Below are 72089 nucleotides of genomic sequence, written 5' to 3' on the forward strand. Positions count from 1 at the left end.
ATTAATAACAAACACAAATACATTTAAGTCTAAGATTACTAGATATATGAATTGTATAAAACAGAGGCCGTTTTCAACTGGTTATATATAACAGTAGTTATTTAAAATTATTCTAGGCTTATGCAACAATATTGCATATATGATCACAAGTGTGTGAACCTCTAAATCGCTATAGTAAACCAAAACAAGCCTCACTTGGTTTACCTGTGTAATATTGTAATCTGTCTGTATAGATTCATTTACTTATTTATTTATTTGTTGATTTAATTGAATTTAAACCAGCCGCTACACATATGGTATATTCATTTATTTATTTAATATTAATATTGGCTGGGATTTACATGCCACCCATTTATGTTAATTCTATATACCTTTGTAGCAATCATGTGTTTATTCAACAGCATTGTTAGTTAGGTTCTCTCATTGTCTAAGTATATTACCACTTGTTACTTGTTAGCAATTAATGACAACCAATAGATACTCACTACTGCTTTTAAATACTGGCGGTTTTCACTAAGAAAATTATGTCTATGAGTAAGGCCGTGTGCCGAAACATGTTAGACTTTTTCGTTTGAGTACTGTCAATTATTTTTAACATTGACCAATAAATTGGACGTTTTAATTTAAGACCGCATCCGGCTTTTTCTCTTTCTGTACTTATATATATATATATATATATATATATATATATACTGTATATACAGGGAGTGCAGAATTATTAGGCAAGTTGTATTTTTGAGGATTAATTTTATTATTGAACAACAACCATGTTCTCAATGAACCCAAGAAACTCATTAATATCAAAGCTGAATATTTTTGGAAGTAGTTTTTAGTTTGTTTTTAGTTATAGCTATTTTAGGGGGATATCTGTGTGTGCAGGTGACTATTACTGTGCATAATTATTAGGCAACTTAACAAAAAACAAATATATACCCATTTCAATTATTTATTTTTACCAGTGAAACCAATATAACATCTCAACATTCACAAATATACATTTCTGACATTCAAAAACAAAACAAAAACAAATCAGTGACCAATATAGCCACCTTTCTTTGCAAGGACACTCAAAAGCCTGCCATCCATGGATTCTGTCAGTGTTTTGATCTGTTCACCATCAACATTGCGTGCAGCAGCAACCACAGCCCCCCAGACACTGTTCAGAGAGGTGTACTGTTTTCCCTCCTTGTAAATCTCACATTTCATGATGGACCACAGGTTCTCAATGGGGTTCAGATCAGGTGAACAAGGAGGCCATGTCATTAGATTTTCTTCTTTTATACCCTTTCTTGCCAGCCACGCTGTGGAGTACTTGGACGCGTGTGATGGAGCATTGTCCTGCATGAAAATCATGTTTTTCTTGAAGGATGCAGACTTCTTCCTGTACCACTGCTTGAAGAAGGTGTCTTCCAGAAACTGGCAGTAGGACTGGGAGTTGAGCTTGACTCCATCCTCAACCTGAAAAGGCCCCACAAGCTCATCTTTGATGATACCAGCCCAAACCAGTACTCCACCTCCACCTTGCTGGCGTCTGAGTCGGACTGGAGCTCTCTGCCCTTTACCAATCCAGCCACGGGCCCATCCATCTGGCCCATCAAGACTCACTCTCATTTCATCAGTCCATAAAACCTTAGAAAAATCAGTCTTGAGATATTTCTTGGCCCAGTCTTGACGTTTCAGCTTGTGTGTCTTGTTCAGTGGTGGTCGTCTTTCAGCCTTTCTTACCTTGGCCATGTCTCTGAGTATTGCACACCTTGTGCTTTTGGGCACTCCAGTGATGTTGCAGCTCTGAAATATGGCCAAACTGGTGGCAAGTGGCATCTTGGCAGCTGCACGCTTGACTTTTCTCAGTTCATGGGCAGTTATTTTGCACCTTGGTTTTTCCACACGCTTCTTGCGACCCTGTTGACTATTTTGAATGAAACGCTTGATTGTTCGATGATCACGCTTCAGAAGCTTTGCAATTTTAAGAGTGCTGCATCCCTCTGCAAGATATCTCACTATTTTTTACTTTTCTGAGCCTGTCAAGTCCTTCTTTTGACCCATTTTGCCAAAGGAAAGGAAGTTGCCTAATAATTATGCACACCTGATATAGGGTGTTGATGTCATTAGACCACACCCCTTCTCATTACAGAGATGCACATCACCTAATATGCTTAATTGGTAGTAGGCTTTCGAGCCTATACAGCTTGGAGTAAGACAACATGCATAAAGAGGATGATGTGGTCAAAATACTCATTTGCCTAATAATTCTGCACTCCCTGTATGTGTGTGTGTACATATGTATTTATATGTATTTACAGACATATATACACATAAATACATATGTATACATATATAGACATATACTTCTGAGCTCCTATCAACCTACCTAGTTTTACTCTTCAACAAAGGATACCAAGGCCTCTAGTTATCAAAGTCTGGCGGACCTGATCCGACAGTACGGATCAGGTCCGCCAGACTTCGCTGAATACGGCAAGCAATACGCTCGCCATATTCAGCATTGCACCAGCAGCTCACAAGAGCCGCCCCCTGCTGACTTGCGGCCAATGGGCCGCCAGCAGGGGGGTGTCAATCAACCCAATCGTACTAGATCGGGTTGATTTCCGGCGATGTCTGTCCGCCTGCTCAGAGCAGGCGGACAAGTTATGGAGCAGCGGTCTTTGTGACCGCTGCTTCATAACTGCTGTTTCTGGCGAGCCATACGGAGCTTGATACATATGCCCCCAAGAGTACAAAGCAAATTTGATAACAAAATTGGAAAGTTGTTTTAAATTGCATGCTCTGAATACAAAATGTTTGATTTTAACTTTATTGTCCCATTAACACGGGATTAGAAACACAAATATATTTTTTAGTACAATGTTCCTTTGAAAAAAAACAAAACAAAACAAAACAAATTGAAGGAAATATTTGGCCACAAATAATTAAAATAGTCAGAAAATATGAAACAGTGATCTAATATGATAAATTTGTCTACTAAATGTTTGGTTGTTAGGGGATAATAATAATAATAATAATAATAATAATGATGATGAAACAGAAGCAGCACAATTAATGGTGATACCAGTTTTTGAAGAAAAAAAATTACAAGAAAAGATTTCACTAAATACAGTGTAGAAAATCTTGTGGGTTAATAGAACTGCTTTTAGCATCATTCCTTGTTAATGAATAGTATATGTGCTGGTCACAATCTCCAAACAAATTCATCATACATTTGATTATTTTTAAGAAGCAGAACCACCTACCTCTTATTGCTTACGCACACATGGCCAGGAAGAAAATAATAATGCTAATGTATATAAACCTAGTTCTGAAACGGTCTACAAGACTAGATTCAGCACTGCGATACTAAGGTAAGTTATTGATTGTTTTGGGGGATGTGGGTTCTTAATACTAATACACAAAATAATGCAGAAATAGCTTACAATCTATGCTGGATCAATTACAATATTTAAACCAGTTACATCTTATTTTTTTTTTGTGACAAATCTGATGCTGCATTTATCAAGTTGTTAAACCAAATTGATAATACTGTGGGAAAACCAAAAATCTACGTTAATAAAAAATATTGATACTTTTTATTATTTATAGGGACAGTGTAGTCAAAATTAAGTGTTTATGATTCAGATAGGGCAAGCAATTTTAAACAACTTTCCAATTTACTTTTATCATCAAATTTGCTTTGTTCCCTTGGTGGTATTTTTGAAAAGCTAATCCTAGCTAGGCTCAAACTGATTAAAACCCGCCTCTTAGCTCAGAGTATTTTGAAAGTTTTTCACAGTTAGATAGTACTAGTGCATGTGTGTCACATAGATAACATTGTTCTCACTCCTGTGGAGTTATTTAGGAGTCTGCACTGTTTGGCTAAAATGCAAGTCTGTCAAAAGCACTGAGATAAGGGGGCAGTCTGCAGAAGCTTAGATACAAGGTAATCACAGAGGTAAAACATAGATTAATATAACTGTGTTGGTTATGCAAAACTGGGGAATGGGTAATTAAGGGATTATCTATCTTTTTAAGCAATAAAAGTTCTGGAGTAGACTGTCCTTTTAACATAAAGTGTAATATTTGTATTTCCAATTGTATTTATATGCATAAATACATTATTCAGTGGAGGACATTTTCTCAATTTGTTATGATCAATAAAAAAATAATTCATACTGGCAACTTTTATTTTATATGTAAAATAGCAGGAACTGGTTTTCACTATTTTTTTAATCTGCTCTGCCATGCAAACCAGTTTCAAATTGTGATGTTAAAATACAGTTGAGGCAACAAATACCCATAAACTGTTTAAAAAATAATAATAATATTCTTAAAGGGATAGCTTAGTCAAACTTAAACTTCATAATTCAGATAGAACATGCCATTTTAAGCAACTTTCTAATTTACTTCTATTATCAATTTTTCTTTGTTCCCTTGGTATCTTTATTTGAAAAAGCAAGAATGGCCACATCAATCAGCAAGTGCTACCTAGGTGATAAACTAAAATGGGCCAGCTTGTAAACTTACATTCTTGCTCTTTCAAATAAAGATACCAAGAGAATGATGAAAAATTAATAATAGTAAATAAGAAGAAAGTTAATTAAAATTACATGCTTTTTCTGAATCATGAAAGTTTAATTTTGACTAAGCTATCCCTTTAACATACAATTCTTCAATGATACTTGTATGTGTGTATTTCTGGGAACAGTGAGGTAGATTTTTAGTTATTTTTTTAGCCAATTCAGATAAAAATGGAGAAATGTGTGAGAGTCACATATTCTGCTAAACAGAATAACGCACAAAATTGTTGAGACTAGAGCAACTCAAGAGGTTTGAGAGGTTTTAAAAGAAAATGAGAGTCATCTTTCAAATTCAAATTAGCCTTTAAATAGGGTTTGAATCTGAAACATTTAATATCTCAATGACAAAGGTGCATTAAACACTAAACAAATTTTATAAGCATAGTATTGGGTTATTCCCTATCTCCCTCTAGTCACGGGTGCTGCAATGTTGAAATCTATCTTTGCGTTTGCACATGTGCAGCAACTATCCTTTTGATACCTGCAGTGTATCCAAGGTTCCATAATGACAGTACCCATGATTAGAGGTAAGTGTATTATATGTAAGCAGTGTTTAGTGTCCCTTTAAGCAGGAAAATTGTGGTGAGATGAAGTTATTATTATTATTCTTTATTTATAAAGCGCCAACAGATTATGTAGCACTGCCCATGGGTACAAGGATAAAAGTACAACGGAGAAACAATACAATAAAAGACAAAATATTACAGACAGATACAGGGGGAAGTTCATTTTTTGTGGATTAATATAAAAGACATTTGTAGTCTGTAGGTAAAAACTGGGTATTCTACCCCACTCTAAAATAAAGAGTGGGTTCTATATAGAAAGCATCTGTGGACCATTTATGCAGTACTAGGCATAAACTGTCACCTCTGGGTTAACAGGACTTTAGAACTTTTGATAAGCAAAAATACTCAAATGTAAACCACTTGAGGTCCTTCATAAGTATCATTCTGCTTTCAAAGAGTATGTCCTCTACTTTATTTGGTTCCAAGCTTCACTACATATCTTAAAAGTCCTGCCAAGAGGAGTTTGGGTGAAGGGAGGTGAGCCATCCCAGAAACATACCAAGGGACATGCCATGTTTATATGCTCTAATGCAAATTTCCAACACAATATCTGATGGTAGTCTCCCTTGTGTTTTTTTTAGGTTTTTCAGGGCACTATGTTCAATACCCTCCTTTTCTGTGTGACCATGGTTCCAGCAATGCAAGCCCTCCTTACATCAGAAACTGGCAATGGGAGGTTGCAAGGCCTGAGTTCTGCTCCAATTAATAATGGGAGATACAATTATCCAAGTTTTCGGCGCAATGTTAAAGAATCTGCCTTAGCAGTTCCAGGTGAGAGTGAAATAAACATACATTTATAGAAAGTGGCCTAAAATAAAATAATATCACATCACATTATTTAAAATTTATGCAAAATATAAATGTTTAAACATCCCAAGCAGGTGATGAAACTATTAACTTAATCTGTGGACAGCAGCATCTTCTACAAGGCAAGCTTTATACTTAGTGATGAATCCATTTATTTACACCCAGTATTGTGGTATGCTGTCTTATTGCTCTTGGAGTAGATATAAATGCTCCCGGATGTCTTCAGGGCACTTCCCTATCCCACAGACATCCCCTCCTTTTCCTATTGGCTTTAGCTAAAGTTCACATATATGGGCTCCATTTAACAAGCAGCAAAAGCGTAAAAGCATGCTTGAAGCAGAGGTTGTAAGACCATTAACCTTTCTGCTATACTCTGAACTTGTTCATTTGGGGTGATTGGCTGGCCGTGCGCCCTGTTTTATTGATTTTATGTGATAATTAACAGGGGTTGGAGCTGCACAAGAACTTCCTTTTGCAATAATAAATGTAGGCAATGGACAAACAGCATCCACTGCCTGATTGTCCTGAACATAAACAGACAGGTTCTTTAGCTGGGAACCTTGTCCATTTGTCAAATGGTAAATGGGTCTCATACCCACGTAAACCTAATAAAGGACTGGCCTATATGTCACCACACGTGTGAGGAAACTAACTTTTTGGAAAGCAGAAATCATATTTTTTCTCATGGTAACATAATATCCAGGTGGTAGTGGAGTTCAAGGATAGTGTGGGGCAAAAAGGCATTATGTGTTCAGAACAGTCTGCAAAGTCTTTTTCTCAAATATTGATTGTAAAGGTGGAAAACAAAGTACATTTTATACATTTTAATAAAAGTCTACAAGAAAGACCTAGTGACTGTCTTAGTAGAAACCACCACTCTAGAAAAAGAAATCACAAAAAGATAATCTATCTCATATCATTATGCAGATCAACAACTATAAATTTAAAATAAGTAGAATTCCTATGATATCTTTATAACAACAATTTATAAATAGGTGCAGAAGGATAATGTAACACCCAAAGGCACACATTTAGAGCCCATTAAACACTGTATATGAGTATAATCTACAAATGCATAATAAAAATACAACTCAAAGCATCTAGTTTGAATTTCAAATGAGTAGTAGATTTTTTTTTTTCTGAGAAATTTCAAAGCTCAATTTGTTTGGAGACTGTGACCAGCACATATACTATTCAGCCAATTAGAAAATACAAATACTTATATTCTGTCAATTCTTGCACATGCTCTAAAAGTGTGCATATAAAAGATTATGCACATTCAGATAATGTAAGTGAATGTGAAAGTTGTTTAAAATTGTGTGCTCTATCTGGATAATACAAGTTTAATTTTGACTTAAGTGTTCTTTAAATACATCCCTAAAATGTTTCATGTGGCAAATTCAGAGTGTCTTGCGCATGTGCATTATAATTGAATGTTTTCAGATAGACTTGGAATACTTGAATGTGAAAAGGCAGTTTAGGGCTTTATCAATTGCTTTGGGGTGTTGAATTTGAAAAGTCAAAAGTGGTCTTAAAAAGCTGTTGAAAAGACACTTGAAAATGAATTGTGATAGCCAAGAACTTTTCGGCCCTGTAGTAAAATAGGGCTTTTTCTGCAAGACGGAAAGGAGTTTGCTGGTGTCAGAAATAGTGAATAATGCGCTATTGTGACCGTGTTAAATTGAAAAGTGGCCTTCTTGACAGAAAAGATTTACATAAGGAAATCTAGGATTCAACATTATGGTGCTTATTATTTTATAGAAATGTAAGCTTCATACTTTTTTCTGCAATGTTTAAAAAACTAATGTATATTTCTACAACCTACATAATATTCACGGGTTAATGTTTGCTTTAAAAACATACTTGAAGCTAGAATTGTATTGTTTAATGTCTATTTAAGGACTAATAAGCAAGTAAAATACATCAAGGATTTTAGATTCCACAAAAAGACTAAAGATACTAAGCTGAACTAAAACATTAGAAACATGAACCCCACATTTTTTTCTTTCATGATTCAGACTTAGAGGCCCATTTATCAAGCTCCGTATGAAGCTTGTGGGCCCGTGTTTCTGGCGAGTCTGCAGCGGTCTAAAGCGCTCTGAGCAGGCGGTTAGGAATCGCCACAATTCAACAACGATCGGGTTGATTGACACCTCCCTGCTGACGGCCAATTGGCCGCGAGTCTGCAGGGGGCGGCGTTGCACCAGCAGCTCTTGTGAGCTGCTGGTGCAATACTGAATACCGAGAACGTATTGCTCTCCTCATTTAGCGAGATCCGCACTGTCGGATCAGGTCCGCAAGACCTTTGATACATAGGCCTCTAAACATGCAATTTTAAACAACTTTCCAATTTACTTCCATTATCTATTTCGCTTCATTCTCTTGATATAATTTGTTGAAAAGCATAGAATAGGCTCAGTAGTTGCTGATTGGTGGCTGCACATAGATGCCTCGTGTGATTGGCTTACCCATGTGCATTGCTATTTCTTCAAGAAAGGATATCTGAAGAATGAAGCAAATTAAATTATAGAAGTAAATTGGAATGTTGTTTAAAATTGTTTTCTCTATCTGAATCATGAAATAAACCTTTTGGGCTTCATGTCTCTTTAATGAGAGAATACAATTTGTGGTTGAGATAGAGCATGCAATTTAAAAAAGTCAACAAAAAATACAAATGGAACAAAGAAAATATTATAATAGAAGTTAAATTGAAAGTTTGTGTGTTTTAAAATGCATGCTCTATCTGAACCTAGAAAGTTTAATTTTAACTATACTGTCCCTTTAATTAAAAGTTAATTATAAAATGTTATATATGTAATCTCATTCCCTCACCAACTCCGTGCAGCTGTCCAATAGCTGTTTTCCCTCAGAGATGGGATTTAAATGGACAGTAAAATAATAAATTAAACTTAAATGGTTTGGGTAAAACAAGGAATTTTAAACATCTTTCCAATTTACTTATGTTATCCCTTTTGCTCAGTTCTCTTGGTATCCTTTGTTAAACAGTAATACTAGGTGAGCTCAGAAGCATGCACGTGTCTTAAGTCATCTGCCAGCAGCGTTTGCAACAATGTTTATAGCAATGTTATATATAGTTGCTAACCCTGCTGCCATATGTCTAGATTACAAGTGACCAATACATTTTTTTGTGCTCTTGAGCACTAATTGCTCATGGTTAATCAATAGCGATTCCATATTAGCACTGGTATTACAAGTTGAAAGTAAAAATTTAGTGCATGAGCAAAGCAGGATTCAGGCGCGCTAATCTGGAGGTTGGATATCTCCCTCTCCCCATAGACTTCAATGGGGGGCGCTAAAAAATCTGTCTCTTTTTATCTCTCACGCACTAACCAGAAGGTATGCTAGACAAACTGCACTAAAGCCAAAGGTGCGTTAGTAGGAAAACCTCAAATGCCTATGTTCTTAACTTTTTTTTTAAATATCTATTTCTATATTTCTGTATTTGTTTTTGTAAAATATATATCTATATATAAATAGGTATTATATATATATATATATATATATATACAGAAATATTTATTGAAAAATAAAAGGACCATTTTCTTCTAAGTGAAGAACATAGAAAATTTAAGTAGTTCTATTAAAAATACATAAAAACATTAAAATTGATTCAAAATTATATAGCATATTTCAAGGTATTTGACTGGGAAGGGCACAAAGTCGTCTATATATGTGTATATATGTACTGTATGTATGTGTATAAACATTTGATTTATATATATAAATATATATATATATACATAGATAGTATGTATATGTGTGTATATATATATATATATATATATATATATATATATATATATATATATATATATATATATATATATATACTTTTGGGCCCTTCCCAGTCAAACACCTCATAAAAATGTTTACATATAAAGCTAATACTTTTTAATGTGTTTTACATGTGTTTTATGAAACTTATATTTTAACACTTTACTTTATTTCTTCTAGTGCTATTTTGGCTTTTGCTCAAGCACAAGCCATATCGTTCAACTTATAATATGAGCGGTATTTAGCGTGGTACCTTTATCCATTTAAGGTATAGGGTGCACTTACGAGATGTCAGCTGCACTAAATATTATCTGGTAAATTTGTTTTACCATGGATTTGTAATATCAATTGACGCGCTAATTTTAGCACAGGCCAGCAATAGTGACATTGCATCCGACACAAACATTAGTGATCCACTTGTAATCTGGGCCATAGAATGCTAAAGACAAGTACACACTCCTACGCTCCTATAAGTCTACCTTGCATTATTCTTCAAAAAAGGACACAAGAAGTAAATATGATTATAAAAGTAAACTAGAAAGTTGTTTGAAATTACATGCTCTATCTGAATCATAATTGTTTAATTTTTACTTTAGTGTTCCTTTAAGTGGAATATATGCTGACATTAACTATATACACCTACTAGGGAAGGTTTGCACAAAACAATTGGTGATAATCAGACTACAGCACTTTCAGTTCTATGGTAGATTAAAATTATCATAAAAAGTTTTTTAAAGGAACATAATACTTACATGCAAAATCAATTGAAAGGAATGCAGTATAACTGTAAAAAGCTGACGAGAAAATGTCAAAAGAACAGCTCTAATTAAAAAGGAAGATATTTTACCTCAAAATGTCTTCACCTTACAAAAGTAACTGCTCTGTGAACAGTTAGTTATCCTTCAGCTGATGCTAGATGCAAGTTGGAAAAAAAAACTATCCAAACAGCTTTTAGCAGTGCTGAAATCACACTTTGCTTTATTTTAATCTCATGAGATTTCACTTGATCATTTGGTAATAAATGTTTTATGATAGAGATTTATCAAGAAAAAACACGCTCAATTGAGAAGTTTATTTTCTGGCATAAATGTCCCTTTAAATATTAAGTAATCTACTGATACATATTAACATACATACAATTATTAATTTAAAATAAATAAGTAAAAGTTTAAATTACAATATTTACCATGTTTTTTTGCCCAAACCTCTATTCATATGAACATTATTAAAAATTAAAAAAAGTATTATATTAATTGAAAAAGAAATTATCAAAATGGTTGACATTCTGATTTCAGAATCATTCAAAAAATAATTTAATTTCATGTAAATTTCATTAAAATTAGCACATTTATCAATCATTTGTAAACATTGAAACTTAAAGGTACACAAATGTCCCTATATTGATAAGGACACAAATGTCCATTGCTGGTCCTTTGACTATGCACATTGTAGTTCCATATCTACTGAATGTATTTGGAGAGCAGTGGAAATAGAAGAGGCGTGCTTATGAGTTATTCATGCCTTTTGACACATTCAAAGGAGCAATGATGGATTTATTTAGCTACATACCTCCTAATAATTCCAAGATCAAATTTGGAACTGGAAGGCTTAGACTGAGTTAAAGAGACTAATGAGTGGAGTTGAAAGCGTTCAGTCAGTAGAGTTATGATGGCCAAGGTGGAACCATGTCTGTTCCGTGGGTGGGGTAGGGTGTGAAAAAAACTGTATTTGGTTACAAAGGAGGGGAGTCCAGGTGGATCACTAGGAAGTCTCTTTTTTCACTTATAGAAACCGTGAATTTTGCAAGACAGTCATCAGACTACTGCTCCTTAATCTACTGTGCAAACTCTTAAGTGTCTTTCCTCAATCTTCTCCAACCAGGGTGATTGACAGTTCCTGCTTGCTCATGATTGGCCATTAATGAGCGGCATTGAACAAGCAGCGGCTTGTTCAGTGATGAATGCGGTCAGCATATTACTGCACGCTAGCCACGATGCAGGGCTAACAGGGGAGGAGTAGCCTGTCCTTGTCCGTCTGGCCATTGTTAAATGGAGCCCAATGAATGCTGTGGAAGGGACAGCAGGACAGAGCTCCTAAACAGTGACAGTCCTACAATATGTGAGATGGTTGGGAGCTTTGCTGCTGGGTAAATAAACACTTTAGGTTTAAAAATTAATTTACTTTACAAGTGCACAATAATATTGGAATTTGTATGGCTCTTTAAATCAATAAATCCCAGCAACTAAATAATAAGCTTGTTATAGGGACTAACAAATTTGATAGCAGTTGTACAATATACATTTCAAGATGACACTAAAACAAGTCTGTCTTATATTACTAACTCACTAATCTCTCTGTTCTTTAGTAATTGGGCTCTATAAATTAGAGGCCAATCCAGTCTTTGTGTAGCTATACAATTGTTTGTATCCAATTGATAGATGACTGCTTTGCTGATGAAAGTCAATAAACAATAGTTATGTGCTGCTGTACAACAGATTCCTCTTGTGACATCAAACTGTATTTTTCAGGAGGCTTGCCAAGGTCAGAGTTTTTGAGACTGGACACAGGAGCAGATGAAGAACTACTGGAAGATTACAGCCTGTTAGATCCTCAGGTAATTTCACAAAATAACCTTTGAGTTCTGGTAGAGAGGAACTGTTTCCTCTAATAACTGTAGTAAATGCAGGTTGCATTGTTTAATGTATATATATACATATGTTTTGATAATAATAAGTGGCATTAGATAAGTTTGGCTTTTGCTTTCCAGAGAGCTGCCAATGGCTTGTGTCCGGTAAAACAGAGTCATTGCTAACAAGGACAAATATAAAGCACCATCAGCTTGAGCAGTCACAGGGCTTGATTACGAGTGTCTCGCTAACTGTTGCAAGCGAAAGATAAGGGGTTTATTGCAGGTCTTTGCAAGAATCAGAAGCAATGCGCGTATTTTAAGAGTTGAAAGTAAATGTGATCACTTGAGCGCAATTGAATTTTAGCGCATCAGGTTAGCGCGACTTCAGAGCTCTGGTTAACTGTTACCAGAGACAAAAAAGTTGCACAAAACACATAAAAAATACACTTAACAGTACAGTTACACTCATAATAACACTATCTGATAAAAATTATTTAAAAAAATATTGCATTAAAAAGTTATAAGTGCTCAAAGATATGAGGTATCAGGTGTTAAAAAAAGGCTACAAAGGGCTTTAACATAGAGATGTATAAATTCACATCTAAAAATATATGTATGTTTGTATACTATATATATATATATATATATATGTGTGTGTGTGTCTGTGTGTGTACATATGCATTTGTGTTTTACTGTTTATCTACTGTACATATTCCCCATTCCAATGATCTTCACTTTCAGGACAATGTCCTTTTTATTGCAAATACATATTTCTATATATAGGTGTATATACCTATTCCTGCATATTTATTCCTATAGATATATAGATATAGATATGTATTTATATGAACAGTACCAGATATATATAGAAAAATATATTTAATAGTAAAAAGTCAATTATTTTCTATGTGATAAACATAGGAATGTAAAATATGTGTTAAGCGCATTGTAGGATTAAAATATCAATAGGATTATAATATCAAACCACATTTTATAAAAACAAACCTTATTGCTAAATTTTAATTATAAAAGCCAAAATACATCAGGTTCCAACAAAATATTTATAAAAAATTACAAAAACTCATAGGGGCCGATTTACTATGCAGCGTATACTGCGGTTTCGGCGCGAGCCCCAATGTGCAGGGGCCGGCATTGCACAAGCGTTTCGCTAGAAAGGCTTGTGCAATGATAAATGCTGACAGCATATGCTGTCGGCATTTATCGATGTGGGGCAGACATGATCCGCTACAGTGGATCATGTCCGCCCGCACATTCATAAATCGGCCCCATAGGGTGCAGAGTACCCAGAAGTTGAATCCACCAGACCTCCCTTTTTTAAAGAATTAATTCGCTATTCCCACCCCTTCTCAATTTAGGAACATGGTCTATGATCTGGAATCTTAGTTGACTCACAGTATGGCCTGCTGTAACTAAGTGAGCAGATACTGTACCAACAATAATAATACTGGTATTACAAGTTGAAAGGAAACGTGATCGCTTGAGTGCAATTAAAGTTAACGCTCGTCGGGTTATCGTGTCCTCAGAGCTGTGGTTAACTGTTTTGCGAAACAAAAAGTCTCACAAAACACATAAAAAATACATTACAAAGTACAGTTAGACTCATAATAACACAATCTAATAAAAATTATTCAAAAAAATATTGCACAAACAAGTTATAAGGTCCATAGAGATACATACATATACATGTCTAAATATGTATATGCATGTATATATAAAAGTCCTAGTCATATAAAAAGTCATATAAACACATTAAAAAATACATAAATACATATGTACACATATATAGACATATATAGAAGTGCATTGGAGCCCTTTGTATTTAAGTAGATGAAAACATGTAAAATCATATTTATAAAATATTCATTTTTAATAAAGTGTTATACTGGGTATTTACTGTAAATATTTCATATTCCAATGTTCTGTACATAATAGAATATTTTCTAAGTATTTCTAATTTTATATATATATATATATATATATATATATATATATATATATATATATATATATATATATATATATATATATATATATATATATATATATATATATATATATATATCTGTATATATATATATGCCTATCTATAACCTATCTATAATAATCTCTATATAAAGGTATAGATATATATTGTACCAAAATACCATCAGAAATATGTAGAAATATTTATTTATAAATATAACATTCTGCTTTGTGCAGAACATTGGAATGTGAAATATTTCCTCCAGTGATCAGATCTCAGGTTACTTAATACTTTGATAGCTAAATATTTTTTTTTATTTCAAAAGGTAAGTCTCATTCTAGCTTAAGGCTATATTTGAGGAGGATATATATAACTATTTACTTTTTTTTTTTACTCAGGATCTGTCATTAGAAACATCTTCTCGAGAAGAACGATCACCCAGAAGATGTGTCCAGCTTCTGGAATCATGTGTAGGCCACGTGCCATGCTGCAGTCCCTGTGCCACTTGCTACTGCAGATTTTTTAATGCATTTTGTTATTGCCGAAAAACTAATTGTCATCAAGGCAAGAATTAGCAACCTTTGCCTACTATATTGCACCTCATAGACCCACTACTATATCACTCTGTAATATTAGCAGCATGTATTTTAACTTTGAATTTACATGGCATTGCAATGAGTTTCAGCAATCCTAGAAATGTATCTTAGCAGCTTGTGCAAGTCAGTGATTTAGCCGTAAATTCTAGAACGTCTTAAGACCGTATAACAATGTTCAAATGCACATCGGAAATAATTATGTAGATACAGTAGTAATTATTAACAAGATTACTTGCATACTATTATTATCAACATGTAAGTATTTTATTTAAAAGTAATACAGAAAGACAAACGCATAGCACAGGAACAAAACGCTTTGGAGATAGTAATTGTATAGCTTTTGCTTTTGACACCAGTGTATTGAGTGGATCTAGCTTTAATTTTCAATACCAAATAACATCCTGAAAAAATGTAAACAGAGTTATACATTTGTACACGTTCTTATCCTATAAGTGTGTTAGTCATTTTCGTAAGCGCTGACTTGAGCAAGGATCATATAAAATGTCAGCCTGCAATTTTATAGTTAATATTAGTTAACTACTGTTGTTCATTTAATAGTTTTTATTTTCGTTTGCTATTTTTTATATCTGCATCGCTTTCAAGTAAAATGCTTGAGTTGATATTATCACATATGTAAATACATTTCTTAGATGGGATTCATATACGTGAAGACACTAAAGAATTTTCTTAGTTTTCTGGCTACATATAAATAAAGTAAAGCCATCTTGCTAGTCTTCAGCCCATATACAAATTCCACCATTATATCTGCAAACTAACCTACTGTAAATGTAATTAAGTAACTCTAACCTCTGTAGTTCATCAGGCACCTCTCTCACAGTTGTAGGTCAACAAAGAAAATATATAATCAATAAAAAACATAGACCCAGTTATGGTATGCAATGTGCACATTCATTAGAAATATGCTCTGCCAGTGGTAATATAAACAATGCACACAAACCTGTAACCCAATATTTTTATTTCATGACTCAGACAGTGCAAGTCATTTTATAACAACTTTCCAATTTACTTCTATTATCTCATTTGCTTCCTTCTCTTTGTATCCTTTGTTGAGATGCATAGCTTGGTAGGTGCATGAGCAGCAATGCATTACTGGGAGCTAGGTCCTAATGCATTTAGCTAGCTTCCAGTATTGCATTATTGCATTGCTGTTCCTCGAGCAAAGGATATCAGGAGAATGAAGCAAATTTGATCAAAGAAGTAAATGGAAAAGTTATTTAAAATTGTATGCTCTTTCTGAATGATGAAAGAAAAAAGAAACGGGTTTCATGTCTTTAATAATAGGCTTATTTTTTGTGAAAACGTTTTAGGTCACAAAATGTAGTCATTTTACTAGCACTCTAACATGGAATGTATAGTAGCTATACACTCATTTTTTAATAATGCACACAAAATCCATTACGTTAGAAAAAATTGCAGTTTACTCAGGGCAAGGAACATAAAAGGCATATTCTTCCATAACACAGGACGCCATAAACTAATGCCAATGTATTCAGATATACCTCATCAAGATTAATACATATAAAGTCTGGATAACAAGCCTTAATTTCTCTCTCTCTCTCTCTCTCTCTCTCTCTCTCTCTCTCTCTTTCTCTCTATCTATCTATCTATCTATCTATCTATCTATCTATCTATCTATCTATATATATATATATATATATATATATATATATATATTCTACTTTAACAGGTAGTACAATACACTTTTCAAACTTTCATTTGTAATGAGGATTAAATTCAACAAGTTGGCATATCTAACTCATAAATCAAATATATGCTTAGTTTAACAAATTATATGCTTAAAGGAAAGTTTGCTGAAAAACAGCAGAATCATCACAAATGAACAATAATCCCAAATGCTACTAGAAATATTTGTGTTAGGATATGTACGACCTACTTTCTTCTATAAATAATGATCTTAAAAACCTTTAAAGATCTTCTGGTAGCCTCCTCAATGCAATTCCAAAGAATCAAGAGGGATTGCTCTATAGTAGCAAATGAATCAGCTGTGGCAGAGGTTGCATTTTCATATCCCATAGATGATTATGGGATGATTTATGGGTTGTGAAGTATTTTAGCTTATGGTGCCTTGATAGTATGACTACAGAAGCAATAACAATGCTAAACATTTGATCTCAGAGAGTTAGGAATGTACTACTAATCTGTTGAAAGGCCCTGTATTGCTCCAGTATACATTATCTGCTGGAGAGCTGCATATGTGTATTAAGCATCTGGCTGTATATGCTTTTTGCTTCTTTCAATATAACTTACATTTTAAATAAAGTTGAAAAAAAAGACCCTTTGTGTATATTCTATAAAATATGTTTTAATCATTTAAATTGCATTTTGCATTGCAGTAAAAATGGTCTAATACAAAATATTTAAAACTTTATTTTACCACTTTCTTTAATTTACTACAGAAATAAATATTTATTATTACATGTGTTATTTGCACAGGGAAATCACATGGAATGTTTAAAGACAGTGGACTGGATAGAAGAGAAGGTGAGGCAGATAAGTGAGAAAAGGGGTGAGAGGGGGTAAGCACTATACAGAGGGGATAAATGAAGGCTGAAGAGTGATCTCCTACAATCCTGTAAAGTTATTAATTTCCTTTTTGATATAACACACATATGTGGGTTCTAATTTACCGATTGGATCATACAGAGACTGCTAAATAGTACCTATACATGGTGTCTGGCTGCTATGACCAGTTGTCTGGGAACCTCTGACCTTTGAACCTTTTTTAAATTGGTGCCATTATTATAGCTCTTTTCCATTATCATCTGGCCTGATTACTTTGTGTTGGCTCAATCCTCCCCTCTGCCCTTTAACCTTAATTATGCTCTCCTAATCTTTGCACAGAAATTTATCCTAGCCATGAACTGCACATAATCCTAATGGCTGACCTAATGCCATACAGAGTCTGCAATCAGTAATCCTTAACCACCCACCCTATGTGACACAGCTTCTTCTGCCCAACAGCAAAAGGCTATCATCTGTTTTTAGAAAAGTTAACAATCCTGATTAGTAAAATAGTTTAACCAATCAGTATTAAGCATGGGCAGATTAAAAGCCCAAACTGATCTCACCAAGACCTGCTGATGTGTTAATATTGTACAGGATTTAAACATTGTGCTTACATTACATTAATTGTGGTGAGGAAAATGGGACAGAGCACAATTAAGGTTAATGTGTGATGGGGGATAGAGAAAGTACATAAGGGTTAAAATGCATGTAGCATGTATAAGATCTAACAGCACAGGACATTTGGATCAGCTGTGGTTGGTCTTAAACTGCTGAGGGTTTTTACTCATGAAGAAGGTAATTTCTTTTTATATCTAAAACATTGTATTTTGTATACCTGAGAGTGGGGATTACAAAAAAGGGTCAGAGGGAGCCATATGTGACGATCATAGTATCTCCCATCAAAAGTAATAGATCTACATTATCTGCCTCACTCTCACCTGCATTATGGTATACTGCATTCACTATCAGCAAAGAGATTCTCCATATTAATGAACAGTGTGCATCATAAGGTTACGAATCAGGCTAATTTTTGCAGTGCAATTTAAGCTGCTCGAAATCATTATACTTCACACATTTCTGTTAAAGGGACAGTATATTAAAAAACTGTTTGCTCCTCAATGTGTTTCCAGTGACGTTATACCAGCTATTATAAAGCCTTCTTATCTTATATTTGTATGTATACTACAAAAAACTATTTAAAAATAAAAATTTTAGTACTTATTTCTCGTACCTCCCACTGGGAGTGTAATTCTGTCTCCTGTTTATGTTTATCTAGCTTTTTCATAGCTAATAATTACTAAAATTTTCAAATTATTTGGGGATACAGGCCCGGACTGGCCATAGGGCATATGCCCGGTGGGCCGCCCTGAGTGCTGTGCCTGTGACTAGCTTCTGTCTTAGTTTGTTTGCTCCAGTGGAGACTGACTCTGAGTACTGAGCTCAGCTCTCACACACAGACACGGCCGCACTAGTGTAATGTGGCCTGCCGCCGCTGGGGGCCCAAATCTGACTGCGCTGCGGCCGCACGCTGACTACCGGTCTTTCTGTCTGAGCCTGAGGTCTGAGTGAATCTGATAACAGTGTAAGGTGGAGCTGCTGTACTCTGCAGTGTTAATGGCGCATAACACTCTACAGCTGCGCAGGCAGCACAGCCGCAGCTAGGTCTCCCCATCCTTGGCATGTTGCGGCCAGACATTTGCTGTAGTTGGCATTCCTCCTTATGTTCCTCCTGATGTTTATGGGGATAGGACCACCAGCATACGCCATACATGTAGCCCTAGAAAAGTCTGATAAGAAGCTAACATTGATCTCATGTATGTACTGTTACAGTTTAATGTGCATCTCAACAACTTTTTAACGTGCATCTCAATGACTTTATGTTTTTGTCTATCATGGGTGATGGGTATCCATTATGATTTATGAGAGGAATGCTATGGGCAGTGAGTGTTGATTCATGGTAGAAGTAATCCTGTACTTGAGAGGTTGTACTTTATTTGGAGTGGACGGGTAGTTGGGAGCAGCACTGTGTGCTATGACCTGGGTCATTATTATTATTTGTCTTAGGTGCTGTTATAGTTATGGGGTAAGCTAGGGGTGGTGATAGTAAGGGATTTATATGTTGTGGCAGCCAGGTCACAATTAGTATTTTGTCATGGGGAGGTATGGGGTACAGGGAGTTAGAATAGATCAGTTAAATAAATGTGGTGACTATGGGATAAGAGGCTAAGGCAATTGGAGGATCAAGGGGTTAAAGGCAGGTGTAATAAGGGGAGGTTGTATTTTGGTTTACTTGAGTGGTGTAGGGGTTAATTTCAGTTCATGGGCTCTGGTGTTTGGTTAATGTGTTAGTGCTATTTACTGCTATTATCAATTTTACTTTGTTCCTTTGGTATCCTTTTTTGAAAAGCAGGTAGGAAGGTGAAACAGGATAATTCTAATTATTTATTCATTTATTTATTTTTAAAACTATTCATGCACCATTTTGTAACTGTAACTGAAATTAATATAATTTTTATTACTATATAAGTATCCCTATAAATATAAATTTAAATATTTCCTCTCGCAAGTATCTTCACGGAATGTAATCTATATGGCACACATGAACTAACACCCTCTAGCTGTGAACAACTGTCAAATGCATTCAGATAAGAGGTGGCCTTCAAGGTCTTAGAAATTAGCATATGAGCCTATCGAGGTTTAATTTTCAACTAAGAATACTAAGAGAACAAAGCAAATTTGATGATAAATGTAAATTGTAAAATTACATGCCCTATCTGAATCATGAAAGTTTAATTTTTACTAGACAGTAGACTTTAAATAAGAAATGGTGAGGGGGGGGGGGAGGCGGGGGTTAGTGGGCCTCTTTGCCCTAAAATGCCTGTTTTTGGTCCCAGTCCGGCCCTGTGGGGATAAAACAGGCAAAATTAGTTATTTAAAATGACAAAATAAAGCTTAATAAACTATTTGTAACCAAGTTAATACACTCCAGCATGTAATGTAGGTAATTGGGAACACATTAAGGGTCATATAACAAGTGGAACGATAACAGTGTTTAAAGTAAAAAATTAGCGTGGCCACATTCGCGTGTATATTACAAGTTAAAAGTAAAAAATTAGCTCGAACAAAGGGCAGAGGTGCGTTAACTTCGGAACTTTGGATATCGTGACAGCACTAACTTCTTCTCCCCATAGACTTCTATAAGATGTGCTAAAAAACGATTAGTTATCGCTCACACGCTAACTTGACACTGTGGTAGATCAACTGCATTAAACCTGAGGGTGCATTAGGAATACTACAAATTCCTACGTTCTTCACTAAGAAGAAAATGTTCTTCTTACTTATTTTTGGTAAAATATATATCTATACCTATATCTATATGTATATATATATATATATATATATATATATATATACACATGTACATACAAATATAGATACAGAAATATAGATATGCATTATATATTAGAGATGTGCATTCATTTTTGAATGGATATTCGAATGAATGCACCAAAGAAAATAAAGAAAATGAAAAATAACTGGTGAAAATCGTCAGTATTCATTCGTTCCTTTATTTTTTGTATTTTTTGGACAGTTAATACTTACCTTAGTGTGCTCTCCATGCTCCCCAGAGTGCATTAAGGTAAGTATTGTAGCTACAGGTGAATTTTTCACCTGTAGCTTTGAAACATTTAAATTTGTTTTAACAAAAACAAATGTAAATGTTAAACTGAAATTCAGTATTAATTTTGTTTTAAACTAATTGAATACTGAATAGTGCTGCCACTGAATATTCAGGGAAATTAATTTCCTTGAATATTCTGAACGAAAATGTTGTCCGAAACAAAGTTTTCATGGCTGCACATATCTATTGTACATACAGATATATTTATTTAAAAATAAAAAGACAACTTTTTGCTCAGGGAAGAACTTAGGGATTTTAAGTATTCCTATTCCAAGGGACATTAAAGAACATTAAAAATTATTACAAATTATATTGCATATTTCAAGGTATTTGATTGGGAAGGCCTCAAAAGTGTTTATAGCATAATTTATGTAAGAACTTACCTGATAAATTAATTTATTTCATGGTGGCGAGAGTCCACAAGCTAGTTACTGATGGGATATACATTCCTATCAGGAGGGAGCAAAGTTTCCCAAACCTCAAATGCCTATAAATACACCTCACTCATTCCTCAGTTTAATGTATAGCCAAGTTAGTGAGGTGTATAAGGAGTAAAAGCATGAAAAAGAGGAACAGGATAACTAATGTGCTTTATACAAAAAATTCATAACCCAAAAAAATGGGTGAGTCTCATGGATTTTCACCACCATGAAAGAAATGAATTTATCAGGTAAGTTCTTACATAAATTATGTTTTCTTTCATATAGGTGGTGAGAGTCCACAAGCTAGTTACTGATGAGATATAATACCCAAGATGTGGAAGCCCACGAGTAACTATAGAGGTAGTTTCAGGGTGCTAGGAATCAGACTGAGACAAGAAGTGCAAAAATAATCACACCTTTATTAATAGCAAAAAATAATAAAAAGTCCACATAACAAATATCAACCCAGGAATTTAGACGAGCTGAGTCAGTAGAAAAAAGTGAGTAGTCAGACGAGCCGGAATCAGGAACAAGGAGAACAGCAGAGTCAGGAACAAGCCAAGGATCAGGAACCAGGAGGGACGTCAGACAGACAGGTAATACACAGGAGCTCTCACAAACAGGTCTGAGACAACACAAGGGCAAAGCATACTGAACAGAGGCCCTTTAAATAATAAGTGATGACATCACAATTCTGAGACTGCACCTGTCTCACACTGATGATGTACACCAGTCTGGCCATAAAAGGGCATGCAGGAAATGAGCAGCATTACACACTATGCACCAGAGTCAGCAAGAGAGGTGAGTAAAATGGCTGCCAGCAGCACATGGCAAACAAAGTAGGGAAAAAACCCTGACAGGTCTATAAAACTCTTTTTAAGTAAACATGATATCCATTGATAACAGGGAAAGTTTACCTTGCGGTAGGAGTTCCGTAGCTGAGAGGCAAGAGGTAGAGTAGACAACTTCAGCGTGTGAAAACTCGATATCCGTAGGTGGAAGGTAAAGTTTTCCCTTGCGGTACGAGATCCGTGGCAGAGAGGGAGTAGACAGAGAACACAAAGTTCAGCGTGTGACGTCACAGCCAGGATCCGACTATGTCACGCCGCACCACTCTAGCCGTTGCTAGGGGCGCAGCATCTCCTTCCCTGCTCGTTGCCTAGGGCTGTGTCTGGTCTGGAGGCGGTATCGCCGCACGCTCCTCTCCTCTGATGCCGCTAAGGCGCTTATGGCGTGAATCATACGCCTATGTAAGTGTTCCTTTTACAATCTATCACTGCCCAAGTATAGGTGTTACTTTGTGTGCTCATGCGTGTGATAGATAGTACTTCTCTTACTGCCTTATTGTTATACCGCTGCTGAACCCTGCCTGTCTGACTACTCTGCCTCTTAACCCCTAAATTACTGGATTGATTATTGCTGCTGAGGTCTGCCTGTCTGACTACTCTGCCTCTTAACCCCTACATTGCTGGATTGATATACTGCTGCTGAGACCTGCCTGTCTGACTGCTCTGCTTGTTAACCCCTGTTGTTCTGGATTGCCTCTTTGTTGCCGAACCCTGCCTGCCTGACCATTCTAGTGGTTTGTCTTTGGACTGCTTTACTGTTGTCAAATCCTGCCTGCCTGCCTGCCTGACCATTCTAGTGGTATGCCCTTGGACTGTTTTGCTGTTGCCAAACCCTGTAGAAAAACAAAGCAGAAAAAGGGCGCTTCCTAGTGTAGCCAATAAATCACAAATGGAGGATAAGAATAAGAAACATACTCACAATGTAGAAAGGCAGAGATAATGCCTAGGAGAGTGTGCTGGGAACTTCACAGTGTCCCAGTAAACTGTGCACCGTGCCGTGGCTGCTCCTCCCAAAATCAGAAAGATCTGTAGTTTGAAAAGATGTGGAAAAAGAGGGCGACCCCTAGTGCATATCAATTATGGAGATATAATGAGTATCTACTTATGATAACAAGGGAATACTCACAAATTGTATTGCACACTGTAGTGCAAATGGAGCATACTAGGTATATTATGGTGACCTAGTGCACATTTAAACCAAGGTAATGCTGCTGCAATAGGAGATGAACTCCAAATGGACTGCTGATGAACGTCAGGACCAAAGGAAGAAGACTCCAGTGTAGAAATGAGTATAAAATATTTAATTAAAATAAATATAAAAATACACAGATCAGACAATAAACCTGTGTTAAATTGCTACGCGTTTCTAAGCGCTAACCGCGCTTTTTCCTCAGGCAAATGATACTAGCTGAACTGGAGTCTCCTACATATATACCTATGCACATTAAGTAATGGGCAGCTGAGTTTGATTAAACAGGTGTTACATTAATTAGCCACAATCGTTGCTAACAACATGTTGTAAAGTAACAAAAACATTTTTTCAATACTGATACATGTTCAAAACTGGAAAGTGAAACTGTGACAATATAACGAAATGATACAATAATTTGATCCAAAAAATTATGAACCGTCTAGCTTTCGTCAATATATAATAATATTGATATATAATGTTCGTTGCGAAAAAAATGTATATTCAGTATGTCTAAATAATGAGCTGTAATATTTCACAAATACCGATATTTGATAAAATAACCTTAACAGTGATAGTGACATTATTATAAAATATCATGAAAAAATAAAATTAAAAAGGTTCACAGATGAAAAAGAGGGTGTGTAAAATTCGACCAATGGGAACATTCTAGTAAAACCCTCTGAGCTTGATACATTGATCGTTTCTACATTAAAAAACAATATTATTGAATAAGTCGTGCCCTAAATATATTGCATAAAAATGTGTACGCATTAGACTATTAAACTATTTAAATAAAAACATTAATGGGAGATCCGTTATTAAACCAAATGTGACGATAGTTGAAGTTTTTCATCTTTATCGATGATATAGTACAATGCTGTGATTCTAATACTATATTGACTAAATTAAAGTATTTTGTAACTAATCTCGGAGATAGGGGAGCTAAATAATGTGGGTAAAATAACTGGATTACTTACATTGGTCTAAGAAAGAGTGTGTGACTATAGGATGTGAAAAATACATCTATTGGTTAGTGCAGAGTGTGTGTCCAGTGCCGTGCATCTATTGGTTCTATTGGTTAGTGCAGAGTGTGTGTCCAGTGACGGGCAGGTTGCGTCTATTGATTAATAAAGGTGTGTGCATAAAATTTAAACGTATATACTAGAAATTTATAAAATGAAGCAGAATATAATGGAACTATAAATGTACTATGCTGCTGAGTGGTATGAATTGAGACTGTACGTAACTTCTGTGTAAAGACGTGTATGGTTAATGATTATGTAAACAAAACTAGTGACAGGGAGAGGGAGGTCAGATCCATATAAGTGGAGTGATGATATAAAATAAAATACTATTTGGCCAACTGTGTCTGGATATTGGATATATGTGAAATGTGTTATACCTATAACATGGCTATATTATTATATAAATGTAACTCTAAATAAAAAGTGCGTGATCCGTGAAAAGAAGACATCGTCTATTAGTTAAAGAGTGTGTGTATATATAATCTATACATATGTGCTCTAAAGTAGTAGCTAAATCAATATATATATTATGTGGAATATGTAAACCTGGACAGATATTGTATGTCTAATAATATTAATAACATAAACTAAACGTCTATTTTTATGGCATAGTCCCATGACAAGAAACTGAACTAAATGATGAAATGGTCTGTTGATCGACCCATTGAATCTAAATGACTAACTGAATATGTAGTATTGAAATGATTGAGGGAAGGAATAATATATATATATATAAAGTGTGTCTATATCATGTATATGGCCATATATGATATGGATTAAAAGGCAGCAGAGTCAATGACTTCATTAAGACCTTCAGGGTGTAGGGATTTGAATTTATATATCCAAAAGGTTTCCCTCTGGCGTAACTTAGTCATTCTATTCTGGGAGCTAACAGCAGGGATAGTTTCTAATGGGGTAATGGTCATGACACATTTGTTTTTACCGTGTGTGGAAAAATGGTGTCTGGAAGTGCTATATTTGTCAGATCCTCTTAGGATGCATCTCAAGTGTTCTGACCATCTCTGTCTGATTTTTCTACAAGTGCGGCCTATATATTGTAGGCCACACAAGCATGTTATGCAATAAATAACATAGTTGGAATTACATGTTATTCTCTGAGTGATCTCAAAGGATTCCCCTGTACTGTTAGATATGATGTTTTTTGAACCATTAGTGATATACTTGCACATATGACATCTATTTTTGTTGCATCTAAAGGTTCCTATATTTGGCATCATGGAAGTTGATACATTTTTGTTGGAAGTTTTCAGTACACGTTTACACATTACCACCTTACTAGGTGCCAACTTTTCTTTAATTGTAGGGGCTCTTTTAAAAGTGCATTTAGGCTTTTCTTGTAGAATGAATTTAAATATAGGATCTCGTTTGAGTAATGGCCAATGTTTTGACAAGATTCTTTTAATTTCTTTATGATTATTGTTGTATCTGGTGATGAATGAGGATTCATAATTTACATCATCATTAATTGCCTTTTTATTGACTTTAGGTTTTAATAAGTCCTCTCTATTGAGAGGACGTGCTTTTTGGAAGCCAAATTCTATTAGTTCATCTGGATAATGTTTTTCTTTGAATTTGTTCATAAGAATAAGACTTTGTGAATCATATGTATTGATATTGGTGCAATTGCGCCGGATTCTTTGAAACTGACTATATGGAATATTTGTTTTCCAACTTGTGTAGTGATTGCTGTAATAATCTAAAAAATTATTACTGTCTACTTTTTTTTAAAAAGTACACGACTGAACACAATTATCATTGCCCCACATTAGGGTGCCATCTAGAAAGTCAATTTTATCTCTTTGGATATTCCAAGTAAATTGGATACCCATGTTGTTATTATTGAGTTTATTTTGAAAAGAGGTAAGTGACTCTAATGATCCCCTCCAAACGAATAACAGATCATCAATATAACGGCCATAGAAGACCAGATTTTGCTCCCACTCTGCATTATAGATGTATCTGGATTCAAAAGTTCCCATAAATAAATTTGCAAAGCTGGGAGCAAATCTGGTCCCCATTGCCATTCCTTTGTTGCCAACCCCTGCCTGCTTGACCATTCTAGTGATTTGTCTTTGGACCGCTCTGCCGTTGCCGCTGGGGACTGCCCTGCCTGTGGTGAGTGCCGCCTTCCTCATCTTACTAACTTTCTCTGCTCTGGGATATTTCCTATCTTTCCGGCTTGACACGGGAATAACAAGACTACTGGCCGAGTTCGGTCTGATAGAGGAATATTCCACGAGCCTTACAGACTATGCTTGCAGGTGAGGTTGATAACAGCTGACACGGAACGGATAGAAGAATGGAGACAAAGTATCCAAGTGCAGCAAAGACATTAAGACGAAACAATTAAAGTGATGGTAAACTCTCCCCTTTTTAAAATCAGATCTGGAATGTAAGCACTATTTTAGATGGGGTTTTATTCATCATGTGCAATGAAGATGCGCTATAACTTAGTTTTTAATATAGATATGAAATTCAAATACCCCACGTTACACCACCCACTTCAAAAGTCAATTTTCCTGTCAGCTAAATGATTTACTGAATTACTCTCCAATCAATGCTCTAGCTACAACAAAAGTGCCATATGGGGAGAGCGCTGATTGGACAACAATTCAATCTGTTAGCTCACAGAAAAGTTTACTTTTGAAGTGGGCGGAGGAGCATACAGTATTTGAATTTCATATCTATATTAATAACTAAGTTATACTGCATCTTCATTACAGCTAATGAATTAAACTTCATCTAAAAAAGCGCTTACATTCCAGATCTGATTTTATAAAGGGGAGAGTTTACCATCACTTTAAAGGGATAGTAAACCCCCCCCCCCAAAATTAAATATATTAAAATATCATATTTAGTTGTTCAAGTCATCAAATAACACCTATTAGCCAACTTGTACCGTTTTCCTGAAAATTGGAACTGAAAATATAAATTCTGCCAAACCCTTTTTTTGGTACATTATACAGTATAATTACAGCGTTCTATTTAGGTAGAACTATTATGGCATCCCCGCATGCACATTTACACTAATTTTAAGCAACGCATGCGCATATCTTTGCTCTCTCCTGGATTTTCAGCTGCCGGGATATCATCACCTTTCTGGATGCTGACCCAGAGGTGCGTGACATAAGAGTCAGAGCGGCACACCAGAGCACTTCCGACCAGAAATAGAATTTTTAGGGGACCTGTCATTTTTTTTTATATCAAGCTCTGCACAAAATGCTTCCTCTAAATGTAATATCAGCAGAAGTCTACTACTGCTGTTATGTAAATAGGGGGTAAGTGCTGCAGCGCCATTGGAGGAGGGAATGGCATACATTATGTGTAAATACAGCCTACATTTATGGGGGGTCGTTACGGCCGTTTACAAGGAAAATTAAAACATAATTTTACAAAATATTAAAGCTTTGTTTCAATATGAGAATTGCTAGGTTTTAATCTATAAAACTAAATATGTGATGTGATATGAATTTTTTATAATGTTTTAAAAGTAAAGATTTCTAACCCTTTAAGGCAGAAATTAGACACTGAATATTTAGAGGAAATAGAATATAGCACAAATTAGTTTAGGAACTTAGGCCTCGCTTCCATTGAGTCGTTATTCAGTTTGCGTGCACTCGCAAACTGTTAAATATGCTGTCGAAAGCAATAGCGTTTAACGACTGTTTCCAATGGCGCGTTATACCTCAATATCGGCTGCCGGACTTCGGCTGCCGAAAAGATTTTCGCGTCCCATAGAAAGTAATAGAAGCCGTTAATCGATAAATTATACCAGGTTTCCATTGAAAGCGCTAACCGTTAATACACTGTCGGAGGCTGTCGATACATTGAGAAATATTACCCCCAGCTCAACTAGGTGTAAAGGAGGAAAAACGAGCTTTTTGAGGCCTGTTTCTCATTGAAATTGCAAATCACAAAAAAATTATGAGTGTTTCAATGTACAAATAATATTATATATGCTACATTTATTGGTCCTATGTATAGAAATATTTGCACCCATGTTGTCATAGAAATTTCAATATGTATGTGCATATAAAAATATATGCAAGCACCACAATTATGGAACGACCTCCCGCACACTTTTAAACCTTCCCCATGCCTAATATCCTTTAAGAGATCCCTCTCTACATATCTCAAAACAGAATGCACCTGTCATTGTTGATTATATATTTCCTACCGGTTCTATGTTAAATTTTTGTGCATATATCGTGTATTATTATTGTTTTTTATTTTATTGTACCCATTGTATCAATGCAATGTTTTGTGGACCCAGGACATACTTGAAAACTATAGAAATCTCAATGTATCTTTCCTGGTAAAATATTATAAAAATAAATAAAATATCTACCTATTCAAAATGAAACCTTTGCCCAGGGATGCTATATATAATCTCAATACACATAGAAAAATAATTCAAAGGAAATAAGTTGTTTATCATGAAGATGAGTTTTATTATTACAGATTTACCCTCATTCAAATGTAATTTTCAATGTGAAAATCATATTTATTCAATACAAAACGATGACACATTAAAGTTATGTGTCATAGTACTAATATTTATAAAATATATGTAATGTCATGTCTGCTAAAGCAGATAATACATTTGCAATATTTAGACTATTAACCAAAATACATAAGTGCTTAATATTACATACTTCAAGAGATATGAAGTATTGTCTTTAACATGGAGTTATTGAAACAATTTAAAAGTGCATTGTGCATTGGTCCCAGGGAGAGTCTGTGTCTGTTCATATGATGTCAATTAAAATGTATTAATCACCTCTATATCATGGCAATCACATATATGTTGTGTATACACCAGTGCTTAAATATCATAAAGATACATTTATCTAATTATTCTAAATATTGAATAATAATCTTGACAAAAAGGAGTGCATTAGTCATGATAGGTATTAGTCATGATAGGTATATATTTCAGATATTACATTCCACATAGGACTATAAGAATGAATGCAAGGTATTTGGCCATATCAACAGGAAGGAGTATTTACTTTTCAACTCTTCTATAACTGTATAACCCTTATTAGCTTCATCTGAAGGAGCAAACAACATATGCTTGTGGAATATAAATCATAACATTTACACATGTCACGTTGACTAATGTTAGATAGCATATACTGTATAAATTTCAGACACGTATCCCCAAGTATTCTTAAACGGCATAATATGATATCCTCAATAAAAGGACACATAAATTTATCAACAATGTACACCTGCATATTAATTGACATCATGTGAAATAAAAATGAATAAAGCTGTTCATTTTTAGCAGATAAACAGCTATTAGAATAATATTAAGATATATGTTCAAATTTGGATTAGAAAAATGGATGCATATTTATGAGATGAAAATCGCACTTAAAAAAGTGCTTTAGTGCAAAAATTAGATATGATATATCTTGGGTGGAAAAAAAAGAATATTAATTAATTCTTGCGGCGGGATTTTGACTTTGGAGGAGAGGTACTTAGGGGGGCAGTGTGGCGTCTTGTGCGACGCCCACCAGCTGAATGTGAGGCTAATAACCGGGATTCAGGGTCCTGCAGGGAGATGACAGAGGATGCAAGGGAGGATGGAGTTTGGGGCCTATCCGCGAGCCTCTCCACTGCCTCTGCCAGGCGGACGAGTGAGGCATTATGGATGTCCATTTGGCTCTGTATCCTTCTCAAATCCTGCTGCTGCTGGAGCCTGGACAGCCTAAGCTCTCTATGTATGAGCCTCAGTAGATCATCCTGCTTGGACTGTGCCGGACCCTGTTGTACATTTGGTGTCTCAGGAACTAATAATTGGCTGGTTCCAGGGCTGTCTCTCCGTATTGGTGACTGTGAGGTTGTCTGTGATGGCACTGTTGGCAATACATTGGTGGGTGCAGTGGGTGGTGGTGTGGATTGCTGTTGTGCCATAGGAGTGGGAGGCATATAGTACAGATGATGCAGATCTGTATGCTGCTGTGGTGGGTGCATCATCTGCTGCTGAGGATAATGATGTCGTGGTGGGTGCATCATCTGTTGCTGAGGAGGATGTTGTGGTGGGTGCATCATCTGCTGCTGAGGAGGATGTTGTGGTGGGTGCATCATCTGCTGCTGAGGAGGATGTTGTGGGGGGTGCATCATCTGCTGCGGTGGGTGCAGCTGTGGGGGCTGCGCCATTTGTTGATGCGAAGTATGCATGAACTGCCATTGTTGAGGAGGATGAGTCTGCTGTGGTTCAGAACCCAAAACATGAAATGTTGTCTCCGAAGTAGATGGAGAAGGGCATGATACATCCTCCACCTCATATGCCCTAGGCTGCTGCATATCATCTTCTAAGAGGCTGATATAGGAGGTAGTGTCACCATATATATCCTCATCCTCCTCAGTGAATGTAGGAACATCCTGCTGTGGTGTTGGTGCAGCTTCATACTCCTCCTGTTCGGAACCTACAAATAAATATACGGTATGTTTACATTATCTATCTAATAGAATATATTACTTTGTAGCATAACAATACAGACTATTATATTCCATATTTATGTGTATATATGTACACACACACATACACACACACACACACACACACACATACACACACACACACACACACACACATACACACATACACACACACATACACATACACACATACACATACACACATACACATACACACACACACACATACACACATACACACACACACATACACACACACACACACATACACACACACACATACACACACACACACACACACACACACACATATAGTGTGTTTGGGATAAAATCCAAGCATATATGACCATAACTGAGGAATCTTTATAGACTGTGTCTTAAAGGAACATTGTTAAAGGGACACTGTACCCAAATATTTTCTTTTGTGCTTCAGATAGAGCATGCAATTTTAATCAACTTTCGGATTTACTCCTATTTTCAAATGTTCTTTATTCTCTTGGTATCTTTATTTGAAATGCAAGAATGTAAGTTTAGATGGTGGCCCATTTTTGGTGAACAACCTAGGTTGTCCTTGCTGATTGGTGGATAAATGCATCCACCAATCAAAAACTGCTGTCCAGAGTTCTGAACTTAGAAAAAAGCTTAGATGCCTTCTTTTTCATATAAAGATAGCAAGAGAACGAAGAGAAATTGATTATAGTAGTAAATTAGAAAGTTGCTTAAAATTGCATGCTGCATCTGATTCACAAAATAATAAATTTGGGTACAGTGTCCCTTTAAGGACAATGACACATGATTTATATGAAATGCTTAATATTCTTGGATATTATATTATCAATATTCTTGCTTGTCGGAGCAGATATACAATACAGAGTGCTTGCTGAACATATTAAATACAACTATGTAAATTTAGATTCATAGCTAAACACAGATGGGTATTTATGATATACAACATATATACATCACATATATGGTTATATTTAATATTGAATATTCACCTTCATACACCTCTTCAGGTGGCACAGAGGTGTCCATTGTCCCCTTACATCCGTGAACAGATTCATCCGAGATGACATTGGACAGCATCTCCTCCCATGACCTTAGGTCTATTCTCTTGCTGGGACCACCACCTGTCCCACGTGCATATTTGGCCTGCTGTGCCAGCTTAGCTTTGGTTTCCCTCCTGCAGTCATGATAGCGGTGTTTAATGCTGGCAGTAGAACGATTACGTCCTAAGCAGCTGACTGCCACTCGAATCTCCTCCCACAGCTTATTCCGGACAGCCGGCCTCAGGTTAGGGTTCTACAGCTGAGCTGCCCTCTCCAAGTACGCCTCAACAAGAGCCTCCTTCTCCTCCTCAGAGTACCTCTCCTCTCTTAGCCTGCCCTTCACACCTGAAGGGCCAGCAGACACAGACTCTCCCTCCTGTGACTGGGGACCAGCCCTCTCTACCTCCTCTGTCCCTGCAGGCTGTGACAGGCTACCACCAGCCCCACCCCCACTTGCCACAGTCTGCCCCACTTTCCCTTTTCTTTTTGTGCCTAGCTGAGGCTGACTCCTCCTCACTCCTCCCACCTCCATTCCTCTTCCACCCTCTCTCCTTCCCTCCTCTGCCAGGGTTTGAGGAAGGACAAATCCTCCACCCAAACCTCAGCCCCTATTCCTGCCTATACTACTCCCTACTTCCCCCCTCCCCCTCCCTCTATCCACCCTCTCCACTGCCCTCCCACTAGCCACCCCCTTCCCAACTCCACTAGGCCTATCCATCCCTTTCTCCTTCCTCCCTAACTCTAACCTAACACTAAAGTCCCTAGCTTACCTAACTACACTAATTCACCTAACTAAACCCTAAATTAAATAGCCCCAAAACTAACTACCTAACCTATCTAGACCCTAACTATCTCTATTCTATATCCCTCAAAATAAAAATAAAATGTGGGGGTGAAAATAAACAAAGGGATGTAAATGAAAAAGGAAAAACTAAGGAGAATTAGAACAAAATTATAGAAAAATAATAAGGGATGCAAATGAAGAAAGGGGTGAGCTATATAGTCAAATGAAACAAAAAATATGGGATGTAAAAAAAAAAAAAATAGGATGGGCAAAATGTATATATAAAAAAAAAAGTTATATAGTGAGGAAGGGAAGGGTAGTCAAAGGGGGGATGGGAAGTGGAATAAGGGGATTAATGAAAGGAGTAATAAAGGAAGATGGGGATATGGGGGTTAATGAAATAAAAAAAAATGTGAATGTGTTTGTATCAAATAAAAGTGTGTATGTGTGTGTGTGTGTATTTGTGTGTATAAACTAATGTGTGTTAATTAACTAATGTATGGATGTGTGTGTGTGTTCCTAATATTATATGAGGCCTACAATAAGAATATATGAAAATAAAATATCAAACTCTCCACTAACTCTCAAACAACTCTCAAAAACCCAAAACTCCTACCAACGCAACTAGCTCCCGTGTCTTTCTCTCTAGAGGCGATCACAGGTAAAGAGCGCAGGCGCAAACTGTTATTCTTATAGACAGAGGTGCACTTGTTATGGCGCGCTTTTCGACAAATCTGACATCGGTTGGCAACGCAAACTTACGTACGGCCGAAAAGAGCGACTGCGCGCAACACGCTAATCTTTTCAATGGAAACCTGGTACTAAAATGGAGCCGTAAATTACTTTTAGCTGTCGTCCGCTTCGGTAGCTTACGGCTCCATTTTTAACGACTCAATGGAAGCGAGGCCTTAATTGGCTCGAATCACACCCAGGCATATAGGTGCTGCAGGAACAATATCATGCAAGGATATGAGTGAAAGTAGGTAATTTATACAGGTAGAGAGTACTTAGCTCATTCTACAAGTTAAAGGGCAAGAAGCAGGGAATGAACATGACAGTACTCCCCCTTCAAGGAGCAGCTCCCCGACTCAAGGTTGAGGCCGAACTGGATGTCTTCTGTGGAATTGAGACACCAGTCTCGGAGCTGAGATGTTAGCTGTGGGTTCCCAGGAATCATCATCATGTCCATATCCCTTCCAGTGTATTAGGTATTGTAGGATTCCCCGGTATCTTCTGGAGTCTAGAACAGAATGAATTTCATATTCCACATCAGGATCTATGATGGTTTGAGGTGGTGCATCCGAATTACCAAGGTCTCGGACTGCACGATAGGGTTTTATGAGAGAGACATGAAAAGTTGGGTGAACTTTCATATTATCTGGTAGTTGTAGCCTTACAGCATTTTCATTTACAATAGAAAGGATAGGATATGGACCGATGTATAAGGCTGAGAGTTTCTTTGAAGGTGTTGATAGTTTAAGATTTCTTGTGGATAACCATACTAAATCACCAACAGCAAAGGATGGTGGTGGTAGTCTGTGTTTGTCATAGTATTTCTTTTGTAGTTGTTTTGATTGTTCAAGACAGTCATGGACTAAAGAGAAATTCTCAGAGATAGAATTAATTAAATCATTGACAGTAGGACAGGTACTCTCAGTTTGAGGCAGTAAATTAACTGCTGGGTGATACCCATAGTTTATAAAGAATGGAGTTTGTTTGGTTGATGAGTGAGCAGCGTTGTTCTGTGTGAATTCCGCGAATGGTAGGAAGTGAGACCAAAAGTGTTGTTTGGAGCTGCAGAAGCATCTTAAATATTGTCCCAACCATTGATTACATCTTTCCGTCTGTCCATTCGTTTGAGGGTGGAATACTGAGCTTAGTCTTTTCTTAATATCCAAGGTCTTACATAGTTCCTTCCAAAACTTGCTGGTGAATTGTGAACCACGGTCGGAAGTAATTGACTGTTTGAAAACATGAGAGATGAAAAGTTGTACTGTTTCAGAAGCTGTAGGTAATTTGTGGTGTGGAATAAAATGAACCATTTTGCTGGATAAGTCTACAGTTACCAAGATGGTATTATTGTTAGCTGATTTGGGAAGATCTACGATGAAGTCAAGGGTGATATCACTCCAGGGTCTGACAACTGGCTCAAACTGAAAACAGACAAAAGCAAAGTCCTCCCCCTCGGACCCAATAAATCCGCATGGGACGACTCCTGGTGGCACACAGCCCTCGGTCACCCTCCAACCCCATCCGCCCATGCACGAAATCTAGGCTTCATCCTAGACTCTTCACTCTCCATGGACCGACAAATCCATGCTATCACCTCAACATGCTTCCACTTTCTCCATCTGCTACGGAAAATCTTCAAGTGGATCCCTACCAAAACCAATAAAACAGTCACCCACACCCTCGTCAGCAGCCGGCAGCGCACTCTACGCCGGCTCCACCATCAAACTCCAAATGAGACTCCAATGTATTCAGAACGCCTCAGCCAGACTCATCCTCGACATCCCTTGCCAATGCCACATCACCAAACACCTAAGGAACATTCACTGGCTCCCCATCAACAAGAGAATCACCTTCAAGCTCCTTACCCACACATTCAAGGCCCTATACAACATCGGACCCGAATACATCAACCACCGTGTAACTCTGATCAGCAGACCAAGCATTCGCAGTCATCCCCTGCATCAGCAAATCCACAGCAGATGGAAGATCCTTCTCCCACATGGCAACAAAGACATGGAACACCCTCCCGCTGCACCTCAGACAATCCACCTCCCTTAAAAAGTTCAGAAAGGACCTTAAAACCTGGCTCTTCGACTGATCGCCCACCCCCCCTCCTCCTATCCGCTTCCCTTAGCGCCTTAAGACCCTTACGGGTGATTAGTTTGAGCTCTATAAGTACCCAATAGATAGATAGCTAGATAGATAGGTGTTGGTAGAGATAACAAGAGCCCATAGGGATTTTTTTTATCCTTTTTTGAGGTGGAACAAGTCTTATATGTTTGTTCATGATTAGTTGTATCTTTTGTCACTGTGGGCCACCAGAAAGACCTAGTTACGAGTTGAATAATTTTGTGTATACCTGGATGACCAGCTAATGGTGATTAATGAGCTGAATGTAGAACCTTTTGACGTAATTGCGGTGGAATATATAATTTGTTGTCATGGTAATATAACCCATCCTTCTTTTTCAGTAGTTTGATGAGGGGTTTATGTAAGTCATCATTTTGTTGTTTTCTTATGAATGTACTGTTTTCTATTGAAAAACCTACAATATTACCTTTTAGAATTATGGATTCTTGCATGGAAGTATGTAAAGGTTTTTCATACATCCGGGAAAGAGCTTCTGCCTTTCCAGTCTTTTTTGATGGTCTATACGTGATTATATAATTGAACCTGGAGAAGAAAAGGTTCCATCTTACTTGTCTGGACGATAATGTGCTAGTTGATTTTAGATAGTGAAGATTCCTGTGGTCAATGTATATTATAATTGGTAAAGATGTACCTTCCAGAAGATGACACCAATAATCCAAAGAAACTTTGATTGCCTACAATTCTTCTTCCCCTATTGGGTAATTCTGTTCTGGAGGAGTCATGATTCTTGAATAGAATGCGACAGGATGTAGTGGTTTTTAAGGCTCTTTGTGATAGTACAGCACCCACAGCAAAGTTTGAAGCATCTGCTTTAAGTATATATTGAAAATTTGGGTTGGGGAATCTGAGGATGGGGCAGAGGTGAATTTAGTTTTTTTATTTTAATTTTTTATAATCTTTTATTGAGGCTTTTATACATTACAAGAATTTTACAGTCGTTCACAGAGGTCATAAATATACAAAGTATTTTCAGGCAAAAACATTTAGGCACATAGTAAAATGAGTATCATTTGCAAACCTATGTAATGAGGTGGGAATAAAGGAGGCATTGATACAATAACTAGTTAATTACAAACCGAATACATATGGGAATGACAGGCTCCCACATTCTCCATAACGGTTGAAGGCAGGTTCTTACAGTAGTTATAACGGAGAGAGAAAATTAGACATAGTGAACAAACCTAAATGAAATCTCCATTTTCTTTTTATATATAACTATGAGGTAACTACTGCATAGGTCACTTTTGGACTAACTATCTTATGGGGGTATGGTTAATGGTAGTTACAGGGAGGCCACTCTTGGGCATCTTGATGGAATAATAGGATACATTAGAATACAATTAGCTAACAAAATGAAAGAGAGTGATCCCACAGTTATAGGGAGAAAAACAGATATTTATTTTCTCCTGACAGACCATATTATCTAAATTAATTTAAAGAAAGAGGTAACTGGTCAGGAGTGTGCTTAGAGCATGTAACAAAATTAGCATTAAAGGAAAGGGTCCTATTAAGAAAATAGGAAAGTATGCTCTTTCTACACATAGAATTTATATTTCCACTTAAAATGTAACTTTTACTGGTTATTGTTAAAAAGGCAGCAGAAATTATATTGTATCTAGCATGCCAGAGATGAATTAAAAGCATTAAAAGCACAACTCTATAATTACGACTTGTAAACAAATATTTCAAAGTTGCTAAGCAATTAGTTTCTATCATGTTTGAAGGTAAAAGAGTAAAATATAGGGGAGGACAGAACAACAATATATAGTAAATGCAAGAGCCTCTATTTAGGTTAGGATCTGTATCCTGTATTGCCCTATATTAGGGTAGATAAGCCACTTGTTACTTAATATACTTGATATGCTGTGATACCCATCACCATCCTTCCCCCAATAAAGTACACCACGTATGGAACAATTTAAATAAGTCAGTTGAATTGGTGAAAAATTAACAGAGTTCAGGTTAAAAATAGAACACAATGCCCCTGAGGGACCAAGACCAAGAAGTCATTATTAATACATGCCTGCCAGGAGGAATTGATGTACATGTGGACCATACATATATACCTGCCCGTGCGGTCTGTAATAAGAGACATTACCCAATCCCAGTTCGTATGGCAATGAACTCATAGCAAGTAGAGCAAGAAGAGTAGTTGGAGAAATGGCACTGATGGTGTGGCATTATCCACCTTGAAGCTACCACAGCACCAAGGACAAAGTAAACACGAGTACCAGGTATCACACTGGATCGAAGCCTAGAAGTCACTGAGCAGGGTTTGAAAGTGAAGGTTGCTTCTAGATTGCAGGATCGGTGCGACTTATGACCCAAGCGGTCGGCTGCATCCGCCCGGGCCATAAACGGTCTCTCCTCCATTGCTATTACGGTCTCAGGTGGAATGGCGATTGAGCAAAGGAACCCCGGTATCTGATTGCCCTTATCGGCTTCCTGATATTTCTTGTGTGTATCTTTAGTCATCAATGAGCCGTCATGTACAGGCTCAGCCATGCAGGAGAAGGGCTGTGAGTAGCTGTGTGGTTTAACACTGTCTGCATTAGCCGCCATATTGTGCTCTTTAAAATCTCTCTCCCCAAGTTGGGCCCTAGTCAGGGACATCAACTGCGTAACGTTTTTTCCCCAATGCTGACTTTCCTTGTGCTCCTCTTCATTTAGATACTGCGATCTTGCTAGGGTTAGCGCTGGTGCATATGCCGTGTCTTTGTCTGAGGAGTTGTCACTCACTGCTCTCAAACTCCCAGACAGGGAGGTAAACCGTTCCTCCATCTTGTGTGTAAGCTGCTTCAGAAGCATCGCTATCTTTGCCGCAATAGTTGCATATAATAGCCGGTTCTTATATGTCAGCGTTGTCCATGAAAAAGGAGTGCATTTAGAGCTGTTTAGTGTGTTACACTCAGCCGAAAGGAGTCGCTCATACCCGGTCTAACTTCCAACCGGGGGGGGGGGGGGGTAGTGTTGATGAAATATAGGCCGCCGCCTGCAGTCTCAGTCGATTCAGAGCTTCTAAAATCTGATTCACAGTAAATAAAAAAGTATCAGTAGACTCCGGATCCACTATTCAATGTATACCTTCAATTATACTGATAGATTCACTGTTAGCATAGATGTGGTCGTCATTTAGATCAAGATACAGTCAAAGCTAATGGAATTCGTGACGGAACATGGCGACGGCTTAGCCACACCCGTGAATTTCGTTTTTAAATAGTCAAATATCTTTTGTGTTTCAGTCGTTCGAAGGAAAATTGTATTAGATTTAGTGAGGTCTTTAAGTGGTTTAGATAGTGCGGCGAAATGTTTAATAATCTTTCTGTAAAAGTTTGCGAAACCCATGAACCTTTGTACATCTTTTTTTTATTTGGGTGTTGGACACGTTTTTATGGTTTGAACCTTATTCTCTTCCATGTTTATTACTCTAGGTGAAATCTGATAACCCAAGAATGTTATCTCTTCAGAATTGAAAATTCCCTTTTCGGGTTTAGCATATAATGAGTTGCTTCTGAGTCTTGATAAAACAATTCGAACATGTTTGATATGTTCAGGTAAGGTTCTGGAATATATTAATATGTTATCTAGATACATGACAAGAAACACATCAAGTATATCTCTGAATATGTAATTTATTAGATGTTGAAAGGTTGCTGGGGCGTTACAGAGGCCGAATGGCATGACAGTGTACTCGTACAATCCGTAATGTGTACGGAAGGCTGTCAGCCATTAGTCCCCAGATCTGATACAAATTAAATTATATGCACCCTGTAGATCAAGTTTAGTAAAAGAAATTGTCACCTTCTAGTCTTTCGATGAGTTCAGGTATAAGGGGGAGAGGATAGAGATTTTTAATAGTTCTTTTATTCAACTCTCTATAGTCTACTATAGGTCTTAATGAGTTATCTTTGTTATTAACAAAGAAGATTCCTGCCCCAGCTGGGGAGGTAGAGGGTCTGATAAAACCCTTTCTGAGATTTTCGTCAATATATGTCTTTAGATGTTCCAAATCAGGCTTTGACAGAGGGAATATATGTCCACATGGATTATCTGATCCTGGCAATAGGACAGTCATATTTCCTATGTGGAGGAAGATTTTCTGATTCCCTTTTATTAAAGACATCACTGAAATCTACATACTGTGGAGGAATATACATTTCTGTGGTTTGTAGAGCTGAATGTGTGGAACAATAAAAAGTGTTAGTACAATAATCTGAGTTTAATTCTATAGTGGATGTTGACCAAGTTATTTGTGGATTATGTAAGGTAAGCTATTTTAAACCTAATATTAAAGGAAATATAGGGGATGGTATAACATCAAAAGTGACGTATTCGCTATGATGTTTTTCTGTGGAAATAAGTATAGGAATAGTTTCATGTGAAACAGGACCAGAAGATATTTTATTTGTTTTAGTGAAATCTATGTCAACATAATTAGCAGTAGCACCAGAATAAATTATCGTGTTGGCGTTGACTTGTAGTTGATCCCACTGCAAAAGAAGTGGTAGAGTACAATGATTTGGGTTACATACATGTGCCATTAAGCAGTCAGAATAAATCAGTTCCTTACCCCTGTTTTTCCGCTGGAGTATGGGACATTCTTTAACTGTATGCTCTTCAGATGCACAATACATACATAGGTTGTTATTTCTTCTTAATTTTTCTTGTGGATTGAGTGGTCCTTTTAAACCCCCAATTTCCATAGGTTCTGATGGCAATTTAGAAGATGAAGGAGAGGTACTTGAATGTGTAAACCTTTTTTACCGGAGATTCATAAGGAGTCTTTTTCTGTCTTCTCTCCCTAAGACGCCTATCTAAAGTGATGCTCAAATTCATCAAGTCTTCCAGGGTATCTGGTAGTTCAGTATGAGCTAGCTCATCTTTTAAAGGGTCAGATAATCCTAGACTGAACTGGTTTCTAAGTGACAAATTATTACATTGGGAATCTTTTGCCCATTTCTTAAAGTCGATAATATACTGCTCTACAACCCTTCTATTTTGTTTTAGGGATCTCATAGCAATTTCTGCTGTAATTTGCTAATAGGGATCGTCATATAATTGTGCTAAAGCATTAAAGAAAGATTCTAAAGAATTCAAAATTGCATCATTAGTTTCAAAATAACTTTTAGTTCATATGCGAGGTTCACCCTCAGATAAGATATAGTAGTCAAAACTCTAGAACGGTCTATGGGGTAGGTATTTTCAGGGCAAAAAGTAAAAGGCAGGCATTCTTAAACTCCCTGAATTAGGCTCTTTCACCGTAAAAAAAAATCAGGTTTTAAGGTAGAGTGTATATATAAACACTATAGCTGCCACATGTGAATAAACACTGAATAGGTGCAGCAGTGCTTAACAAAGTCACTGTCCCTTTAAGGAATCGCTTAAGCAGATTATGCAGAGAGTAGGATAACTGCATATGTACATATAACAAAAATAGGAACGTTTGCAAACAATTAAATGTGATAATATTTACAATAGAATTTTTAGGTAATGAAGGTCTATAGAACTCTTTTTTTTTTTTTTTCAAACTTTATTCATACCACAAGAAAGATAGGCACAAAAAAACAATGACAGCGTTAGAATACAATACATACGTGAGAAATTACAACCTGACAGATACAGGATTCTGTTGATAGTGCAATATAAAGAAAGTCCAGTGAGTGTATCCTAATAGTCCCGCATCAAGATAACAGTAAAGTCAAGGGTCATGCCTCTTCTCTCCATCTTTTTCCTCTTTTCTTCAAATAATTACAATAAACAACAACAATAATATAAAAACATAACAAATAATAATAAAGTGAAAAGGGGGATATGCAACAAAGCCTGTTGCATCCCATACTCACCCGGAGCCCTCCTAGACTGCCAGCTGCAGAGTGATGTTCTGGGATAATGAGTATAAGGCATGAACAAAGGTAAGTTGTACCCAAATATCATATGACTGTGTCGGAAAAACACCAATTTCCCCTAAGGTTTTCCTTCAGGATGAATTCACTGCCTCTAAATGGATATAGGACACTTTCTCTAATAATGTCAGGTAAGTATAATAAGTAGAGTGCCCATTTCTTTATGAATCTAGCTATCCTCTGTTCAATATTCCCCCGAACATCTGCTTGTTCTATGAGCATCTGGGTATGTAACCTGGTGAGTAATTTCTGAAAGGGTGGGGATGAACTATTTGCCCAGTGTTGTAAAATTAATTGTCTTGCAATCAAAATAGACACAGAGACAAGGGTGTCATGGGAGCAAACGTTATGCTCTGGAAGTAAAAACAGGACTTGTTGCGCTGAGAGGGAAATCTGGGTTTTAGTTACTTTAGACAGCCAGTAAGCTAATTGACTCCAAAACCATTTTAGCTTGGGGCAATCCCAGAACAGATGAATCAATTCGGGATTTGCATAATTGCATTTAACACACGTGTCTTTTGCTCCAGGTATCCATTTGGTCCTAAGGGCAGGGGTAATATATGCTTGTTGAAGGATTTTGGTGTGTGTTTCTCTCAAATTTGCTGACAATGTGGCAGTTCTAACTTCTGTGAAACTGCCTAAAAGCCCTTCTTGATCGATCTTTATGGTTCTGCATCTAGACCAATTTGATACTAGTTTTTGAGTGGCCAGGCTATCAAAGTGTTTGAGCACTAGGTTATATATGTTTGCTAGCTTAAAGGAACCTTGATTGGCCAGTGAGCATAGTGTGGTTAAATTGTTATTTTCCGTATGTAGGAGGCCATCGGCTTTCAATTGTGTGACATAATGCCTACATTGTAGGTATGCAAATCTATGCGAGATTGGGAGCCGATATGTATTTTGTAACTCCTGAAAGGGATGAACCACGAGGGTCAGGGGGTTAAATAATTGTTCAATTTTTGTGAGGCCCTTTTCCTGCCATGTCCGAAATACTTCGGTGGTGTATCCAGGCAAAAAAGAGAGATTACCCTGGATTGGGAGATATTTGCTAGAGGTAAATTGAATGCACCATAACTTACCCAGCTTGGCCCATGCCCTCAGTGGGTCTCTAAATAAGATGTGATGCTGGATTTTCAGAGGTAAAGAGTTAAGTTTGGCATGTGGTAGAAAGGCTAGGTGTATTGGACGCGTAATGCTTGTCTCTAGAGTGGGGATAGTAAACTGTTCTTTCCCAACCAACCAGTCCAGTACTATCTTTGTCAATGTCACACAGTTGTACCAAGCAATGTTTGGGAGGCGCAATCCTCCCCTGTCATAAGGCATGGCCAGAGTGAGTCTATTTATTCTTTGTTTCTTTCCTTGCCAGATGAAATGGCCAAAATAGACTGGAGTGTTTTCGTGTCTTTATGCGTCACCAACAAAGGGAGCATTTGTAAGGGGTAGAGTATCTTGGGCAGAGCTATCATTTTAAAAAGATGTATTCTGTCAGTTAATGACAGAGGGAGTCCGCCCCATACCTGTAGCATATCTCTGATATTTGTAATCATCTTGCCTATGTTTAAGGGGTATAGTTTAGAGGGATCAACATGTATCTGTATGCCTAAATATTTGAATGTGCCGTCTGTTACGTGGAGGCCGCAATTTAGTAAGATATTGTGTTTAGTGTTTTTCAGCCATGTTAACTCAGATTTATCCCTATTGATTTTATAACCGGAGAATGATCCAAAAGTGTCAATTATTTCAAGGAGTTTGGGTATACCATCAACCGGGTTGCCTATGAACAAAAGAAGATTGTCTGCGTAGAGTGATAGGTGTTGCCTAAGTCCATTAATTTCTAGTCCCGCACTATGCTGTCAGATGTAACATGCCAGTGGCTCTATGGCTAGGTCAAAGAGGAGGGGTGACAAGGGACATCCTTGTCGAGTCCCCCTTTGTAAGTCAAAAGGTGTAGACAATCCGCCATTAATGATCAATGAGGCTTTAGGAAGTGTATATAGTTTTTGGATGAGATTAAAGAAAGCACCTGTGACGCCAAAGCGCGTCATGGAAGAATATAGGTGGTCCCATTCAATCCTATCAAAAGCCTTTTCGGCGTCTAATGCCAGAAGGCAAGCGTCTTGTAAGTCAGAATCTGAATGTGAGTGGGTACCATACCAATAGTAGGCGGATACTGCCAAGATCTTTCTTAGGTTTACCACTGAGGATCGTCCTGTGATGAATCCTGTCTGGTCTGGGTGGACCAACAGGGGGAGGACATGTGCCAATCTGTCTGCTAATATTTTCGTCAGTAATTTATAATCGCTGTTGAGTAGTGAAATGGGTCTGTAAAAAGAGGTGAGTGTAGGGTCCCTGTCTGGTTTGGGGATGCTACATATATTAGCTTCAGTGAAACAGCCATTAGGACGAACGTCCTGTAGTAAGTAGTCTGAGTATAGGGATGCTAATATAGGGCTAACCTCTTTCTCTAGGATCTTATAATATTCAGCTGGCAGCCCATCCGGGCCTGCCGCTTTGTGTAATTTGAGCCGTTTAATCCCTCTGGAGATTTCTTGCAAAGAAATTGGGGCATTTAATTTTTCCCTTCGTTCGTCTGTCAGGGTAGGAACTGTGATGGCTCTACGTTTTTTTTCCCTACATCTATGTGTTGTTGGGAGTATAATGTTTGATAGTATTTGACAAATTCGATCATGATCTCTTTCATCTGTGCTGTAGAGCCAGACTGCGTCTGAATCGCAGTTACAAATGACCTGGGATTGTGCGCTTTAACCAGATTGGCCAGTAACTTCTCTGCCTTATTGCCATGTCTATAGAAATGTCCTTGTCTGTAAATAGTATGTCTACTGTCCTGTTGAGCTAAAAAGGTGTCTCTGGTTTGTTTCAGATCGTAGTATGTTTGTCTTGTTGTACGAGAAGGTTTAGAAAGATAATTGTTATATGCCTCTGTTAAATGCGCCAGGAAGTTATTATTTATCTGTCTAGAAAGTTTGTTATGATGTGCCGCAAAGGCAGTGATATTTCCCCTCAGGACTGCCTTAGAGGCATGCCAGAAGAGGTCTAGGTTTTCTAAGTGTTGGTGATTATCTGATGCATAATGCGTCCATGCTTGTGTAAGGCATTGTCTGAATCCTACATTGTTGTATAAGTGGGAGGGGAATCTTCAGGGTTTGTTTGACTGTTTCCGCGTTACGGGCTGTAACTTTATATGTATTTGAGCATGGTCTGATATTGTGACTTGACCTATTGTAGGTGAGTGAACCTGGGGCGACAAAGTGTTGTGTGACTTAGATATACAAGTATAGTCTCTCTGGTCCGGGTTTTGTACCCTCCACATATTTATCAAGCCTAATGTTTCCTTAAAGGTATGCATTAGTCGGGTTTCTCTCTTGTACCTTGAGATGTCTTTGTTGGCAGTAGTGCCTAGGGCGGGGTCCCTAAACCTGTCTAATGGCAGTGTTTGCGCCAAATTGAAATCCCCCCAATTATCAAAAGTGAGTTGTCATAGATGGCAAGTTTTGCAAGCAAGGTGGCACAAAATGTAGGACAATATGCATTGGGGCCATAAATATTACAAAGGACATATGTGAAAGTTTGGACATGCATTATTGTAATTAAATATCTGCCCCCACTGTCCACCTCTGTGTCTGAGAAAGAAATTGGTAACCCTTTCCTAACTAGGATTGCTACCCCCCTCTTCCTACCCTCCGTAGGCGTGTAAAGGATTTGACCCACCCATCTAGATTTAAGTTTCTCATGTTCATTGGCAGACAGCCTAGTTTCCTGGATCAAGGCTACATCTGATCTAAGTGTGTTAAGGTGTTGAAGTATCATACTCCTCTTTGCCGGGGAGGTTATTCCTTCAACATTCCAAGAAGTAATCTTATAGTTCACTGACATATTAGTGCATTGTAATTAAAGATGGTCTGGGAGCAGTGAAGAGTATACTAGCTGTGAGCAATTTATACACTGATCAGCAACAAGAATTTTTGTTGCAACTCTTGAGCTTTATCCTGTACTGTAACTATTTTCTTTTTAAGGATAGCTTTTATATACAAATGAAAGGGATGGGGTCCAATGTCGCCCCAACCTACGCAAATTTAATTATGATAATATTTGAGGAAAAGTTTGTGTACCAGAACAAATGGTTTCTTCTGTATGGCGCCACCTGGTGGCACTATATAGACGACATTGGATCCCTATTGGATTTTGTTAATGATTTAAATTTGGCAACACAGCATGTAAAATTCAACTTTACATGGGATGAATACTCATTACAATTTTTAGATACGTTGGTTTATAAGGAAGGGGGAGTTCTTAAGATAGATATTTATAGAAAAAGTACGGATAAAAATAGTCTACTACACTATACAAGTGCCCACCCACCAACATTAATAAAATCATTGCCAAGAAGTCAAATGCCAAGTGTTAAACGCATTGTTTCAGATAAAAGTATCTTTGAACAAAGATTGGAGGAAATGGGAAATAAATTCAGGACAAGAGGGTATCCATCTGACTTAATCAACAAGGAAATTATATGAGCTAAAGAAGATAACGATGTTAAAAATAAGGATATTAAAAATTAAGAAGATAGGATTATCTTTGTCTCAGAGTACAATAACCAAAGTGTTGTTAATATACAGAAAATCATTAGTAAATATTGGTTTGTGTTGAGAGATTGTCACCCTGATATTTAAGTTTTTGCCAGAACTTCAATGCCTGCCTATAGCAAATGTACTAGCTTGAAGGATAAGCTAGTGAGAGCTGATATAGGTAGTTAGAAGCATCAAAGACAAAGTTTTATGTCAGAGAAAAGTCTGAGTGGCTATCCCTGTTTTGGATGCATGAATTGTAATAACATGGTAAAGGGGTCTAGTTTTGTTCATCCTTTGACAGGAAAGATATTTAAGAATAATGGCTATTTTACGTGTTATACTAGATATGCAATTTATCTTATCAAGTGTCCATGTGGGTGGGTTTATGTTGGAGAGACCACCCAGAGAGTAAGAGATAGGATTACACAACATAAGTCTAATGTAAGATGTAAAGACAATACTGTCCCTGTTTCTAACCATTTTTTAATGACTGGCCACACTATTGCCCAACTTACGTTTCAGGTAATAGATCACATCCCTATACCACAAAGAGGAGGGGTAGAGAATTATTATTTAAAAAGAGAGAGGCAATGTGGATCTATAAACTTGATTCTATGTATCCAAAATGTATAAATCACGAGCTAGACTTTAATCTTCTCCTATAACCCTATGTTAAGTCTCTTGAAAACACAATTTATTAACCCTGTTACTCAATGCTTATATGAACAAATTGTGGATATCTTTAGTCTGTACATTTGGTAGCGATGTGTTGTTATGTGAATAATGTTTTTTGTTTTACATTTTTTATAAGATGCATTAATAATATTACACCACTAGATGTCACTATAGAGGTAAAAGAATTAGAATGGCTTAAAGGGACAGTCTACAATATAATTTATATTGTTAGATAATCCCTTTATTACCCATTCCCCAGTTTTGCCCAACCAACACAGTTATATGAATATACTTTGTACCTCTGTGATTACCTTGTATCTAAGAATCTTCGGACAGCCTCCTGATCACATGACTGACTATTTTATCTATTGAGTTGCATTTAGTACTGTGTTGTGCTAACTCCTAAATATCGTCCCGGGTGTGAACACATTATTATCTATATGGCCCACATGATCTATGAATACAAAAGCATGTGATAAAGATGCTGTCATTAGAGCCTTTGAAACAGGCAGAAATTTAGAGGTTTAAATGTTATAAAGTATATTAATCTAACAATATTGGTTGTGCAAAGCTGGGGAATGGGTAGTAAAGGCGTTATCTATCTTTTTTAAACAAAAGCATTTTTGTATAGACTGTCCCTTTAAGGAATAGGTTAATATGTCATTGAAAACACCTGTGGTGATGTGTATGAGGAAGGTGTGAATCCTGCTATTTGACCATATGATTACGGGCATTTGAGCCCGAAATGTCATGCTATGTTGTGCTTCCTGGGACTAATAAAGATATGTGATTTTTATCTGGATGTTGCTGCTGTGTTATTGAAGATTTTACTTTTCCTGGAGTTGAAAGCAGTGGCTCCTGTAGCGCGCACACCATTGACCACTGGTGCTGGTGAGACTGTTTGTTTTCTGTATATATTCATTTAGACAGAGCATACAATTTTAAAAAACTTTCCAATTTATTTCTATTATTTAATTTGCTTCCTTCTCTTGTTATCCTTTGCTGAACGGTTTATCTAGGTAAGCTCAGGAGCAGCAAAGAACATGGGTTCTAGCTGCTGATTGGTCTCTGCAAATATACACCGATTGTCATTGGCTCACCCGTGTGTTCAGTTAGAAACCAGTAGTGCATTGCTGCTCCTTCGACAAATGATACCAAGAGAATTAAACAAATTTGATAAAAGAACTAAACTGGAAAGTTGTTTAAAATTGGATGTTCTACTGAGATCATTAAAGAAAAAATGTGTGTTTCATGTCCCTTTAATGTTGTTATCAGATTTATTAGAACACTTTAAAGGCATCATATATAACAATTTACTATATTTAAATTCAGTCCTGCAAATTAGACTTGCCGCCTTGTGGTCATTTGGGAGAATGCAGCCAAATGTATTTGACCTTGAAGGGACACTGAACCCAATTTTTGTCTTTCATGATTCAGATAGTGCAGCAATTTTAAGCAACTTTCTAATTTACTCCTATTATCAATTTTTATTAGTTATCTTGATATCTTTATTTGAAAAAGCAGCAATGTAAGCTTACGAGCCGGACGATTTTTGGTTCAGCACCTGGTTAGCACTTGCTTATTGGTGGCTAAAATTGGGTTCAGTATCCCTTTAAAGTTTATTAATTTGCTGGCTAGTAAATACAATTATTATTAAAAACAGGTGCTCTTTCATTGATAACATTTTTTTAAGACACTTTCACTGAGATTACAAGTTTTGCGGTAACAGGGGTGCGTTGCTAACGAGACTTTTTTTCTTACCGCTCACTTAAGACAACGCTGGTATTACGAGTTTTCTGCAAGCCGGCGTTAGCCTCAGAAATGTGAGCGTTGAGCAAAATTTAGCTCCACATCTCACCTCAATACCAGCGTTGCTTAAGTCAGCGGTAAGCTGGCAAACCGTGCTCGTGCAGGATTTCTCCATAGGAAACAATGGGGCTGAGTTGGCTGAAAAAAACCTAACACCTGCAAAAAAGCAGCGTTCAGCTCCTAACGCAGCCATATTGTTTCCTATGGGGAAATTAATTTTATGTCTGCACCTAACACCCTAACATGAACCCGACTCTAAACACCCCTAATCTTACACTTATTAACCCCTAATCTGCCGGCCCCGCTATCGCTGACACCTACATTATATTATTAACCCCTAATCTGCTGGCCCTGCTATCGCTGACACCTACATTATATTATTAACCCCTAATCTGCCGCTCCGGACACCGCCGCCACCTACATTATAGTTATGAACCCCTAATCTGCCACCCCCAACGTCGCCGCCACTATTATAAATTTATTAACTCCTAAAACTAAGTCTAACTCTAAACCTAACACCCCCCTAACTTAAAAATAATTTAAATACATCTAAATAAATTTACTACAATTAAATAAATTATTCCTATTTAAAACTAAATACTTATCTATAAAATAAAACCTAAGCTAGCTACAATATAACTAATAATTCCGATGTGGGGGGGGGGGGGGGCTCGGTTTAGGGGTTAATAGGTAGTTTATGGGTGTTAGTGTAATTTTTATCACTTTAGTTAAGAGTTTTATGTTCCGGCGTTAGCCCATAAAACTCTTAACTACTGACTTTTAAATGCGGTAGTCTTGACAGGAGAGGGTGTACCGCTCACTTCTTCCAAGACTCTTAATACCGGCGTTAGGCAAATCCCATTAAAAAGACAGGATACGCAATTGACGTAAGGGGATTTGCGGTAAGCTCGAGTTGCGGAAGAAAAGTGAGCGGTACACCTGTACCTGCCAGACTCGTAATACCAGCGGGCGTTAAAAAGCAGCGTTGGGACCTCTCAACGCTGCTTTTTAAGGCTAACGCAAGACTCGTAATCTAGCAGTTTATTTGTTAAATATTTACCATTTAGTGATGATAAAGATCACACCGTTCCTCAGCCTGCATCTCATACTTTATTTAGCTGAGCGTCGCAATGACGAATGTGGGTTCATCCAGTCGTTATGTGCCCCACTTAGCTTCTAGCTTGGATGAATAATTTAAGCATACCTAATAACAAATATATGTATACCTTTTAAAAACATTTTATTAATATTTAAATGATACATTTTTATTAAAAAGTATTTAAGTAATAAATAAGTAAAACTTAGGAAATCAGTGGATGTTAGGAGTGGGATATGTTAGGTAATCGTTCACTTTGATGTGATGAGATGGGCTATCATTCTTTTCTCATTGTGTATTTTATTGTTGTAAGCTTTAGCTATCTGCCATACGGAGGATGCAAACAGCTACACAATTTAGAGCTGTTGTTGGATTAATATTTAACTTAGAGGCCACTCTTTTTTTTCCGATTAACATTGAACAGCATTAGTCTCCGTTATTGGAGCATGTATTATGCTATATATTTATATAAGACAGTTCTTAGAACAATGTTGCACTTGTATTCATTTTGTAAATAATTGACTTTATTATGTACCGATTATTTCTTTAATCATTTTTACGTTTGTAATGTTAATTAATGGGAAAACAATCTTTTACTGCAGCAGACAACTATAAAGTTCAATAACTCCCAGATTTTGAAAAATATGAGGATGTGTAACTGACAAACTTGCTATGGTTTGTTTTAGCCATTAATAAGTGTCACATCTGGATATTGTAGTCTTTCCTTAAATGGACAGTCATTTTTATTGAGATTAAATGGTTTAGCTTAGTAGCAGACCTATTTAAAGGGATACTAAACCCAGTTTTTTTCTTTCTTTAATGATTCAGATAGAGAATGCAATTTTAAGCAACTTTCTAATTTACTCCTATTATCATTTTTTCTTTGTTCTCTTGCTATCTCTATTTAAAAACCAGAAATGTAAAGCTTAGAAACTGGCCCATTTTAGGTTCAGCACATTGGATAGTGGTTGCTTATTGGTGGCTACATTTAGCAAACCAATAAGCAAGCATAACCCAGGTTCTCAACCAAAAATGGACCAGCTCTTAAGCTTTACATTCCTGCCTTTTAAATAAAGATAGCAAGAGAATGAAGACAAATTGATAATAGGAGTAAATTAGAAAGTTGCTTAAAATTGCATGATCTATCTGAATCATTAAAGAAAAAAAATTGGGTTTACTGTCCCTTTAACAGAGGGCCCTGGTGCAAAATGTTTTTGTGCCCCCTATGGGAACTCAGTAGTGGGGAATGGTAATAATGTACATGCTGCTCTGTATAATGTTTTTGAGGATAGATAGGTGGACTTACAACCTGCACTAATAAAAGCTTCCCCTGCATTAGGATTGTACACATTCTGCACACACCTATGTGTAGACTGGCTGTTAAGGGCCCCCTCCGGCGCTTGGCCCCTATTGTAACTACTAGGATGGTGAGTAGATAAATGTTCCTATACCATTGTCCGTTTTCAATACTGACAAGACACCCTTCACCTTTTATGTTACCCCCATTGATTAAAGGGATTCACTGTTTGACAATTCTCTACATGGCATCAGGATGCAGTAGAAATGTATTCCATATTTAATACATAATGCCATAGAACCAAATATTGGATGCATTATGGTACAGTGACTTAAGTTAACATTGTGCGTCTTGTTGATGGGAGCTTAGTTTTTTTACTCTTTGTTTGCCTGAAATTCTTAATAACAGCTGAAAAAAAGTCATGCCTTAAAGTTGTTACCTCTGTTTTGCTTTTTGTTTGTTAGTATAAAAAAACTGAGACATATTGATGTTTTTAACAAAACAAAGTCTTCTGTCATATACATATAAATCCTTTGGGGCCTATTTATTAATGTGCGAGCGGACATGATACAATGTAGCGTATCATGTCCCCTGCACATCGATAAATGCAGACAGCATATGCTGTCTGCATTTATCATTTTACAAGCAGTACTAGTGAACTGCTTGTGCAATGTCGCCCCCTGCAGATTCAGGGCCAATCGGACGGTAGCAGGGGGATGTCCATCAGCCCGATCATATAGGATCGGGCGGACTGATGTCCGCGGCCTCAGAGCAGGCGAACAAGTTATTGAGCAGTCGTCTGTAGATTCGGAGCTTGATAGCTCAGCCCCTTAAGGGCTGATGCTGTATCTGGTAGTTCCAACCCCTTACAAAACCACTTAACATAACTACTTAACTTATAAATAAAGACACGACACAGATAGCTGGGATTTAAAGACCATAACGATGGTCATATTTATTAACAAATATTAACTTGACTTCAACGGAAGTCATTCAAATATTTAACCTGTGGCGGCATTCAAGGCCTAGTAAAATAATACTATTAGCTCCATATGACAAGAGGTCGCAGCCAGATGTTGTGGAATTGCAAATGCCAAGGGTGGGCCGCAAATGTGGCCCCACCCCATTCCGTCTAATAGGCGCGGACGTCCTAAAGGATCTTCAGCCAGCAGACCCGCGGGGCGGGGCCCCCCAGGTCACGACCTGAGGACATCACCCCCGCCCATTAGCCCGACTGTCACCTCTGCAGACTCCGCCCTCAATTGTTGATGGCTACGACCTCCCGCCACAAGAGACAGGCACTCCCACATAAACCGGGCTCTTGCCGCCACCCGCTAAATATTACTAACCAGAGCCGTTTTGAGGTCCGCCAGGAAGATCGCCAGCCCTTCATCGGACAGGTGCACCCCGTCCGGGCGATACAGCCCTTTTTTGTCCACTGAGATCAGTTCATGGCGGACCACAAAACCCCCTACCTCTAGTACTGCTCTACCCAGCTCCCTGTTAACTTTTTTTCTAACCCTATAGGCTATCCTAGGTGTGGGAAAATATCTCCAACGCAGCCGGGGGATTATGTTGGACCAAGCCAGCCTAACCCCCAGGAACGTGGTACAGATCCACTTGACATCCGACCTCATCGCATTGATGAGGTCCAAAGCCGGTGCACTCCCCCCATGTGAAGGAGGATGATGTGGGGCTGTCCCCATCTATGTCTAGCATTCTGGAGGAGGGCAGGCAAACCATCCCACTGTAAGCCTCTACGGCCCAACCACCGTATTGATGCCTTAGACGTCGGAAGCCCCAACTGCTGCCCCTCAGGAAGAGAATGGGCCCTCAGTGCCGCCCAGTGCACGTAAGAGTGCCCTATTATCCAGATGCGAGAAGGACCTGTAGCCACACCTGAAAAACGGATTACATAGTCAATCACCAGAAACTAAAGATAGACAACACAACCAGAAAAACTGTAAAAAATGCATGCTTTCTTACTCGTGCCCCGATTACCCCCTACGCCTCAGCTGGCGGGCGCACGTAAGACTTGTAACATTGGGACCTCCATCTGCCCAACTTCTGTATGCGTTCTCCCTTCCAACCCAGCGCCGCTGCGCTGGTAGCAGCCCCTATTCGGAAGGAATGGGGGGTGATTCTACAGTTCCCCAAACCTGCTGCAAGCGCTACCTTTCTGAGCACCGCTGAGAACTGGTACCGGTAGAGATTCGATCCGTCGGAATGCACTAAGAACTGGGCAGGGCCCCGCGGTCGCTGCGCCATGTAGGCCCTTGTACTCACAACCGGGCAGACGCCCGATGCTGAGGGTGTCAGAGTGATCCACACCCCTTTCTCCTCCTGGTCAGTCTTTGAGTGTGGGATAAACAATAACAAATTATCGCCCGCAAGTTTGACATGAGCCAACTGCATACCCGCGTTAACCGCATCCTTTGAGGTTGCGACCAGCTCGCCCGGCCTAAGGGCCGCAAAGAACGCCAAGGAGAATGCGCACTGAAACAGTTCTCTTTCGCCGGGTTCGACGCAAGTGCCCTCGATTGCGTCCATCAGCTTGGCTAGCGTACAGAATGTCACAGGTTCGCGCGCATCTTTCGCTCTACCCTCGAGCCTTCCCCATTCCTTAATCACTTGCCTCACCAGGAAACCTTTCGTGATGTTGGGCCACTCTAGCATATTGCAAAAGAAGGAGATTGCAGCTATTCTATTGGATATAGCGCCCTTCGAAGTCCCTTGCCCGTGTTTCTTTGCCAGCCACTCCAAGAACAGATCCCTCGAGACCCTTTCCGCGCTGCGCCCTGTTCGTGACAGTAACTTACCCACTCGCCCCAGTGCTGTGAATAAGCTCTCCACGTATTCGGCGCCAGGGACGCCCTCACTATGTGCCCTATGGACCTCCCTGCCCCGCCAACTGCCAAATAGAGTGGGGACAAGGTAAGCCAACTGCTGCTGCGTTAGGGGCCAGTCTGCGAAACTGCTCCCATTGAAACCTTGAGAGTGCGTCCGCCAGGGTGTTGTTGACCCCGGGAACGTGCCTCGCGGAAAACTGAATATTGTATTGCAAGCACCTCAGCACTAGCTGACGCAAGTACCTAACAACTACCGGTGACGACGCAGACAACCTATTTATGGCGAACACAACGCTAGCGTTGTCTGTCCAAAACACGATGTATCTATCCTTTAACGCCTGCCCCCAGAGCTCCATAGCCACAACTATGGGAAAGAGCTCCAGAAGTGTCAAGTTCCTTGTCAGACCGACTTGGACCCATGACAGGGGCCATGGCTCGGCGCTCCATTGCTCATCCAAATAGGCACCATAACCCGCCGCTCCAGCTGCATCCGTCAGCAGGTGCACTGTCTGACTGGAAACCCTAGGAGCGCGCCAAAGCAGTGTTCCATTGAAGCCTTGCAGGAAGTGCTCCCATACCTTCAAGTCATCCCGCATGTCTTCCGAAACCGCCACTTTACGTGCCCCGTGCGGAGTGGAAAGCAAAGCTTCCATCCTCCTGTTGAACACGCGACCCATGGGTATAATTTTGCACGCAAAATTGAGTAAGCCTAGCACTGACTGCCCCGGCTTTGCGCACTGCTGAGAGCATTGCTTCCACCTTATCGGCTGGAAGATGACATAGCCTTGCAGCAGTGTCAATTTCGATCCCCAAGTACGTTAGTCTTGTACAGGGGCCCTGTGTTTTTTCCTCAGCTAGTGGCACTCCAAATTTCGACATTAGCCCTCGCATTACTGCGATCAGCCGATCGCATTCGTGTGTGTTCGCGGCGCCAACCAGCAGGAAGTCGTCCAGGTAATGAGCAACTATTCCCCCGCTGGCCGCCGTGATGATAGCCCAGTGCAAGAATGAGCTAAACTCTTCAAAATAAGCACACGATAGCGAGCAACCCATGGGCAAGCATTTGTCGATAAAATAATTCCCCTCAAATTTACACCCCATCAGTCTGAAAGATGCTGGGTGTATGGGGAGTAACCGAAAAGCAGACTCGATGTCCATTTTGGCTAGCAGCGCACCCGGACCCGCCGTCACTACCAACTCCAACGCCTGGTCAAACGATTGGTAAGACACCGAGCTTATCAGGGGGTCTATTGCGTCGTTGACGGAACCCCCTTTCGGATAGGACAAATGCTGAATCAGGCGAAACTTCCCTGGTTCCTTTTTGGGGACCACCCCTAAAGGGGAAATAACCAGGTCAGGGATGGGAGGTCGCTCAAATGGACCAGCAAATCTTCCCAGAGCAATTTCTTTGCTCAGTTTCTCCCTAACTTCGCCCGGCATTTCATAAGCCGACTTTAAATTCTTATGCGACGAGGACCCCATTACCAACCCCAATGTTGGTATCTTGAAACCATCCCCAATCCCCGCCAGTAGGTTGGCAGCCGACACCCTGTCCGGGTAGGCCGCCAGCCAAGGTCTAATGGCGTCCAGCTTCAGGGGTGTTGGAGCTCTTTTGTCCAGCCCCCCCCGATTTAGCCCCACGGAAGGCTCCTCCGTCCCTCCGCTTCGGGCATTCAACACCTGGGTGTTGACCGCTGCAGTACATGCAGGCGTGCCGAAAGGAACAAGAAGCGCCCTTGTCGCATTGCTTCTCGTTGTACTTCCAACACTCCCTGCCCCGACGCTTGATGATGCTCGGTGGCCTCGGGGGCCCTGTCCGCAGCATCGATCCCCCTGCCCCCCCTTTTTCCGGTATGAGCAGGGACCACAAGTCCAAGTCTTTCACCCCGAAGTTCAAAACTGGATTCCCAACCATTTTCCTCCTAAACTCACTATCATAAGCACGCCACATGCCTTCCCCATACCTATTATAGATACATTCTATTATCTCCGCGTACTTAATCACGTCTACCGCGGCCTCCGGCCTCTGTTCGATGTAGCAGGAGGAGAATACCCTAAAGCACCGCCTCCACTCATCAAATGTATCTGGGCGCTGGATCTTCTTTGGTCCAGTCCCATCCTCGCTACGCTCTTTGTCGCGCTGCGCCTCTAGCGACAGCTCGAACATATTGACGTATTTGTGATCGCAAATTTTCTGTATCGTTTTGGGTTTGAGATGCGCATGCAGGCAGTGTATCTTGCAGGGATAAGAGTCCCCCTGCAAAGCAACCCTTCTGTCACTAACTGATATGTCCCGCGGCTGCGCCGTGCTCTCGCCTCCCTGCGCACTGCCGGCGGAGGTGGACACGGAGCTTCGACCCGCCAGCAGCGCAGGTTGATCCATGCTACCTAAGCCCTTAGCCTGATTTCGCTCAGCAACCAGCACCCTCAACATTTTAAACATGCGGCGCTGTCCCTTGCTATTTAGCTCTAATTTCTTCCCCCCATCTGAGTCTGAATCAGTGCTATAGTCGGTGTCAAAGGTGCGTGACAGATTAAATAAATTTCTCTCACCAACTGCCGATGTGGAAGGTGTAGATGTTCCGGGTGTTGCCTCCGCTGATCCTCCTGAAGGCTGTACCGACAGTAAAGCTCCTGCTGGACCAGAGACCTCTGTCCTCTGCTGTGCAACCAGCGTGTCCTGTGGGGGAGAAACAAACAAGAGGGGAGTATCCAGGCCAGCCATGCGGCCCTCCTGCCTACTACCCCCAACTGGGGTGGACGTACTAACCCCTGCCCCAGTCGAGATCCCTCTGGCCCTCTCATCACCCCTATCACCACTCCATTCATTCACTGACCCTGCAACAACGGGTGATGCACTGACCATGTGCTCCCTGCCTGAGTGTATGCTCTGAACCCCTGTAGCTGTTGGTTGCAGTGACTCACCCTGCGCCCTATCTGCGAGCGCAGTCGCCCCCCTTTGGGGTACATCAGTATTGCCGGGACCCCCCTGCTATACCACTGGCGCCCCAGCAATGCACTTCTCGCTCTCCCATATGCCTGCCTGGTAACCTTAGATCCCATGAGCCTCCCCCTTTGCAAGCCGCGTCCTCTCTGCACTACGTTTGCCCTGTCTGTCATGCTAGGTGCTGCAGAGTGTAGCGCAGCGGAGCGGGCCTGCCCGGATACTCCCCCCTCACCTGTGGAGAGTACCCGGCTAGGCCTCTTTCTGGCCCCAGGAAGCGTCCATCCGCTCCATGTTCCGGCCGTGTGACTATCGCGGTGCCGGAAGTGACGTCACGCGTGTCACCTGGCCGGCTGGAAATGGGTGCGCCAGACGCGAGGCCGCAACCGGAGCCTGCACTGGCAGTAGCAGGCTCCGACTGAGCCACCAATGATGGATGCGGTCCGGCGGGTGGGCGAGGACCCCCAGGCCCCACACCGCTCACAGACTGAGCCACCACTGAGGCATCCGGTCCGGGCCCCAGGGACCCAGCCGGATGATAGGACACGCTAGGCCCCTGAGTAATGCCGCTAGGCCCCGGGCCTGCATGGGGTAAAGGAGGCTGATGATGAGGGGCGCTAGGCCCCGGTTCAGCCTGTCCCACTACCGGAGGCAACACAGCGGCCGTCAGGGCCTTAAACATGCCCACAATGGCCGCCGCTGCCACAGGAGACAATCCGGAGGCCGTGAGGGCCCCCAGGCCTGCCTCCAAAGCTTGGTCTAAATTAGATGGGCCAGAGCTCACTGCACCCGCCTGTCCCGTAACCATAACAGTACCAAGGCCGGCGGGTGCAGGTTCAGGGTGTGGGGGGGTTATTTATTATAGGATTGGGGGTTAACACAGACAATACTGGCCTTGTTTCTGCCGGAGTCGGTGGCACCACATCCTCATCCTCTTCCTCTATTACAGGTGTACTCCTCAAGGATCTCCCAGGGGACTCCCTGAAGCGAATGGGCACCGCAGCACTTCTCTTTGATCTAGACATTTTCACTTGAAGAATGGCAAAACTTTCTCCTTGCAAAATCCCAGGTGGAAGAGGCCAGATTGTTCCAGAACTTCCTTTATATGAGGTAAGCCTAAGACCTCCCCTCACTTTGCAACATTGTTGCTACTACACTGCACTGGGATTTTCCACTAGCCTGTCAGCTCATCCCTTAACTCCATTACAGGAGACTCTGCTACCTTTCATTCCCCTTGTGTGAGAGATGGTTAATATTATGATGACATAAACAGAAAAACTAGTGTGCTAATATGTATGTTTATTTATTACTATTTCATTTAAAGCTGATTTTGTTTATGTGATCTGCACATCATGTTCTTATGCTTGTGATAACTATGAGGGAAATTACTGATTATTGTAGTCCTTTTACGTCTCTCAATAAAAATAATTAAAAAAAAAGTGTATATATGAGTTGATTTTAATATGTTTTTGATGTATTTTGTTAAAAAAAAGTTTAACCCTTACCCTTTACTTGAGGTCTCAAGTAGCGCTAAATATTGTAGCGCAGTTTCGGCTTTTGCTACCGCAAAATCTTTCTTTCAATATGAACACTATTTTGCACGGTTGAGATACCCATTGAAAGTATAGGTTGCAATAGAGCGATCTCAGCCAGTCTAACCTTTCTCTTCTAAATATGATTTACCATGGGCCTGTAATATCAAGCTGTGCGCTATGGTAGTGCGGTCTAGCAATACTCCTTATCATTAGTGCGCCACTTGTAATCTGGCCCATGTTGTGCTGTCGTTCTGTGCAAGGAGCTCAGGGTCTAGGAAGTAAGTCAGGAGCTAAATAAATATTTGTAATGTACAAATCTGATTTTGATAGATTTTGATAGTATGCAAGTTTGACAAAATATAACAAAATTAAACAGAATTCTGGATAGTGAGACTGTAAACTGAAATCTTTTTTTAAAAAGTATAGTATTTTATTAACTGATTGAAGTATTTAGCTATAGATGTTAATTAGTGATGACGTCTAATTAAGTACTGAGGACTTCAGGTTTTAAGTTTTCTAAGAATTGACTATAATAACAGATAAACATGATGTGACAATATTGAAAGTTAAAGTAAGATGTAGTAAAAACTAAAGTAGATCAATAGAATTTTGACTGAAATCTCATATAGGTCCTGATGGTTAAAAACTTGTTGGCATGGAGAAAAATCATGTAAAAGCTTTGGGGGCCTTTTTTTAACAATATATTATTATATTTGTGTCTCCAGAATCTGCATAACTCTATAAACAACTCTCAAGATAAAATTTGCCTTTATGAAATAGTTTGTAGGACCTAACAGTACTTACGAGATAATCTGGCCAGAGCAGAGTGCTTAGGGCCCATTGTGCCATTGGTCATGCTCCCCTTCTTCTTATTAAAGGGACACAATCAATAGCTTGAACTTGTAAAAGAGATGTGTTAGCAGCATGGTTAAATCGAAAGTGTTTGGCCACAGTTGTAAAAACATCAGGCTCTATATCTTTAGCATGTTCAAGAATCTTATACTTAAAGGCTACATTACTTTTTCCTACATATTGCTTAAAACATGCCCTACACATGAGAAATATATGACATTGGTAGAGTTATAGTTTAAACTGTATCTGATATTATAATTTATGTAATATGGTCAGAGATTGTGCTGGAGTGGGTGATCACCCTGAATATTTGTGTCCACTGACCTCACAGACAGGCTGCATTTGACATTTGAGGCTGTGGAGGTGAGATGGAGCTGAGGGGCTGCTAAATTTGTAGCGTGCCGCCGCTAGCACAGCCGCTAAAGTGTTAGAGCTCTATGTGGCTGCCAGTTCTGTTTTGGTGGTCTAGAGTCTTCTGTGAGAAAGGAGCAGTGCTTCTAATATGAGCATGGGCTGTGGATGAGGAGAGGTCTACCCGCTTCCAATCAGGCACATTGGTGATTGTGTACACATGTGGGTGAGATTGTGAGTAAACCCTGAGGCACATGTCTGGAAGCCATCTTGGGAATTTGACGTTTATATACTATACATCATATTTACTGATCACATCCTGTTTTATATAACAAGATTACTTTTGAAATACCCTGCATCATCACTATATTCATGACAGCCACAATACATTCAACTAACCACTGTTTCTGCACAGAAAACCTACTTCAGACACTATTATATGGCTTTCACAACTTATTATCCATATACAGAGTAAATGGGTTCTTTACAATAATGATGGATTTTTCAATACACCAGCTATAATAAAATCAGATGATAACAGGTTTAAGGGGTTTTACATAACAGTAACTTGAATATAATATATATACTGTATATATATATATATATATATATATATATATATATATATATACAAAACACGAAAAGGGACAGCACTCTCAGGCCGGACTGGGTACACATCCCATGACCCTGCAACATGCACAGCCCTGGGTGCAAAAACAGCACTCTCATGAAGCTGCATCGTCCACAGAGCCACAGGCAGTTAACCCCAGACAGGTCTGGGTGCACGTCCCAAATGGGTAAATTACAAAAAAATATATACGATAATATAGTACACAGAAAAAGTCCAGCACTCACTTACAAGCTCACAACTAAGATAAAAAGTAACAATGGAAGAGTTAGTTACTGCATCTGGCCAAATGGGACAAGCCCAGGTACCACGTCAAGGTCTCTTCCAAAACCTGGGTCCCTAAACAGCCACACAATGCAGGCTCACAGTCAACCAAACCTGGAAAAATGTTGCAGGGTCATGGGATGTGTACCCAGTCCGGCCTGAGAGTGCTGTCCCTTTTCGTGTTTTGTATATGTCTGGGGAGATTACATAAGCCCGCGCACCCTTCATTTTTTACCAGTTTGTTTGACTGTGATCCTGTATTGTGTGGCATTTTTGTAATTTACCCATTTGGGACGTGCACCCAGACCTGTCTGGGGTTAACTGCCTGTGGCTCTGTGGATGGTGCAGCTTCCTAAGAGTGCTGTTTTTGCACCCAGGGCTGTGCATGTTACAGGGTCATGGGATGTGTACCCAGTCCGGCCTGAGACTGCTGTCCCTTTTCGTGTTTTGTATATGTCTGGGGAGATTACATAAGCACGCGCACCTTTCATTTTTTCCCAGTTTGTTTGATTGTGAGCCTGCATTGTGTGGCTGTTTAGGGACCCAGGTTTTGGAAGAGACCTTGACGTGGAACCTGGGCTTGTCCCATTTTGCCAGATGCGGTAACTAACTCTTCCATTGTTACTTTTTATCTTAGTTGTGAGCTTGTAAGTGAGTGCTGGACTTTTTCTGTGTGCTATATTATCATATATATATATATATATATATATATATATATATATATATATATATATACTGTAAATATATATATATAAATATATATATTTAGATGGACATTCAAATTGTCTTTGAGCCAATAGTGGAACAAATCTACAACATTACCTGAAACTGAAAAGTGATATTTCCCAATTTATTATAAAAGTTTTAATGTCTGTTTGCATGTCTAGTTCTACATATATCTGGAAGTCATAAAGCCTTTACTAATGTGATAAAAATATGATACTGATGTGTATAATATAAGACTGCCATCTAGTGATTCATTTGTGGAACTGCTCTTACTGTCACACATGATAAAAAAAAAAAGAATTATTGTTATTGTTGATGTATTAGTTTCCTGGTTTCCATTTGTTCCTTTATTATCTGGGTGAATTACCTGTTGCTAGGGTAATATGTCTGTTTGTTCTTTTGGTATTCTTAGGTAAAAGTGAAAACCTAAGTAGGCTCATAGGCTAATTTCTAAGCACTTGAAGGCCACCTCTTATCTAAATTAAATTTGACATTTTTACAGCTAGAGGGTGTTAGTTCATGTGTGACATATAGATAGCATTGTGGTCATGCCCGTGGAGATACTTATGAGAGGGCACTGATTGGCTAAAAGGCAAGTCTGTCAAACGAACTGATATAAGGGGTCCATCTGCAGAGGGTTAGATACAAGGTAATTGCAGAGGTAAAAAGTATATTAATATAACAGTGTTGGTTATGCAAAACTGGGGAATGGATAATAAAGAAATTATCTATCTTTACAATTCAGAAGTAGACTGTCCCTTTAAGCAAGATCTCACTGATTTGGGCTCAAGAGTCACTGGAAGACCATAGAGATACAATTGTGGAAGATGTTAAGATGGTGACACAACAAATTTCTCAACAGCAACAAACCATCTCAGACATGATGGATACACTAGAAGATATGGAAAACAGGAGTAAACAATATAATATCCATCTGAAAGGAATACCAGAAAGTATCATTAATTTTGACCTCTCCAATTACCTACAACAGCTGTTTGCTCCATTTACAGGAAAAACAATGGAGGAGGAGCTCCCGGTTGAACGTGCACACAGAGCTCTAAGGACCAAACCTAAAGCTGATGGACCGCTAAGAGATGTTATCATAAAGCTTCTTAAATTCAGACATAAGGAAAAAATACTTAGAGCATCAATGAAGCAGCCCACATTCAAATTTCAAGGAAATGTGATTTTTACCACGACTTAAGAACTCTACAAAGAGGAAGTGAACTACGTCCACTCCCTCCCCTATTAGGTAAACTTCAAATTACTTACAGATGGGGATTTCCATTTGCGTTATATATTAATAAGGATGGCAAATCATACACTATTAAAGAGACTTGTGAAATACCAGACCTGTGTTTTGCCCTTGGGCTAAAGAGGCCAGAACTACCGACTACATTGACTGAGGAGGGATCTTTAGTTATTGCAAGATTCACAAGTGAAATCCCAAAGGGCCAGATGGACTAAAGTACTGGAGCAAAAGCACAAGAAATAACCTGCAGACCTCTTCATAAAACAAGTATTTTGGAATAGCTGAGTGTTGTTCAACTTTGGATGCCCCTTTTGGTACCAAGGGTACTGCACAAAGACTTAACTATCTATTATGTTTTATGGTAGAATGGATAAAGACTACTTAGTCATAACTTAAAAATGGATTACAAAGACATTTTTTAGTTCTAACCTATTATGATTATTAAGCGGTTAATTTTGCTTCTAGGTTAATGTTGGTTACAGTTGGAAAAATTAGTTTAACAAAGTTCCACAAAGGGGGCATCTTAGAGAAGGGAGCCCCTAACTTATGTTTTCATAAAGATAGTTAAGCTTCCAGTATAATGGCATGATAGTAAGGTATACTAGCTACTATCACAAGGGTGAGGCACACATTCCCGCACGACAAACTATTTACCTAAAGGCATAATGTTTCATGTTATTATTATACAATTACAAACTAATTTTCAGAATGTTATATGTTCTGTATTACAGATTTCTTTCTCACTTTATTTCTTTCTCTTTACTTGGCTGCTCGCTCTAACTGGACACATTGACTTTCTAGGTATTGGCATAGGGAAGACAGCTGCTTTAGGGAATGATTTGTGTCAGATACTCAAGTATGGGTGGTATAGGGAATGGAGCTTTAATTTTTTTTTTCTTTCATGTAATTAGCAAGAGTCCATGAGCTAGTGACGTATGGGATATACATTCCTACCAGGAGGGGCAAAGTTTCCCAAACCTTAAAATGCCTATAAATACACCCCTCACCACACCCACAATTCAGTTTTTACAAACTTTGCCTCCGATGGAGGTGGTGAAGTAAGTTTGTGCTAGATTCTACGTTGATATGCGCTCCGCAGCAAGTTGGAGCCCGGTTTTCCTCTCAGCGTGCAGTGAATGTCAGAGGGATGTGAGGAGAGTATTGCCTATTTGAATGCAGTGATCTCCTTCTACGGGGTCTATTTCATAGGTTCTCTGTTATCGGTCGTAGAGATTCATCTCTTACCTCCCTTTTCAGATTGACGATATACTCTTATATATACCATTACCTCTGCTGATTCTCGTTTCAGTACTGGTTTGGCTTTCTACAAACATGTAGATGAGTGTCCTGGGGTAAGTAAATCTTATTTTCTGTGACACTCTAAGCTATGGTTGGGCACTTTATTTATAAAGTTCTAAATATATGTATTCAAACATTTATTTGCCTTGACTCAGAATGTTCAACATTCCTTATTTTTCAGACAGTCAGTTTCATATTTGGGATAAATGCATTTGTTTCAATCATTTTTTCTTACCTTAAAAAATTTGACTTTTTCCCTGTGGGCTGTTAGGCTCGCGGGGGCAGAAATGCTTCATTTTATTGCATCATTCTTGGCGCTGACTTTTTTGGCGCAAATTTTTTTTTCTGTTTCCGGCGTCATACGTGTCGCCGGAAGTTGCGTCATTTTTTGACGTTTTTTTTGCGTCAAAAATGTCGGCGTTCCGGATGTGGCGTCATTTTTGGCGCCAAAAGCATTTAGGGTCCAAATAATGTGGGCGTCTTTTTTGCCGCTAAAAAATATGGGCGTCATTTTTGTCTCCACATTATTTAAGTCTCATTATTTATTGCTTCTGGTTGCTAGAAGCTTGTTCACTGGCATTTTTTTCCCATTCCTGAAACTGTCATTTAAGGAATTTGATCAATTTTGCTTTATATGTTGTTTTTTTCTTTTACATATTGCAAGATGTTCCACGTTGCAACTGAGTCAGAAGATACTTCAGGAAAATCACTGCACAGTGCTGGAGCTACCAAGCTAAGTGTATCTTCTATAAACTTTTGGTATCTGTTTCTCCAGCTGTTATTTGTATTGCATGTCATGACAAACTTATTAATGCAGATAAAATTTCCTTTAGTACTGTTACATTACCTGTTGCTGTTCCGTCAACATCTAATTTTCAGAGTGTTCCTGATAACATAAGAGATTTTATTTTTTAAATCCATTAAGAAGGCTATGTCTGTTATTTCTCCTTCTAGTATACATAAAAGTCTTTTAAAACTTCTCTTTTTTCAGATGAATTTTTAAATGAACATCATCATTCTGATACTGATAATGGTTCTTCTGGTTCAGAGGTTTCTGTCTCAGAGGTTGATGCAGATAAATCTTTGTATTTGTTCAAGATGGAATTTATTCGTTCTTTACTTAAAGAAGTGTTATTTGCATTAGAAATAGAGGATTCTGGTCCTCTTGATACTAAATGTAAACGTTTAAATAAGGTTTTTAAATCTCCTGTAGTTATTCCAGAAGTATTTTATCTCCCTGATGCTATTTCTGAAGTAATTTCCAGGGAATGGAATAATTTGGGTAATTTATTTACTCCTTCTAGACGTTTAAGCAAATTATATCCTGTGCCATCTGACAGATTAGAGTTTTTTGGGACAAAAATCCCTAAGGTTATGGGGCTGTCTCTACTCCTGCTAATGTACTACTATTCCTACGGCAGATAGTACTTCATTTAAGGATCCTTTAGATAGGAAAATTGAATCCTTTCTAAGAAAAGCTTACTTATGTTCAGGTAATCTTCTTAGACCTGCTATATTTTTAGCGGATGTTGCTGCAGCTTCAACTTTTTGGTTAGAAGCTTTAGCGCAACAAGTAACAGATCATAATTTTATAGCATTATTATTATTCTATAACATGCTAATAATTTTATTGGTGATACCATCTTTTGATATCATTAGAGTTGATGTCAGGTATATGTCTCTAGCTATTTTAGCTAGAAAAGCTTTATGGATTAAACTTGGAATGCTGACATGTCTTCTAAGTCAACTTTGCTTTCCCTTTCTTTCCAGGGTAAATAATCATTTTCGTTCCTTTTCTCACAACAAGGAAGAAAAGCCTGATCCTTCATCCTCAGGAGCGGTATCAGTTTGGAAACTATTTCCAGTTTGGAATATATCCAAGCCTTATAGAAACCTATAGCCAGCTCCTAAGTACCTATGAAGGTGCGGCCCTTATTCCAGCTCAGCTGGTATGGGGCAGATTACGTTTTCTTCAAAGAAATTTGGATCAATTCCGTTCTTAATCTCTGGTTTCAGAAACATTGTTTCAGAAAGGTACAGAATTGGCTTCAAGTTAAGGCCTCCTGCTAAGAGATTCTTTTCTTTCCCGTGTCCCAGTTAACACAGCAAAGGCTCAGCATTTCTGAAATGTGTTTCAGATCTAGAGTTGGCTGGAGTATTTATGCCAGTTCCAGTTCTGGAACAGGGGCTGGGGTTTTATTTTATCTCTTCATTGTACCAAAGAAGGTCAATTCCTTCAGACCAGTTCCGGATCTATCATTATTGAATCGTTATGTTAGGATACCAACATTCAAGATGGTTACTGAAGGACTATCCTGCCTTTTGTTTAGCAAGGGCATTATATGTCTACAATAGATTACCAGTTTTGTGGCTCTACCGTTTGGCCTAGCCTCAGTTCCAAGAATTTTTTTCAAAGGTTCTCGGTGCCCTTCTTTCTGTAATCAGAGAATAGGGTTTTGGTATTTCCTTATTTGGACGATATCTTGGTACTTGCTCAGTCTTCTCATTTTCGAAGAATCTCATACGAATCGACTTGTATTGTTTCTTCAAGTTCATGGTTGGAGGATCAATTTACCAATCAGTTCATTGATTCCTCAGACAAGGGTAACCTTTTTAGGTTTCTAGATAGATTCAGTGTCTATGACTCTGTCCTTGTCAGACAAGAGAAGTTTAACATTGATATCAGCTTGTCAAAACCTTCAGTCACAATCATTCCCTTTGGTAGCCTTATGCATGGAAATGTTGGGTCTTAGGACTGCCGCATCAGATGCGATCTCCTTTGCTCGTTTTCACATGCGACCTCTTCAGCTCTGTATGCTGAACCAATGGTGCAGGGATTACTCAAAGATATCTCAATTAATATCTTTAAACCGATTATACGACACTCTCTGACATGGTGGACAGATCACCATCGTTTAGTTCAGGGGGCTTCTTTGTTCTTCCGACCTGGACTATAATCTCAACAGATGCAAGTCTTACAGGTTGGGGAGCTGTGTGGGGGTATCTGACGGCACAAGGGGTTTGGGAATCTCAGGAGGTGAGATTTCCGATCAATATTTTGGAACTCCGTGCAATTTTCAGAGCTCTTCAGTCTTGGCCTCTTCTGAAGAGAGAGTTGTTCATTTGTTTTCAGATAGACAATGTCACAACTGTGGCATACATCAATCATCAAGGAGGGACTCACAGTCCTCTGGCTATGAAAGAAGTATCTCGAATTTTGGTTTGGGCGGAATCCAGCTCCTGTCTAATCTCTGCGGTTCATATCCCAGGTATGGACAATTGGAAAGCGGATTATCTCAGTCGCCAAACGTTGCATCCGGGCGAATGGTCTCTTCACCCAGAGGTATTTCTTCAGATTGTTCAAATGTGGGAACTTCCAGAAATAGATCTGATGGCTTCTCATCTAAACAAGAAACTTCCCAGGTATCTGTCCAGATCCCGGGATCCTCAGGCGGAGGCAGTGGATGCATTATCACTTCCTTGGAAGTATCATCCTGCCTATATCTTTCCGCCTCTAGTTCTTCTTCCAAGAGTAATCTCCAAGATTCTGAAGGAATGCTCGTTTGTTCTGCTGGTAGCTCCGGCATGGCCTCACAGGTTTTGGTATGCGGATCTTGTCCGGATGGCCTCTTGCCAACCGTGGACTCTTCCGTTAAGCCCAGACCTTCTGTCTCAAGGTCCTTTTTTCCATCAGGATCTGAAATCCTTAAATTTTAAATGAATGGAGATTGAACGCTTGATTCTTGGTCAAAGAGGTTTCTCTGACTCTGTGATTAATACTATGTTACAGGCTCGTAAATCTGTATCCAGAGAGATATATTATAGAGTCTGGAAGACTTATATTTCTTGGTGTCTTTCTCATCATTTTTCTTGGCATTCTTTTAGAATACCGAGAATATTACAGTTTCTTCAGGATGGTTTAGATAAGGGTTTGTCCGCAAGTTCCTTGAAAGGTCAAATCTCTGCTCTTTCTGTTCTTTTTCACAGAAAGATTGCTATTCTTCCTGATATTCATTGTTTTGTACAAGCTTTGGTTCGTATAAAGCCTGTCATTAAGTCAATTTCTCCTCCTTGGAGTTTGAATTTGGTTCTGGGGGCTCTTCAAGCTCCTCCATTTGAACCTATGCATTCATTGGATATTAAATTACTTTCTTGGAAAGTTTTGTTCCTTTTGGCCATCTCTTCTGCCAGAAGAGTTTCTGAATTATCTGCTCTTTCTTGTGAGTCTCCTTTTCTGATTTTTCATCAGGATAAGGCGGTGTTGCGAACTTCTTTTGAATTTTTACCTAAGTTGTGAATTCCAACAACATTAGTAGAGACATTGTGGTTCCTTCATTATGTCCTAATCCTAAGAATTCTAAGGAGAAATCGTTGCATTCTTTGGATGTTATTAGAGCTTTGAAATATTATGTTGAAGCTACTAAGTCTTTCCGAAAGACTTCTAGTTTATTTGTTATCTTTTCCGGTTTTAGAAAGGCCAGAAAACTTCTGCCATTTCTTTGGCATCTTGGTTGAAATCTTTAATTCATCTTGCCTATGTTGAGTCGGGTAAGACTCCGCCTCATAGGATTACAGCTCATTCTACTAGGTCAGTTTCTACTTCCTGGGCGTTTAGGAATGAAGCTTCGGTTGATCAGATTTGCAAAGCGGCAACTTGGTCCTCTTTGCATACTTTTACCAAATTCTACCATTTTGATGTATTTTCTTCTTCTGAAGCAGTTTTTGGTAGAAAAGTACTTCAGGCAGCGGTTTCAGTTTGAATCTTCTGCTTATGTTTTTCATTAAACTTTATTTTGGGTGTGGATTATTTTCAGCAGGAATTGGCTGTCTTTATTTTATCCCTCCCTCTCTAGTGACTCTTGTGTGGAAAGATCCACATCTTGGGTAGTCATTATCCCATACGTCACTAGCTCATGGACTCTTGCTAATTACATGAAAGAAAACATAATTTATGTAAGAACTTACCTGATAAATTCATTTCTTTCATATTAGCAAGAGTCCATGAGGCCCGCCCTTTTTTGTGGTGGTTATGATTTTTTTGTATAAAGCACAATTATTCCAATTCCTTATTTTATATGCTTTCGCACTTTTTTCTTATCACCCCACTTCTTGGCTATTCGTTAAACTGAATTGTGGGTGTGGTGAGGGGTGTATTTATAGGCATTTTAAGGTTTGGGAAACTTTGCCCCTCCTGGTAGGAATGTATATCCCATACGTCACTAGCTCATGGACTCTTGCTAATATGAAAGAAATGAATTTATCAGGTAAGTTCTTACATAAATTATGTTGTTATCCATTCATGGGCACGCCACATATAACATTGCTTTTTCACAATGTGAGGGATTCAAATTCCGATATTAGAAGACGAAAAGCTATATCCCAATACATACATTTAGGAGTGTTTTTTTTATTTACAGGAAACTCACTTTCTTACGCATCAAATTCCTAAGTACTGGACTAAATACTTCCCAATTCATTTTCATGCCACTGCAGATAAAGAAAAAAGAGGAGTTTCTATACTTTTTCATTCATCCCTTAATTTTGTGAAAGAGGAGGTTCTGGTAGATAAAGAAGGACTGTACTTAATAATAAAGGGGCAAATTCATGGTACAGACATCATTTTTTGTAATGTGCCAAATGATAAACAAGACCAATTCTTTTTTGCCCTAAACAACTGGGCACATATAACTTTCTTAGCAGGAGACTTTAATATTTATCTAAAGTTAAAATATAATTTTACTAAGGGAAGTTTGACAAGCTCACAGCTTTATTACAATAAAAATATTAAATCAATTTTAGAAACTCTAAAAGGACATAATCTATTAGACTCATGGACAGTGCTCAATGAGGATACTAACAACTATAAATTCTAATCAGCAGCCCACAAAAGCTATTCTAAATTGGACTATATATATTATTGATCCAGATCCTCTTGTCCAGCCTGGTCTCCTCCATTCAACTGTATGCCTGGTCTGATCACTCCATTGTGCTGACTTCATTATAGGGACTTATAATTTGATACTGGCAAATTAATACAGATGCTACAAATAACCCAATTATTACTTGAACGACACATAGACCATATTTAAGAGGGTTATTAATAAATTATGTCTCAATACAATAAACAAGCTGAATTTAAGATGGTACAACTACAAAAAGAGATAGTCCATCTTGAAAAAATAACATCCATTATCTAGATCGACATTGCTATACCAGAACCGATTGAAAAAATTACAATCATTAGATTTTATATTATACACAAAAGGAATTAGAGCAAGTCAGAAATTAAAAGCGAAACATTTTCTGTATGCAAATAAACCAGATAAGTTCTTGGCATTTAAAATTAGCGATAGCATAAAGGACAATTCTATACCTCTTTTACAAAAACTGGATGGTACTCTCACATCACATCCAGAAGAAATTGTAAACACATTTGCCCAATATTATAACTCTTTATATGACAGCCACAAAGTCATTAAATCCCCATAAATCTCAAATTTAAGACATAATTTTTCTTGGTGAGGCTAATTTACCATCTATTTCTTCCAATGATCTAGAAAATGTAAACACAAACATCTAGTTAGAAGGTTTTATTAGCAAATAAGGAGCTAAAGCCAGGTAAAGCATCTGGCCCATATGGGTTTCCTCTGGAATATTATTAAATCTTTAAAACAACTTTGGTTCCCCATTTAGTGAAATTTTGTAATTATATTCTTCAAGGTCACAATATACCCTCAGAACTCCTTGCTGTCAAAATAGTAGTCATTACCAAGCCAATAGTGATGTCGCGAACATAAAAATTTGGGTTCGCGAACGGCCATAGACTTCAATAGGCAGGCGAATTTTAAAACCCACAGGGACTCGGGGGCGGAGCCTAGCCACGCTGGAAGATGGCAGCCTGCTAGAATGGCTCCTGTCTGTCACATAGACTAACTACTCAATTTCAGATGATATAGCTATCTAAATCTCCCCCATTTACCTCCCTTTACCTTTCCCTACACCTAACAAGATCCGGGTTGTTCCTAGCCCGAGTGCAAAGACCGGAGCTGATGCGCTGCAGTTGCGGCCTGTGATCGGAGAGCTCGTGGCGCACTGAGGTGGAATTAGTTCACTTAGAAGAAGCGCTAGAAAATCAACCAACCGACCCCATCGGGGGTTGTAGAAACTGACCGCACTGATCATCCCTGGTGAACCGGAGGTGAGCGGGGATTCCCGTGAAGGCTGACGTTGAACCGGGTAAGCTTGGACTGGGAACTAGCTGCAGCCGGAGGGCTCTTCTGCTGTTGGGGACCTAGCAGTCAGGCATAGTAATTTAGACTGCCGGTGATTACTTATATGCCCTGCCCCTGGAGTTTCTGAAAAGTACCTAACTTTACACCGCGCATTAAGTGCATAAGCCCCAAATAATATTCAGCCATACTCTCTGCATCACAGCTCTGAGGGGAGGAGAGGGGGTTAAAGCATAACGGCCTGGCAGAGGAGTGGGCCTCTCTACATCTCACCTAACACAATCAGTTAGACAAAACGAACAAGGGTGATTACTATTCTGATCTCTGCTTATTATGGTTTCTTCACCCTGTGATTATACCAGTATACCTGAGCTTTTCATCCCATAGGTCCTGATTGCTGAGGACATGAATATGAGTGTGGCCTTTGTTGCAAAGTGAACTCCCTTACAAAAATAAATCAATCTACTGAGTGCAGTTGTGGATTCTTGCCCCAATCTCAATAAATTATTTAACTTGGGAATTTTCACCTTTCCTGAGCCTCCCCCCTCGAATATTAACATATACACTTAACAAGTTCATTAACATTTCCACCACGTGAAGATAGGGGATGCCTTGCAAGAGGCAAGCTAAAAGTGATAAACCACTACCCTCTAAGACCCTTAACCAATATCTAGTGCCCAGAGAACCAATCCTCCCAGGAGAGCGGGACCCATATGACTCTGTGGCCTCTACTACAGCATCAAGTGACATGGAGGCAGCAGACTTAAGTTCTTTTATAACAAAAAAGGACATCACGCACTTATCTTTCAAAGATGACATTAAAGTTGTATTACATGAAATGAGGACTTTATTTGGAGATCTGCGTAAGGATCTGGGTGCTATGGAAAAGAGAGTGGTGACACTCGAAACCAATCACAATGCTCTATCTACTAAGGTTCAAGCT

At 38.6% G+C, this 72089-nt stretch overlaps 1 protein-coding gene across 1 annotated transcript; it reads left to right on the forward strand.

The window, feature by feature from the left end:
• Window positions 1-5730: 5730 nt before the first annotated feature.
• On the forward strand, window positions 5731-14924 carry AGRP (agouti related neuropeptide). Its single transcript, XM_053694783.1, has 3 exons — window positions 5731-5905; window positions 12265-12350; window positions 14748-14924. Exons 1-3 carry the CDS (start codon window positions 5731-5733, stop codon window positions 14922-14924), a joined length of 438 nt encoding a protein of 145 aa, XP_053550758.1.
• Window positions 14925-72089: the final 57165 nt, after the last annotated feature.

The sequence above is a fragment of the Bombina bombina genome, chromosome 1 (genome assembly GCF_027579735.1).
Source record: "Bombina bombina isolate aBomBom1 chromosome 1, aBomBom1.pri, whole genome shotgun sequence".
Taxonomy (NCBI): Eukaryota; Metazoa; Chordata; class Amphibia; order Anura; family Bombinatoridae; genus Bombina; species Bombina bombina.

Excerpts from the sequence above, each read along its gene's own strand:
- AGRP (XM_053694783.1), top strand. The coding sequence starts at position 5,731 with ATGTTCAATACCCTCCTTTTCTGTGTGACCATGGTTCCAGCAATGCAA. Across the intron at positions 5,906-12,264 it reads ATCTGCCTTAGCAGTTCCAG|GAGGCTTGCCAAGGTCAGAG; the intron begins GTGAGAGTGAAA and ends TGTATTTTTCAG. Across the intron at positions 12,351-14,747 it reads ACAGCCTGTTAGATCCTCAG|GATCTGTCATTAGAAACATC; the intron begins GTAATTTCACAA and ends TTTTTTACTCAG.